The sequence below is a fragment of the Mustela nigripes genome, chromosome 14 (assembly GCF_022355385.1).
Source record: "Mustela nigripes isolate SB6536 chromosome 14, MUSNIG.SB6536, whole genome shotgun sequence".
In the NCBI taxonomy this organism is placed as follows: Eukaryota; Metazoa; Chordata; class Mammalia; order Carnivora; family Mustelidae; genus Mustela; species Mustela nigripes.
This window is the reverse complement of record NC_081570.1, coordinates 13,996,293-14,067,626: the sequence shown is the minus strand read 5'-3', so window position 1 is coordinate 14,067,626 and position 71,334 is coordinate 13,996,293. Positions and strand designations below refer to the sequence as shown.

At 48.7% G+C, this 71,334-nt stretch overlaps 2 protein-coding genes across 3 annotated transcripts in view; one reads left to right on the top strand and one right to left on the bottom strand.

Annotated features, from left to right (window-relative positions):
* The window catches only part of PLA2G5 (phospholipase A2 group V), an 8,055-nt gene extending 6,400 nt beyond the window's left edge, over positions 1-1,655 (bottom strand). Inside the window, exon 1 of one of the 2 annotated variants that reach the window (XM_059375016.1) lies at positions 1,398-1,655. The gene's annotated coding sequence lies outside the window, so the exon portion shown is untranslated. Of the gene's footprint in view, positions 1-1,361 lie in introns of both variants that reach the window. The other variant, XM_059375015.1, reaches the window with a different exon arrangement.
* A 59,709-nt stretch (positions 1,656-61,364) lies between these two features.
* LOC132001402 (group IIE secretory phospholipase A2-like) lies at positions 61,365-65,038 on the top strand. Its single transcript, XM_059375965.1, has 4 exons — positions 61,365-61,642; positions 62,382-62,520; positions 62,695-62,801; positions 64,693-65,038. Exons 1-4 carry the CDS (start codon positions 61,603-61,605, stop codon positions 64,833-64,835), a joined length of 429 nt encoding a protein of 142 aa, XP_059231948.1. The 5' UTR covers positions 61,365-61,602; the 3' UTR covers positions 64,836-65,038.
* Positions 65,039-71,334: the final 6,296 nt, after the last annotated feature.

Below are 71,334 nucleotides of genomic sequence, written 5' to 3'. Positions count from 1 at the left end.
AGCCACAGGAGGAGAGAGACAGCCACCACGCACGGGGCATCCGCAGCGTGCCGGGTTCTGTCCCCTGTCGCTTCAAGCCTGCCGAGGACCCTGCCAGGTGACTATCGCTAAACCTTCTGGCACGGTGTCTGTCCCTTCAACTTGCTGAAGGAAGGGATAACAGTCATTGATCCCACGGATGGGGGAAATGAGGCTCGGGCAGGGGGACGTGAGTTACCCAGTGCTTCGGCCCAGGACTGTGACTCTACTCTCCTCACTGCCTCTGAGCAGCCCCTGTGAACTATTCACGGGGTCCCTTTTCCATATTTGATGATGCTTTGATGTCCTGTGGATGCTTTGCCGGCCTGGGAAGACACAGTCCCTCCCGGGAGTAGCTAATTTCTAGAGGGAATAAAAGACCCCTGGGAGCCTGGCTTTCATACAAGCAAACCAGCCAGTCCGCAGCTCACACCCCAACCCCTCTGTCGAGCTCTTCCACTTCCAGCCAGCATTTCCGCTGCCCTAAATCATGCCGGGACTAGGAAGCAGGCAGCGAGGGGCCCCCACCCCCACCCCTGCAGCCCAGAATCCACTGAAATCCTTGGAGCCAGCCAGTCCCGAACTATTTCCCCTGCCCTGCCCTGCCTTGCCCATGGAAAACACAAGAAAGGCTCTGGGCTGAGCTTGCTCTCATTTCTTCCGCCTGCTGATCGGCCCTGGTGCTTCCCTGCTTGTCCCTGACCACGCCGTGGGTCCCCTTCTTTCAGAAACCGTAAATAACAGACTGTCTTCTAAATGGCCGATCTCTTGGCCTCACGACACCGGAAAGGAACCAAACTCCCAGGCAGGTTTTAGAACACCTTGGGATGGGGCCTGCTGGTGGCGAGAACAGCGTGAGGCCCCGTGGGAAGGGATCTGATGCAGAGAGGTCTCACGGAGGAGGCGACCGAGGCATGGACACAGCTGGCCCAGTGGCCAGGAAAGTGGCCCATCTCTGGAGCTCAGAGCCAGCCCCCAGGAGAAGGATGTGGAGCTGGCTATTTTTATCAAGCGACCACAGAGGGAAATGAACACAGCCGCAAGATAATTTTGGAGTCAAGTGGTGGCTGAGGTCATGAGAGGTGGAGGGAGTGGAGACAGACAGCCTAACAGAAGCCCAAAAACGTGGGAGTCGGAAGTGGCCGGGTCCCTGGAAGGAGAGGATGGAGCAGCTGTCCCCCCCGCCCCGCCCCCACCACGGTCAGGTCTCTAACCACAAAGGATGGACAGCTCCGAGCCCCACAGCACAGCAGACATGTGAGAGACCTCCCCCTCAATCTGGGGGGATGCACTGGGGGGTCAGGGGCCTCCTCTCCCTCCCTGGGCCCTGCCCACCACCTCACCTCAAGCAAGGCAGCCCCCAGAATGAGATTCCTCACCAGGGAGACCTTCTGTCTGTCCCAGGCCTGCAGAAGACACAGGGGTTGGGCCCTCGGGTTTTAAAGGCCTCTCTGCCCTCCTCCCACACTCTGGCCTGGGCCGGATCCAGGAGTCCTGACGGCTCAAACAGGAAGGCCTGTTTCTGCCCCCTCAGGACCCCAGAGGACTTTTTGCCTCTTGTGTCCCGAAGCTGCGATTCCTTGGAACGTGTCACATTCCCCGGGCGATGTTCAGGAGAGACACCTAGGAGGGTCTAGCTGGGGCCACCCGTGGTCCGGGACTCTCCAGCAGGGAAAGGAGAGCTGGAATCACCCTCCCAGGGTAGCCGCCCTCCTCCGGTGACCCTGCGTCCCCGTGCAGTCCTCATTCAGTCTCCCTGGGGTTCAACTCAGGGACAGCCATGGCAGCCAGGCAGCACCCCCTCTTCCTGTCACTCCTGACCTGCCAACCCCCGACTCTGGTCTGCTCCTGGGGTGGGGCGACCCAGGAGCCTGTGAGATCCCCACTCTGGAGATGCTGGGAACTGTCGCCGGCACCTCCCTTTGGGCACCAGACTCTTTATGGAATTCCTACACTCCTTCTCTCTGGGAAGGAGATCCCACCAGGCTTGCGGTGAGAGCCATGCAGGTCACCATCCCCACTCAGCCACGCGGGAGCTGTGTGACTCAGGCCAAGTCACCACACTTCTCTGTTCCTGTGATCTCGGAGAATAAGGGCTCCCTGCCGCCCCAGAGGCTCATGGTGTGGAACGAACTGTATGAAATAAGGCCGAGCGGGAAGCGTGTGGCTCAGGGGTTGCCATCACAGACTCTCAACGAGCTTCAAGTCCTGGGTCCCGAACCTGTGGCTTCCCCACCACAAGCGAATCTCCTCCAGGCTGGCTGGACCTGTCCTGCCTCAGAGAGTCCTTGTGAGGATGAAGTGAATGAAGGCCTTTCCAACAGAGCAGTGGTCAAACAATGCGAATAAGTAAATGATGAGTAACCTTCTAGAACATTCTTGAGGAGCACGGCTAACTGTTATTATTCTCGATCCTCCACTTCTGTAAATCCTCCACTTCTGTGCCCCGTCCCTGACCCTCAGGTGCACACACTTCTCTGAGTCGTGGGTGTGAGCTCCTCCTTCTCCTGCCTCCTGGCAGTCTCCGCTCAGCTCGCCGCAGCATCAGCGAGAAGCTCCTCTTCCAGCCCTCACGAGCCCTTCTCTTCCCGAGACCTAACGGCCGGGCACCCTGTGGAACCCTGTGAACCCCAGTTCAATACAGAAAGGACCTACTGAGTATCTCCTACACGCGAGGCGCTCGGGGGTTCTGCTGTGAACTAGACAGAGGCCGGGCCCCCTCGTGCCCCACCTGAGGTTGAGGGAACAGATAGTGAAGGCGTCCGGGGGCGCCAGCGGAGAGGTAGGGGAGATGCCTCTCTGTTCCTCAGCAACTTTTCCCTTTCCCCACCAGTTCCTTTCTCCGCCTGCGGACACCCACAGGCCTCGCCGTCCGAAACTAAACAAAATGAATGAGGAAAAGGAAGCCTTGCGTCTGCCGACCTATCTCTCCAGCATTTTTTTTTTCCTCTAAAAGCCACGTTTCTGGGTATTTACCCCAAAGATACAGATGTAGTGAAAAGTAGGGCCAGCTGTACCCCAATGTTCACAGCAGCAATGGCCACAATCACCAAGCTGTGGAAGGAGCCAAGATGCCCTTCAACGGACGAATGGATAAGGAAGAAGATATGGTCCATGGATATGTTTGCATCAACATGGACGGGACTGGAGGAGATTATGCGGAGTGAAATAAGTCAAGCAGAGAAAGTCAATTATCATATGGTTTCACTTACTTGTGGAGCACAAGGAATAACACGGAGGACAGTGGGAGAAGGAGAGGAAAAGTGAGTTGGGGGAAATCGGAGGGGGGACGAACCAGACTGTGGACTCTGAGAAATAAACTGAGGGTTTTGGAGGTGAAAGGGGGTAGGTGAGGGGCTGGGTGAGGCTGGTGGTGGGCACGTACCGCATGGAGCACTGGGTGTGGTGCATAAACAGTGAATCTTGGAACCCTGAAAAAATAAAATTTAATTAAGAAAAAAAATTAAAAAATAATAAAAGTCACGTTTCTGGACTGAGCAGTCTCCACTCGCTCATCGCACACTGCCTTCTGAACGCGGGGCCACCTGAAGCCTCCGCTGTGTCCCGGAGCCAGCTCCAACACACACACACAAAGCCTGGTGTTGCCCAAGATTGGGCTTCACTCCCTATCCCCAACCCTCTCTCTCTCTCTCTCTCTGGCTTTGGGAGCCACGCTCCGCCATCCGCCCTCCGTGGCTAACCCCCACCTCTGTGGGCCCCCCACTTACAGGTGTTTTCAAAGATCTGCCCTTGAAGTCTGCTCCTGTCTGTCTCCACCTCTCCCGAGCTGAGCTCAGCCATGGTCAGGGACTTAGGGCTTATCTCTCTGCAAATGTCCAGGGGCTAGCCTGGCCAAACAGTGTCCAGCATCAACTTTGACGCTCCCTGAAATGAGTAGGGGAAGGAAGAGAAAGCACAAGGTCAGGTCCAAGCGTCTGAGCTTCCAGTCGGCTGGATTCAAATCTGGATGTCCCCTCCGACCACCAGCATCCCCTGGTGTCCTCAAGACTTGCTTTTACCAGCACCTGTAGAACGGGCCAGTCACGGGCCCAGCTTTATTCTGTAGCTGTGATCATTCACTGAAGTGGACAGAGAGACTCAGCACAGTGCCTGGCACCTCGTGGGTGCTCAGTGAATCGTAACCATTATAAATATTATCATTATTATGACATCGCGCTGAACTAAGAGCCATGCCCCGCCGAGGGTAGGCACTGTGTCTGCTTTCCGTCTGTGCTCCTGGCACTTGGCACACAGAGCAGGTGCTAAGGTAGGTTTGCCAAGGAAATGCACGCCTCCTCTGGCTCCAGCTTCATACCCAGGGCAGCGGCCCACACTTCATATATGGTGATTAAATATATACAATCATTACAGTTCAAATACCTGCCTGAGAGTGTAGCTCAGGTCCCGCAGGAACACCAGGACCAAACTCACTGTCTCCCCCACAATCCAGCCTCTCCCAGCACCCCCTGTTCCAGGTGCCAGATCCAGTTAGTCATTCACACCTCAGTGATGAAAACACCCTAAGCACTTCCACCTCCACTGAGTGGAAGCCTCTGGAGGGCAGGATCCTTCTCCGATTCATTTCTGACCCCAGCACCTAGAGGAGCATCTGACACCTGCTCGGCCCTCAAAAAGGATCTGTGGGATAAATTAAACATCTCATAAACATGCTTGTTCTGTGGCACTTTCCTGCAGGCTCGTCCCAAGGCCGAAGCCCCGCAGAGGGCAGCCAGAGACAGCCGGGCACTCTCTCATCCCGAAACCAGAGCTACCGTATTGAGCCTCCTCCTCTAGGAAGCTCTCCTTGATTCCTCCTTCCACAAGAAGCTTGTCTGTCTCTGGAATATTGTAGAACTCATCACACATACTGCTGGCTTTAGCACTTCCATCTGGAGGGAGTCTCGAAGCTGATTTATCAGGAAGGAAAGAGGGAGAAACTCCATACTTGGTGACTGTCCACAGTGCCACCAGCACAAGGCGAGGTCACTACTTGGGATCTTGAAATCCCACAAAATCTTGTGAGGCATTTGGAGCCCAGACTGAGGGACAGGTGTGTTAAGAACACCCAAAGCCTAAAGCCTGGCCAGTCACCTGGCCCATGTGGTTGCCACCCCACAAGGGGGTTGACATCCAATAAAGACCTAATCATCATGATTTTCACAAGACCCCTGAGAAAAGTGTCATGTGATTTCCTCATACTCCACATGGAGAAGTGAAAGCTGAGCTCCTAATTCCTGATAATTGCCTAATGAGTGGAACTGGGTTATAAACTTGCAGCCCGAAGCTAGCGTTGAGCTTGTCCTCCACGGTGCCTTTCAAAACATTGGAATTAGCCGCTCACTCGTGAGCCTTAAGAGATCTCAGACAGAAGTCCAGATTGTCAGCTTCTCATTTAAGAACCTGGCAAGGGGCATCTGTCAGTCGTTGAGCGTCTGCCTTCGGCTCAGGTCATGATTCCAGGGTCCTGGGATCGAGTCCACACCCAGCTCCGTGCTCAGTGGGGAGCCTGCTTCTCTCTCTCCCACTCCCCCTGCTTGTGTTCCTGCTCTCACTGTCTCTTGTGCTTCCAAACAAATAAATAAAATCTTTTAAAAAAAATTTTTTAAGGGTGCCTGGGTGACTCAGTTGGTTAAGCAACTGCCTTCGGCTCAGGCCATGATCCTGGAGTCCCGGGATCAAATCCCTCATCGGGCTCCCGGCTCCATGGGGAGTCAACTTCTCCCTCTGACCTTCCCCTCTCTCATGCTCTCTCTCTCACTCTCTCTCTCTCAAATAAATAAATAAAATCTTTTAAAAAAAAATTTTTTTTAATTTTAATAAAATAGATAAATAAAAGACCTAGTGATCCCGGCTCTAGATTCCTACATGACAACAGCTGGCCAGAGCGGAGAAGGAGCTGACCCATCCACTGGACATGTGTTTAGCTTTGCCTTGGTTCTTACTGTCTTACCCCCCACCAACTGGTCCTTACTGTCTTATCCCACCAACCTCACGGTTGCTCCCTGCCTGGAGGGCCCTCTAGTGGCCCGTTATAGAACTCCAGTTTGAGTCCTACCCTCTCTCTGTCCCTCAGTAATAGGACAGGGAGCGCCTTGAGAGCAGAGATCATCTCCTGTGCAAACTTATGCTTGAAGGGCTGAGCTCAGAGCCTAGCACACAGTAGGTCCTCCGTAAATGTACATTAGGGACACCTATCCCAGGACAAGGAGATCACGGAGGGCTCTCTAGAAGAAAAGACACCTGTAACTGAATCTTTAAAAGCAGGTTGGAGACATTGAAACCCTTGTACACTGTTGGTGGGAATGAGAAATGGTACAGTTGCTGTGGAAAGCAGTACAGAGAGTCCTTAAAAAATTAAAAGTATCATCACCATATAACCCAGCAGTCCCGCCTGTAGGTATGTGCCCAAAGGAATGAAAAGCAGGGTCTCAAAGAGATATCTGTATACCTGCGTTGTCTCTTGAATGTGGAAACAACCCACTGGACTGTACATTTAATCTGGTTGAGATGGTAACTTCGAGGTTGAGTGTATTTTGCCAAAAATTTAAAAATTGGGGAAAAGGAAAAAAAGTCGATCAGAGTTCACCAGGCAGGGATGCAAGATAGGGCATCCCAGGTAGAAGGATCAGCCTATGCAGGACTTGCAGGTATACGTCACGAGGGCTCATTTGGGAAGCCATAAATGGTTGAGACTGAAGGCATTAGGCAGTGATATTTGAGTGAATATTTAATAACTGGATCTCAGGGACGGTGGGGAGACAAGCCCTGATTTTTAACATCTGCCCGTTGCCGTGTTGTAATAACTCACACCGTGGGCAATAGCATGTTCTTAACAGAATGTTACCAGATGCAGAGTCAGGAAGACGTCCAGGAAACTGACTGGGGCACGCTGCCTGCTGATAAAGAGCCCATGTTCTGGAACCACCGCTCATTAGCTGTGTGACCTTAAACAAGGTTTTTAACTGCTCTGTGCCTCGGTTTGCTAAGCTCGGTAATGGGGATAATCATCGCACCCGCCACATCCCAATGTTCTGAGCTGATGGTGGCAGGTGTTCAGAATTGTGCTGTCACATCAGAAGGGCTCAGCAAACATTTGCTATTTTTAATAGGAAAGTGGGGCAGGCCCACGCTTGATTTCTCAGAAAAAGGAACTTTCTCTACGCGTTTAGTAGGAATTGAGGAATGGTGGAAGGGCTGGCTGAAGAGAAGCAGCTGGGTAGGTCCCAAAGAACCTTGGGGGTCAGGCTAAGGAGTTTGGACTTTTCTCTTGATGATGTCCCAGAACAGCCTCGATCAAGAGCAAGATGAACATGAGTTTAATAAGAGATGAATAAATCCTACCCCGAGAACCCCAAAATGGAACCCTACAAGGACAGGGCGGGATAACACAGCTCAGCCATCAGATCTGTGACCCCAAGCCTGGTAGCACTCAGATTACAGAGGCGGTGCCATCCTTGCCATGATGGGGCGGGGGGTGGGGTGCGGGGGGCAGTGTGATGCCCTGAGTGAGGGATCCTAGCCGACCTCATTGGGAGGGATGCTCCTGGTCCTGACCCCCGCTCTGAGAGTGCTTCTAGAAAACTGGGGGTGTCTGGGTCACGGGATACCTGTCGGATGGAGGGAACAGGGGCTGATTGGTGTTTGGAAGGGGGCTCAGGGTACCCAGCCTCTGTCTCCAAATTCGTGAAGGGCCGTCGAGGGTAAAAAGGGACCACAGTTGTCCCACAGGGTTCCAGATCTCAGAGCCAGCCCCAGGTGAGGCTGCTGGTTTGGGGTCAAGCCCAGGAAGTTTTTTTCTGAAAAGCCCAGATGTCCTGGGGATAGAATGAACAGTCTTGAGAGTGGTGAGTTTCCCGTCCCCGGAGGCACTTTTTTTTTTTTTTTTATCGCATTTTGAGAACAAGAAATATAGTTCAAAAGGTGGGGACTGAGGAGGTGGGGTCAGCCGCCACATGCTCTTCTGGGAAAGGAACTTTAAGTTTTAGGAATACGAGAGACCAGTCAAAAGCACATGAAGTTAGCTAAGTCAATTATGAAGCAACAGCTCTAGTCTGTAAAAGTGTAAAAAAATGACAATTTAGCGAAATTAAAAAACACACACCCAGAAAAGTCAGGAGCCCTTCAGCTGCATGGGGAGAGCTGTCAAATAGTCTGTGCTCCCTGCCTCATGGGGCTCCCCACGCCTGACATTGATTCATGCCACAGTCATGTTCAGGGCTGTTGCAAAAACAAAACAAAACAAAACAAAACCAAAAAAACACATTAATTGAGTGGGATACGGACTGGATGAACTCCAGGGTGCCCACTGGCTCTGACCTTCTACTGACAGTGCCTGCCGTCACATTAACCTTGAGCACTCCAAGATTTCTACTGAGGACTTTGGCACTTGCCACTCTCCCTGCCTGGAATACTAATACTTAGCATCAGTATGAGCTCTAGGTCTCATAACGCCACCTCTTCCAGGAGGCCTTCCCTGACCACCAACCCAAGGTAGCTCTTCCTCTCCCTTCAAATTAAGCCTGGATCACTGTTTTTCCCCTTTGCGGCCCTGACCATCATCTTTACCTCTCATGGATTTCTTTCCTGACTTGTTTAGGACTTCTGTCTCCTGCCCCTTCCACTAGAGGCCAGGAAACCCATCAGTCTTGTTCATCTATTTTCAGCAGCTAGCACAGAACCCAATACATAAGGGTATTTGATATTTATCTGTGGGATAAAGAATAATTGGAGGAAAGGAGCCAAGACTTGAGAGAGCAGCAAACCTCCCTGGATTTCAGTCATTCTCTAAGTTGGCAGCCTGCTCTAAACACAGACACAGGGGTGCCCGGCTGCCTCAGAGCTTTTGATGTCAGGGTCACAAGTTCGAGCCCCAAGTTGGGTGTAGAGATTCCTTAAATAAAAATAAAATAAAGTTACACACAGCTCGTCTTATCTGGGGCTCAATCTGTTCCTACATTGGCAATGGTTATTTTTCAACAACAAACTGAACTCTGATTCCACCAAAACCTTTGCTGAAAACGCAAAAGCAAACACCTAGTCCCTAACAAGGACCCGCTTTGTTTTATCTTTGAGAAACCAAACTCTTCATGCTCAAGAAACATACTTGGAGCCAACCTTCTTTCTGTCTATGTTTCTGTTGTTCCCTGCGCCCCCAGAATGTTCTTCGTTGTCGTTTTTGCCTTGTAAACGCCTACTTGTTTTTCCACACTGTAATGTCACTTCTTTTTTTAGAGAAACCCTAGAACAGACTCGGACTGGCAAGATCCAACGTGGCGCCCGAGATTCTGGGCTCATGATCCTGACACAATCCCAGGCCCTTCCACTTGTCTCCTATCCCAGTCCAACCTAGCAATCATTTCTGGAGCAACTCCTGTGGGCAGGGCTGCAGCTGGGCCCTGCTGGAGACAAAGGAAATTAGCCTCTGCACTATAGCCTCGAGAATCCAGCATCTGCTGGTAGGATGGGGGAAATGAGACCAGGCCTTTAGAATGCCATAAACCTAGAATAACATATGGACCCCTTCCCTGGGACTAACAGGTACTGTGCCCTCTTTGAGAGGCCTTTCCTGATACCTGCCAGCCTGGTCTCCTCCTGTATTCCTGGATCAAGCTTCTTAACCTCTAGGTCAGCACATATCACCTGCTGCCAAGGTCAAAGGTGCCTGTCCCCCACCCCACCCCCCAGGAATGGGACCCTTCATGATCTGGCCCCACTACCACCCTCTCCAGCCCCGCCTATCTACCACCTGCTTCCCAGTGCATTCCTGGGAAGAACCCTTATGGCTCCCCAACTTGTCCCCAAATATACCGCATAGAAGATACAGCTTAGCAGGTGGTAACCCACAACAAAGCTGGGAAGGGAGACCAGAGGGCTGTGGGCATGTGTTGGGACCGGGAGCTTGACAGTGGGCTCTGCCAGTTTAAATAGGGTGGCCAGGAAAGGTCCAACTGTGGAGGCGACATTGGACATAAGCAATGGAGGAGGTGAGGGAGCCATGGGGGACATCCTGGAGAGGACCACCGCAGACAGAGAGAAGAGCATGGACAAAGGTCCTGGAGTAGAAGCGTGGCTGTGAGTTGGAGAAACAATAAGGAAACTGGGTCTTCCTTTGCCCTCCCCCGCCCCCCACAAAAGGCTTTTAGTGAGCTCAACCCCACCCCGGACTGGATGGGTTCCCTTCTCTGTCCTCTGTGGCCCCTGAGCGCCCTCATCCCAGGACAATTGTGTTCTATCATAGCCTCTCCCCCACAAGACTGTGCGCCACCTGGGCACGGGGACTGTGTCCTTTATTTTGACCCCCTCAGTGCCCAGTGTTGGGTTTAATATACATTTATTGGCTGCCTGAGTGGATCCATCAATGAATGAACAAACTGGGCCATGCATCCATGAGGAAGTCCTACTTCATCTCCATGATCCAACACACTGGCACGGACCGGGTCTGAGAAAAGAATGTTTGTGGAGTGACTAATAGAAATAGCCAAGGCTCACTGAGCACAGATATCATGCTAAGCTCTTTATGTGCCTTCTCCTCTTTTACCTTAAAAGGATCCTAGGAGGTGGCCACTGCCACCATCTGCCATTTGTAGATGAGGACAGCGAGGATGGAAGGAGCAGAAATGGCTCGCCCCATCATGCAGCTGGTAAGCAGCAAAGGCTTTTTTTTAATTAATTAATTAACTTTAATCCAATTAGCCGAGGTAGGGTACATCATTAGGTTTTTGGTTTTGTTTTTAATTTTTTAAAATTTATTTTCAGCATAACAGTATTCATTTTTTTGTACCACACCCAGTGCTCCATGCAATCCGTGCCCTCTATAATACCCACCACCTGGTACCCCGACCTCCCACCCCTCCCCCTGCCCCTTCTAAACCCTCAGATTGTTTTTCAGAGTCCATAGTCTCTCATGGTTCACCTCCACTTTATCCAGGATCTATAAAGAACTCCTCAAACTCAACACACACAAAACAGACAATCATATCAAAAAATGGGCAGAAGATATGAACAGACACTTCTCCAAGGAAGACATACAAATGGCTATCAGACACATGAAATAATGTTCATCATCACTAGCCATCAGGGAGATTCAAATTAAAACCACATTGAGATATCACCTTATACCAGTTAGAATGGCAGCAAAGGCTTTTGAGTCGAACCTGATGGGTCTGATCCCCAAGGCTGCATAAATTCAGCCCAAAGCTAAACTGTCTTCCAGAGAGAGGGGGCAGGGCTTGGGGGTGGAGAGAGGAGGGTTGCAGGGGGCCAGAGGAAGAGCCCAGAGCCATTTCCCTATTGAGCTGGAATGGCACCCCGCAGCTCTGCATTCCCACCCACGTGTACCCAAGTGCCTGCCTACAGGGGATGCTCAGAAAAGTTCAGGAATTGTTGATGATTCTTTTTCCCAAAGACGAATATTTTCTTGTGGTTTGAGTTCAGAAGAAATCCAGGCAAAGCCTCAGATTAAAGTAAACACAGATTCCAACTCTAACCCTCTTCCTAACTGTGCTGGCTTTGCCCCCCAGTGTCGGGGATAACCTTCTAGGTGATGTCCGGCTCCCTTCAGGTCGGCCTGGCCTCCGTGAGAACCGCACAGCTCCCAGGGCTTGCCACCTTGTGGGAAAGGGACCCCAAGGCCCTAGTGAGACTCCTCCAGCAGGGCCTATGTCTCGCCGAAACTCCCTGGGGATCTGTGCCCCCAGAGCGCCCTCATTGCTCTCCAGACCCCACCTTCTCTCATCTCTCCCACTCCGGCTGGTCTGCCCCTCCCCTATAAGCAGCCTCGTGACTGACCTTTCTGGCCTGGCCTCAGCTCCTGCTCCTGGGACCTGCTCTCACGAGCAGCCCCATTGGGCTCCAGGTCCTGCTGGCTCCCTGCCCACAGCCACAACATTGGGGGTGCAAATCCCAATAGACTCCAGAATCTTAAAGGCCCGAATGGGAGCAAGTGATCAAGACAGGTCTGGAGGTGGTGAGAGACACTTCTGCCTGCACGAGCCAGGCTTTCTTCTGCTCCGGCCCCAACTGCCTTCACAGATGCAGGAAATCCAACAGAAAGCCAGAGCCTAGGCCTGGAGGTATTACTCAGGTGTTACTGTCTGTGGGCAGTGACCCAGAGAATTCCAGGGGCTGCGGCTTCAGAATGATCCTGGTCACAGCCTCTTCCTTTGCTAATCCCCCTAGCCTGGAGGATTCACCCCCACCTTGGCGGCCCTGAGCTCAGCACTCTCTCAAGGCTCTGACAATCTGCTAAGTAACCTGCCTATTGGAGCATCCAGGGTCCTCGGTCTTGGCTGAGACAGGGCGTGAGCACAGAGCCCAGGGATGGGATAGCCAGGAGCACACATGGGGAGGAGCGGGGGAGGACGCAAGGTGTTGGAGCCATTGAGGAAGTAAATATATCGGAAGTGAGCTCTGAGAGTGGGGACCAGCGGCCAGAAATGCAGTGGTGTCAACACTCACTCAAAACCAATGTCCTGAGTACCCACTCCGTGCCAGCCGCCGGATATAGAGATGAATGGGAGCAGGAGACTCCTTGCTTGGAGTTTAAAGGTAGAGACAGCATGAGAATGAACACACCACCCAAAACATTGCAGAAGGGCAGAGATGGATAAGCCCAGAGCAGCAGCCTAGAGAGGGCCTCCCTGCCCTGGTCAGTGGGGGCTGGGGAATAATAATACAGCAGCCACTGCAATAATAGTAGTGGTGTTAATGCTTACCGGACGCTTACTGTGCGCCAGGAGCTATGTTAAGTGCAACACATGATTTACTCCTTTGAATACAGACATTAACTCCATGGGGAAACGTGCTATTCAGACAGGGGGTTCAGAAAAGTGGCCAAGGTCACACAGCTAACCAGAGGCTCCCAGGAGCTTAGAAGGACTCTGTTTGTCCAGACTGGCAACTCCTAGTTTGATTGCTATAATCCGTGACACAATACAGATATTAAATCTTATTTTTCTTCATGATCAGAGAGGAGGGGAAAAAAATCATTAAAAAAAAAAACTAGAAATGTGAAACTTCCCCCATATTCACCCCCAAGAGAATTTTTCTTTTTCTCCCTGTTTGTTTTTGTCTAAATTGGCTTTTGTATTTGTTTTGTGTTTTTGTTGTTTCTTTCGTGTGTGTGTGTGTGTGTGTGTGTGTGTGTGTTTAGTTAGCTTTGATTTTTGTTTTTTGGGTTTTTTTTTTCCTTCATAATCAATGCCTTACAAATTAAATGGAACTGACTCATTGCCCTTTTTCCCAACCCACCTCCATATCTCCTTCCCCTTCCACAGGCAACCAGATTCTGAAATTGTTCAAGTGCGCAGTTAATGCTCCTGCTGCATACATGTATCCATAAACAATATACATTATTTCTTGTTGTTGTTATTTATTTTTCTACAAGTGGAATGATAGCATACTTAACATCACACAACTTGCTTTGTTCACTCAATCCATATTGGTCCCTCTGGGTCCGATTTCTCCTTAGGTATGTATTGAAAAAGGCAATGTTGGGTCATAGAGTTTTCAGGTTTTTTCCTAAAATTTTATTTTGAAAAATTAAAAATTTGAAATCTATAGAAAAGTTGCAATATTCATACAGTGAACACCCATAAACCTTTCGGTTCACCAACTGTTAACATTTTGCTACAATTGCTCTGCTTCCCTTTTATACACACACACACATTTGAGGATAAATCGCAGATATTTTATCCTAAAGAATTCAGCATCTGTCATCCAAGGACAAGACATTTTCTTAAATAATCCAATACAACTATGCCAGGTAACACTATTATCTGGTGAACATTAAAAAATGTCTAATATTCTATTTTCTCCTATTGCCAAAATAGCATCTTTTAGGTCCAATTTTTTTTTTTTTTTTTTTTGCTTTTTTCCATACAGAATCCAAACAAGAATCAGGCATTGCATTTAGTTGTAATCTGTTGTGCTTCCTTATTTTTTTTTTAAATTTTATTTATTTATTTGACAGACAGGGATCACAAGTAAGCAGAGAGGCTGACACAGAGAAAGGAGGAAGCAGGCTCCCTGCCAAGCAGAGAGCCCAATTCGGGGGCTCGATCCCAGGACTCTGAGATCATGACCTGAGCCGAAGGCAGTGGCTTAACCCACTGAGCCACCTAGGCGCCCCTGTTGTGCTTCTTTAATCTTCTTTAGTAATCTACCAAGTTCCTCAATCTTTTTTTTTTTTTATTTAGTGTTTTATGACATTGACATTTTTTAATCTAGGCCATTTGCCTTGCAGAATACCTTTCAATTTAGATTGGTCTGGCTGTTTCCTCGTGGTTGTCAGGTTAAGCATGTTTGGTAAGGATGCGAACCAGGCGAGGCAGGGGCCATGCACATTTTCCACTTTACTAGTCACATTTGTCAATTTTTTCTAATGAAGTGGTATATTAACACCATTAGGGCAGTCATGCCGTTTTGTATACTCTTAGTGACCATTTGGACCTCCTCTTTCATGAATGGTCTGTTCATATCTGTGTTACTTCTGATGCCATGTGCCCCAGCTCAGGCACTTCCTCAGGCACTATGCTCAGCTCTATTTAGGGGCAGGGGTGCTGTGAAGGGGCACACTTCCTGTATCAGATGCTTCCGGGAAGCAGAAGATTGGCAAGACATCAACCTTTTGCTACCTATGTGGCACATATATGCTCTAAGCATGCCAATTGTCTTTCAGCTTTATTTATGGCATCTTTTATAGTATAAAAACGTTTGACTCTTAAGTAATAAGTTGCCAGTCCACTTTGGTAGTTTGTTTGCAAAGCCGCTCATGACTCTGAGGTCAAAAGAAGAGTTTTCTGCATTTTCTTCTATCAGAGTTGGCTTGTGAGCATGACGGGAATCAGGAATTGAGTGTCTCCATAAAGGTCAAATATTACAACCCCTTTGGTTGAATGGTCCAAACTTTCCCCTCCGATTTTAGTATTTCCTCTGTAACAAAAGCTTCCACCTATACTTAGATCTCTTTCTGGATTTTCCTTATTTCACGTTCATCTACCTGTGAACACTTGCCCTGGTATCACTCTGCCTGATGTCTACGACTGTTTAAGCCTTCACGTATCCTAAAGAAAGTCTCTTACCTTCCTTCTTCTTCAGAAAGGTTTTGTTTATTCCCAAAGGATTTGATTAAACACTACCTCTTTCACGTGAATTTTAGAAGAAGGGTTTTCAAGTTCCATAACAACTTCCATTGGCATTTTGTTGGGATTACACTGAATTTTGCATATGGCTTAACGATCTTTCATTCCACCATGTCTGAACATAACATAGTCTTACTATTTATTTGGGTCTTCTTATATGTTCTTTGATAAAGTTGTCTGATTTTTCTTCCAAAAAATAGGACAAGGGGATTTTTCTTCAAGAGAAAAAAAATCTACTAACTATATAGTAGATTTCCTGTAGAAATTCTGTATTTTTTGGTGTTTATTGTAAATGGAATTTTTTCTTATTTTATTTCCTAAATGGCTCTTGGTGGTATGTGGATGTGACTTCAGATTGTTTGGTATATTGTTATATTTAGCAATTTTGTCAAATTCTCTTAGTCTCTAATGCTAATTGTCTCTGCAAAGAGAATCATAGTGTCTACAAACAATGATATTGTCTTTTTAGACTAAATTTTATACCTTTTTTTTAAAAGATTTTATTTATTTATTTGACAGACAAAGATCACAAGTAGGCAGAGGGGCAGGCCGGGCGGGGTGGGGGGAAGCAGGCTCCCTGCCAAGCAGAGAGCCCAATGCCCGGCTTGATCCTAGGACCCTGGGATCATGACCTGAGCTGAAGGCAGAGGCTTTAACCCACTGAGCCACCCAGATGACCCTATACCTATTTATTTTTGATATCTTATTCCATTGGCTTAGACTTCTAGTAAAATAATGAATTGCTGTTGTGATAGCAGGTATCTGTCTTATTCCTAACTTTAATTGTAGTTTTAACATATATTTATTGAGTGCCTCCTTTATGAAAAGAACTTCAAGTACACAGCAAAGCAAAATAGGAGGTCTGTCTTGTCAAATTGCACTTAGCTCTTTAAATTAAATTCCAAAAATTCACTATATAACTACTGCTTAGTTATCTGAGGTTAAAAAAGCTCTTTGTCTCCTTTGAGTTGGTCTGTTATTGGTGATTATTCATTTTAGATATAAACTTGGGAGTTTTTTTGGAAGATTTTATTTATTTATTTGACACAGAGAGAGGGAGAGCGAGCAAGAGAGGGAACACAAACAGGGGGAGAGGTAGAAGCAGGCTTCCCGCTAAACCGGGAGACCGATGCGGGGCTCAATCCCAGGACCCTGGGATTATGACCTGAGCTGAAGGCAGACACTTAACGACTGAGCCACCCAGGCATCCCCAAACTAGTTGTTTTCAACCCACTGAGCCACCCAGGTGCCCCCCAAACTAGTTGTTTTTAAACTAATAATCACAGGGCGCCTGGGTGGCTCAGTGGGTTAGGCCGCTGCCTTCGGCTCAGGTCATGATCTCGGGGTCCTGGGATCGAGTCCCGCGTCGGGCTCTCTGCTCAGCAGGGAGCCTGCTTCCTTCTCTCTCTCTCTCTGCCTGCCTCTCAGTGTACTTGTAATTTCTCTCTGTCAAATAAATAAATAAAATCTTTAAAAAAAAAATAAAAAAAAATAAACTAATAATCATTTGTTATGCATTGCATCAATAGTCAGAACTCAGTCTAATTATTAGTATCAATGTCATTTATAAAGAAATAAGAGTAAAAATTGAGGATTAAAAACCACCAGTTTGTAGGGGCGCCTGGGTGGCATAGTTGGTTAAGCATCTGACTCTTGATTTCAACTCAAGTCATGATCTCAGGGTCGTGGGATTGAGCCTCATCTCAGGCACTGTGCCAAGCATGGAGTCTGATTCTTTCTCTTCCTCTGCTCCTCCCCACTGGTCTAAATAAATTAATAGATCTTTTTAAAAAATTGATATTATTTAAGATGAAAAAAATCCCTGATAAGAAATGACCATCACCATATCTCCAATGTTGGGGGGAACATATGAAAATTACGAGCAATTAAACAAAAAGAAAGAGAAAATACCAATATTTTACCTACATACACAAAACAGAAAAACTTCTACGGCACACAGAAAAAAAATGATTAGAAAAGTCATAGAACAAATGGAATGATTCAATAGACAGCGAGAGGCAGCGGTTTGCCCGCTAATGTTCTACAACCAGCTCTTGTGGTGGAAAAAAGAAAAAATAAAACTTGCTGTGTAGAGTTCGCCAGCTCCAAAGGGTGGTGAGTGTTTCCATTATAACCCATTTCAAGCTACCAACATGACACCACCCAGTGTGGAATTGTTAAGTTGGACTTTATTAATATTAAAAACTTCTGCTCTATGAAAGACACAAGCCGCAAGCTGGAAGGAAATGCTTGCAGAAGACACATCTGGTAAAGGACTTGTATCTAAAATACACAAAGAACCCCTGAAACTCAACAGTAAGGAAACAAACAACCCAGTTACAAAATGGGCAAAAGATCTGAGCAGACACCTCATCAGAGAAGACATACAGATGGCAAATAAGCAGATGAAAAGATGCTTCACACCATCTGTCTTCGGGAAATAAAACAAAAACCCTGACACACCTATTACAATGGCTAAAATCCAAAACACGGACGACACCAAATGCTGGTGCGGGTGGTGGAAATTGACGGTGGAAATGCAAAATGGTACAACCATTTTGGAAGACAGTTTGGCTTCCCAATTTTTTTACAAAGCTAAATATAGTCTTACCATATGATCCAGCAATTGTACTCTTAGGTCCTTGCTCCATTGAGTTGAAAACTTACACCCACACAAAAACCTGCACATGAATGTTTATAGCAGCTTTATTCATAATTGCCAGACACTGGAAACAACCAAGATGTCCTTCAGTAGTAAACAGATAAACAAACTGTGGTACATCCATACAGTGGGATATTATTCAGCGACAAGAGATATGAATCATCAAGCCACAAAAAGACATATGGAGAAGTCCTCAAGACAGATTACTAAATGAAAGAAACCAATCTGGAAAGTCTACATATTATATGATTTCAGCAATATGACATTCTGGAATAAGCAAAACTAATGAAAACAGTAACCAGATCAGTGGTTGCACGAATGTGGGATGGGGAGAGTGGATATCTAGGTGAAATGCGGGACGTGGGGTGACCTTAGGGCATGAAACCATCTTGTAAGATATGATCATGGTAGATACACAATATTATGCATCTGTCAAAACCCACAGAACATAACACACACGGAGTCCATCTTCACATAAACTATGGGCTTTGGTTAATAATAATGTATCAGTATTGATTCCTTCATCATAACAAGCAACCACAATAATACAAGATGTTACCAATACAGGAAACTTTGTGCACATCCAAACTGAGAGGAGGTATATGGAAATCCTGTGCAAATCCGGAACTGCTCTAAAAAGCACAAAGCCTATTAATTTTAAAAGAACCATTTTTTCAATAAATGCTTTTATATGATTACATATATTCTCGATTACAACACAAGCATGATCAAAATTTTCTTTTCTTTCTCTGTTCGGAGCCTGTTTTGTGTTTAACTGGCTTTCACGCTCTAGGGAAGTGCTTCTCAAATCTTTCTGTGCCTACAGATTACCCCGGGGATTGAGTCAAGATGCAGATTTTGATCCACAGGTCCGGGGAGATGCTGGAGATTTGACATTTCTAACAAGCTCCCTGGAGATCCCAGTGTTGCTGGTATGTGGTCTACACTCTGCTACACAAGAGTAGTGGGACATGCAAACAGACAACTTAATGGGACCAGAAAACCCAGTCTCAACCCTCTGTAATCTGCCTCCTAAATAAAAGGGAAGGAAGAAATATCTAATTTCACAGCAATGCTAATCAGTGTTTTTAGGGGTAATTTTTATATCCATCTTTAAAAGGCTCTTTTCCCTGCCCTTTCTCTCAGCATCATATGTATTTTCCATTTCCAAAGGCATTGGAACTAAACGAAGCAGCTGAGATTAGAAGTTCATATGTCTGAGTGAAACTCAACAAAAGGCCAATTACACTCTAATGGCCACCCGTAGGGCCACCAGATACGCGTGTCTGCACAAGCCAAGTGCATATAACATTCTAGACGTTTTGAAGGTCACTCCTGGGGTTGCCCAGACAACAGGTACTTTGGGGTTAGTAAGGACATGCTGCTTACTTGAAGGAGAGTCTTGAGTCAGGGGGCAAACACTGTGAGAGGGAGGTGGTTGCATTGTACAAAGTCTATGTTTCCAGCTAGCTATGGCACAGTGCAGCAGTCCGGGAGGACTCTGCCCGGTTCTGTCCCAGTTCTGCCAGGAACTCTCTGAACCTCAGCTTCCCCATCTGTAAAGTGAGATGCTTGAGCTCCACCCTCATGAAGGGCCCTCCCAGCACTGCATCCTCTACTTTCATTCTGAGCATGTTCCTTCCAAATCAAGGTGTGGATCTCTTTTTTCCAGAGCGAGGATTTCAGACTTCTAGCTGTATCACTCCCCACCCCAACCCCATGCTGATTTCTCCTTTGGTCCATTGAGCAGCAATCGGACAAAGTTCTAGCCATCCAGCTGCCTGACTTCATATCTCAGAGCTAAGGGAGAATCCCTTTCTGGGACAGACAGCCTCTCCTGGGCACCAATAGAACACCTTCTTCCCCCAACTTCTGGCTGTAGCCTCCATTGACTTCAGATAGCCGTGGGGACAACTGGCTGGAGACATTCCTGGCTCTTCCCTGGAGCTTAAGAAGATTTCACTGCAGTTGAAACAGATGCAGAAAGTCAGCTAAGGGGGCACCTGGGTGGCTCAGTGGGTTAAAGACTCTGCCTTCAGCTCAGGTCATGATCCCAGGGTCAGGATTGGGCCCCCAATTGGGGGGGGCTGGTCTCTGCTCAGCAGGGAGCCTGCTTCCTCCTCTCTCTCTCTCTCTCTGCCTGCCTCTCTGCCTACTTGTGATCACTATCTGTCAAATAAATGAATAAAATATTTAAAAAAAACAAAAAGGAAAGAAAGTCAGCTAAGAAAATGACTAAGTAAGTGGCCATTACTATCTAGAGCACCTACTTACCATGAGGAAATCAAACTCTTGACCTAAACCAAACACAAACTTTGAGAAGCCATGAGTGGACACTGGCCCTTCGTTGCCAGTTCTAGGACTCTGGAAACTACAGACCACAGTTCTTTCCAGACACAAGACAGACAAGCAGCTTATCTGCCCGTTCAGTGGCTTCCAAAGGTGGGGTCGTGTTGACCAAGTACATGGTGTCTGGGATAAGCACTCTACATCACGTATTTATAGTCCATTCATTCACTCAACACACACTTATGAGCCCCTTCCATTCCATTCCTGAGCCATGTGCTAGGAACAAGATGCAGGTCAATGACTACCTTGCCCTGTCGGCCCACAGCAAGTGCCCTCTGAGTGTTCAGCTCTGAAGAGGGGAGGGGGCTCTCCTTGACCTCTTCTGTGATGAGATTTTCCTCTGCGGTGGCCTTCCTCGTTCACCTCGCCCCTGTCCTGGCACCATCTGTGTGGTTTGACTTAAAGGGACAAGTTTTTTACAGCTTCTTAGAGTGTGACATGGGGTGATCGAGCTATATGAGAGGGAGGGAATTTCCTGTCTGATGGGAAAGAGATGGCACGGCTTGATGCTTGGAGAGTCCCCAGACTTGGAAGACCTCCTTGTCTGGCGGGCGGATTGGACACACAAATATTAAGATCCACGGTCTTGCACATCTTATCGAAGAGCGGTGGGCCGGCTTATTGCCAAGGGAAGGGAGGGAGATGGCTTCCACCCAGGAGAGGTCCGTTGACATAAGATATGTGACAAGGAGGATTCTCTGAAGCCCTGCTCATTTCCAGCACGAAGGAGAAGCCCACGTTCATAGTTATGCTGAGAGATTTGCGTGAGCGCAGCCCTCACACCGGCGTGGGGCGAGTGTGAGGAGGCCCCCCCAGGTGCCAAGTCTTCATAGTGGAAAACAGAATGAAGGACGAGGCTCTGGCAAAGATGGAGACGTGGTTTTATTTGCGTCCCTGGATCGCCTCCCAGAGAGAGGTGTGAGCAAGGAGACACACAGCCAAGTAGGAAGGGGGGAATGGAATCACCAGGCTGCACAGACCACAAAGGGTCATTACGAGTCCAACCTGTGCAACAGTGAAAGACTTGCTCCCATCTGGGCTCATGGTTTGTTCCTAAAGGTTATTCTAACACTAGCCTCTAGTTGCCTGTGGGTTTTAAAATTATCCCCAAATGAGGTCCTCTTTAGCAAACCTAAACCTGCCACAATACTCCCTCTCTCTCTCTCGAAAATATTGAATTGTTTGAAAATAAGGGCTGATGAATAAGAGTCCATCTTTCACAATATGGCTTCACAGTGCCAGAGGTTGAGCGGAGAAGTCTGGAATGCCTGCAGTAACCTGGACCCTTCTGACTTTCCCACCAGCACTCCAGCCTCTGGGCTCTGTTGGCCTTTTCTCACTTCCTCCAACAGCACACTTCCTCTCATAGCCAGCCACAGGACTTACAGCTTCCTCTGCCTAAAATGCCCCAACAAACTTCCTCTAGGGCACCACTCAGGGCTGGAGGTCCAGTTTATGTAGAAGAAAAATATTTACAGGAGAGCAGCAAATCCTACAGAAGCCCTGGGAGTGCCGAAAGGCAGGCTGAGTTTCCAAAACAAACCCCCAGAGTCACCTCACAGAACTGACCTGCCATGGGAGCCATTGCTCTGGCAACAACACGATCAGTGCTCCTTCACCAGCCATGAAGCTGGTGTCACAGCTCCCATCACAGAGTCATGCCTCTACCAGCCAAGTGAGGCTCCATGTCCTGTCCCTCTTCCCATCCCCTCAGACCCCAAACAGATACATCTGATAAGCAGAATCTTAAGCTATATGGAATCTTACCTGCAAGCAAGTCTTATAAACAAGTTTTAAGCTTTCCAGCCTCAGCAGTACAGGAAGATACAACAGAAGGAGTTGTATGACTGGCTGGTCCATAGAATTCTTTGTTTATTCAAGTGTCATACACATTCTTCTTCCCATATTTGTACCTCACTTCCAGCTAAGTGGTCCCTCTTTGAGCTGATTTTCCCAATGGCATGAGCTATTCAACATGGCTATATGGTAATTCCATGTGAAATTCACTTTCAGTTTAACTAAACCAATTTTGTATACCCTAATGAAGGTCAATATCTATTAAGAAAACTGAATCAATAATTAGTAACCTCCTTAAACCTTCCTAAACAGAAACTACCAGACCCAGATGAGGTCACTGGTGAATTCCACTAAATATTTAAGGAAGGAGTTAGACCACTTCTCTACAATCTCTTCCAGAAAAGAGAAACAGAAGAAATATTCCCTTTTTCTTTAATAAGGTCAGCATTCTGACACCAAAACCAAAAACATTGTAAGAAAGGAAAACTACAGATTGTCATTTCCCATGAACATAGGTGTGAAAATCCTCAAAAATGTTAACAAATGGAATCCAATACTGTATAAAAGGAACTATCCCTCACAAGCAAGTGGAATTTGTTCCAAATATAAAAAGTTGGTTCAACATTTGAAAACCAATTAATGTATTCCATCACATCAACAAGTTAAAGAAGAAAACCACATGACCATAACAATAGATGCAGAAAGAGCATTTGACAAAATCCAGCACCATGCATGGTAAAAATTCTCAGCACCTGGGAATAGAAGGGAACTTCTTCATCTTGATAAAGAACATTTACAAAGAAACCTACAGCTGAAGTCACACCTGAGTGAAAAACTAGATGCTTTCCTACTAAGATCAGGACAAGACAAAGATGCCCCCTCTTACCACTCCTATTCAACATCATTCTGGGGATCCTAACTAATATAATAAAGCAAGAAAAGGAAACAAAATATACTGATTGAGAAGAAAGAAATAAAACTGTCTTTTTCCATTGTCTGTACATTGTCTACAAACAAACCCCCAAATAATCAATAACAACAAAAAGACCCTGGAACTGAGAAGCAATTACAGCAAGATCAGAGACTAAAAAGTTAATCTACCAGAGTTAATTGATTTCCTATATAGTAATAATGAACAATTGATACTTGAAATTAAAAACAGTATCATTTACATTAACACCACAAAAAAATACTTAGGTATAACACTTACAAAAATGTACAAGATCTATATGACAAAAACTATAAAACTCTGATGAAAGAAACCAAAGAACTTTAAAAATGGAGAAATAGTCCATGTTCATGGATATGTAGACTTAATATTGCTAAGATGTCCATTCTTCCCAACTTGATCTATAGATTCAGCATAATCCCAATCAAAATCCCAGTAAGTTATTTTGTGGGTATTGATGAACAGATTCTAAACTTCATGCAGAGAGGCAAAAGATATAAGCCCACAAAAATAGAATCAACTGATCTTTGATAAAGAAACAAGGCAACTCAGTGGAGAAAGGATAGTCTTTTTAACAAATGGTGCTTACGCAACCAGACATCTACGTGCAAGAAAGAAAAAAAAAAGAATCTAGACACAGACTTACATTACATACTTCACAAAAATTCACTCAAAATGGATTACAGACCTAAATGCAAAACACAAAATCATGAAACTCCTAGAAAACAAGATAAGATAAAATCTAGATGACTTTGGCTTTAAATTACTTTTGAGATACCTTGGACAACTTCATTAAAATTAAAATTTTCTGTGCTGCAAAAGACACAGTCAAGAGAAAAGACACAGATCAGGAGAAAATATGTATAGAACTTCATAAATTTGTTTCTCACAGAGGCATAGGTTTATGATTCTGAAAGTACTGTATTTGTCCTAAAACTGAACAAATAGGTAAATATGTAGTGAGTAATGAAACTCCTTTCAGAAAAAGTTCTAAGGGCACCTGGGTGACTCAGCTGGTTGGGCACCTGCCTTCACTCAGGCCATGATCCTGAAGTCCTGGAATCAAGTCCTGTATCAGGGTCCCTGCTCAGCAGGCCATAAGTTTCTCCCTCTCCCTCTGCCCCTCCCTGCTGTGCTCTCTCTCTCTCTCAAATAAATAAATAAAATATATGTTTTAAAGTTCTAAATAAGGAAGGTAGAGTGTTAGAATGAACCCTGTGGTGTTAGTTTGGAATTGGAGGCATTAGTGTAAAGTCACTGTGCAAGTGCATATGAGTGTGTGTGTGTGTGTGTGTGTGTGTGTGTGTGTCTACTTCCAGCTTTGAATGCTGAGAAAGCCCTGAGGCAATGACACCCCAGTAGCAATGAGCACCGCTGGCTCTTGGATATCTGCTTCTAAATACCATCCTCAAAAAGAGGGAGGGAGGTGGGGGAAGAAAAGAACCAGGACTCCTTGGAGAAATGGCTGATTCTAGAGCTTGGAAAGGCAAAATATAAGACAAGCTTGGGACATCTTGTGGTGTCAGAAAGTAAGGAAATGCTAAGAAAAAAAAAAAATGATGAGGGCATACCAAAAGACATAGGTTTCAACTTGAATGTGTTCTCCATGGCCAAGATGGAACAATATGAGAGAAAGAAAAAGAATGATGCCATTAAATTATAACCCATAGATGAAAATGATGACTGCATAGAATATAAATAAATAATTGAATAAGGGATACAGGAAAAGTTCTTGCCTATAGCAGAATTCGAATTCCTTATGAAAAAGTAATAATAAAAAATACCAGTTTTAATTATTGCAGGTAAGAGACATTGGGTCATGCCGAAATTAGTGAGTGAAAGTATGATGAGAAAAAGATATTTGCATGGTCTCTAAGTATCTCTCTTCGAGATAACTACTAGTTACAAAGAGAAAAATTGTTACTTTCCACTGGGAAAACCTGGCAGATACCACCTTAACCAACTGATCGAGGTGATCAGTATCATGGACCATTGATTAGACTCTCTAAGAAGAGCTATAGATTAATGAATCATGTTCATTTCCTGGGTTCCATGTTGTCCCATGGTTCCATGGAGGATGATAACATTCAGGGAAGCTGGAGGAGGGAGATACAAGAACTCTCCTTCTGTAACTTTCCTGTAAGCACGAATGTATTTCAAAATAAAAAGAATTTCCCTCCAGCAAAAAAAAAAAAAAGGAACAGTGAGTAATTTTTTCTCACAAAGGAAAAATCAGGAAACAGCAGAGATTCGTAGAAAAATTTCAACTGCAATCCTGACACCGAAAACCACCACTGCCAATACGCTGACTCTTAATTATTAATAATTTGAGAAAACTTTCCTGAGTGCTGAGTATGCTCAAAGCACAATGCCTTAGAGCCCACCTGTCCTAGGAAACACTGCAACCCACCTCTCACCATGCACTCCTGCAACCCCTTCTTGCTGCATTGCATTGTCCCCACCTGATATGCGTCTGATTTACCTACAGTGTCTTGTTTTTATTGTCTGTCTTTCCACTACAGGGGAAGCCGTATAAAGAGAGCAATGCTTTTGTTTGTTGATGTCCTCCAAATGTTTATATTAGTCCTTGGATGAAGGACAAAAGGACAAATTGTGGACTTGGAATTCTTGGGGAAAATCCTGAAAAGATGGGACCAGGAGAAGCTGCATTTGACATAACCAGAGTCCTTGGTTTTGGGGCCTGGATGTGACAGCGGGGGCCACCAGAAATGTCACAGTTCTGGAGACAGAGGTCAAGGTCTCAGTGCCGTTGGTTCCTCTGGGGGCCAGGAGGGACAGTCTGTGCCAGGCCTCTGCCCTGGCTTCTGGGGGTTTTCTGGCAACCTTTAGCATCCCTTACTTTATAGAAACATCCCCCAATCTCTGCCTTCATGTTCACATGGGCTTCTCCCTAGGCACGCATCTCCTTGTCCAATTTCCTCTTCTTAGAAGGACACCAGTCATCCTAGATTAGGGCCCGTCCTAATAACCTTACCTTAACTGATCACTTCCACAAAGACCCTGTTTCCAAACAAGGTCACATTCTGAGGGACTGGAAGTTAGGACCTCATCACAGGAATTTGGAGGGGGACACAACACAGCTCATAACCAGCTCTAGCCCCCAAAATGAATTACATCTTTAGAGACGAAAGAAGCCTAGAGGGTTGTTAGGATAGATTCAATTATCTTGGTGTGAACCCCCAAGGTTGGGTTTTCTCTTTTTTGTAATTCAAGTGCCTGGAGGACATTTTAGAAAATGTTATCACTGGATCCAATTGTTGGGTATTGAGTTATCACTTCTTAGAAGATAAAGATTTTGAAGAGGTATGGGGGGAAGGGATACATTTTAGAAAATGTTATCACTGGATCCAATTGTTGGGTATTGAGTTATCACTTCTTACAAGTGCCTGACTTGAGCTTTGCTTCCAAGGCATCCACTGCAAAGGCTATCTCAATTAACTGTGTCCATAAATACATTGCCAGCCACTAGTTAAAGAGCTAGGGCACCCACATCCGTCCATTCTGCTTCCTTTGTTTTAGAAATCTTGGTTGGTTTAGATAATTGACCATTCCATAGCTTGTTTTTTTCTCTTCCTGCTCTTTAAATTTCCACTCTTATGTTTTGGATTTGGTTTTTTTTTTTTTTTTAAGATTTTTTTTTTTTTTAAAGTATCTTTACACCCAGCATGAAGCTGTAACACACAAACCCAACGTTCCACTGTCTGAGCCGGCCAGGCACTTCCCCCACCCCCTGGTTGTTGGGTTTTTTTTTTTTTTTAAGATTTTATTTATTTATTTGACAGATAGGGATCACAAGTAGGCAGAGAGGCAAGCAGAGAGAGAGAGAGAGGGAAGCAGGCTCCCTGCTAAGCAGAGAGCCCAATGTAGGACTCCATTCCAGGACCCTAAGGTCATGACCCAAGCCAAAGGCAGAGGCTTAACCTACTGGGCCACCCAGGATCCCTGCTCTTGAGTTTTAAATTCACCAATAAAGAATGAGCCTGCAAAATCCTAGGTCCTCACCCCCAAGAAATGCAGAACCCCAGGCCAACACACACACTCTCTACCCATGACCTCGCTGTGTGGCCCCAGGTGTGCTATGTAATTCCCAAGTCCTAGAAGTAAAAAATCCTTATTGTTGAAAAGTTTCCTGATGGTTATTGCTGAAGGGCATCTTGCCATTGCAGTAAGAACCACAAGGCCTGGTCCTGTCTATTGAGAGGTACCTGCAGTCACTTCCAGTCTCAATGATCAGTGGCCTCAAACAGCAAGTGTTTCTGTGTGGCTCACACTAACATCCCTGGGTCTGGGGAGTGCTCCAGGACAGGTGCCTCTGGGCCATGACTCACAGATCCAAGCCTCTTTCATCTTCTGCTGCTGCCACGAGGGGCTGAGAAAGGCTGAGTCGTGGCACACGGTTTTTACCTTGTTTCAGCCTGGACCTGGCCCTTGGCACAGATGCTCGGGTTCTGACAGTCAGAGCCGGTCTCCTGGGCCTGTGTACCTGGAGGGGGGCCTGGGGAAGGTGAGAAGCAGACGGAGTGTATGTGAGTAGCACAGCCTCTCTCGGCCACGCTGACTTTGGGGGGACTGGTATCAAGGGATGTTTATTTAAGGCCGCAGAAACTAAATTCGGAGCAAGTATGGCAGGGCAGGGAAAACGATTTGCTTCACAAATGAAAGCTGGTGTCCCTGTGTCCCTGAAAGCTGAAAAGGAAAGAGCAGGAGACCAGAAAGCATTAAGCAGCCCCATCAGCAAGCATGTGAGGCCTGGGATAAGGTGGCAGGAGTACTTTGGCGGGGGGGGGGAATCCGGGACAGTATCTGACTTTTTCCAGAAGGGAGGGAGGGGGAAGGAGGAGAAGAAAGATGGACAAGAAAAGAAGGTGGAGGTCCTGGCCCAAATCACTGGGCAGGGACCCTCTGCCCCCCCTGCCTCCCATTCCCTGCTGAGGGCTCCCAGAGGCAAGTCGTCCTCACCTCCCAAGAGGCGCTCAGGTGTCTGGAACTTCCTAGAGGCTTAGCATGTCCTTTCTGTGAATGAGTGATTGATTGAATGCATGAGTCACACCAAAGGCCCCGTTTCCTAGTCCCAAATGCCACATTTAGCAGAGGAGAAGAGCGGTCCTCACTCAGTCAAAGGCTCTGTGGGCCCGGGAACAGCAGCCAGCTTCCGGCCCCTCCCGGAAGCGCGGGCAGGGAGATGACTGGCTGCGACTCCCAGAGCCAGTCATGAGAAGTCACTCAGTCAGGAGTGAGGTCCGCAGGAAATATTCTAAAATAATCTAAGGCTTGGGCGTCAGCTCACAGCACCCACAATTCTTCCATCCTCCTCTCTGTCCTGCCAGCCGGTGAGGGGAAGGAGCAAGGGCAGTGTGGAGGCCAAGAAAACAAGGCTGTACCCGCCTCGAGTCTAGCCCTGACATAAGTACCGCCATCTTGACAAAGCAAAAGCTGGCACCTTGCACCCCCTCTCCACCCACTCCCCTCCCTTCCATAGTATGTGTGAACAAATATTAAACTTGCAGAAATCACAATTCTGCAAGACAGGAGTCCCCTTCGGTTAACAAATGTCCCAGTGCTAAATCTCACTGACAAGGATGCTTGATAGGAGGAATGTGACATTCCACCAGGAAACTCCCAACTGTCTTCATGTTAGTGCCTCATTAGAGGGAAAAACGGCCTTGGCTTGATAATAACCAGGCCTCCAATATCCTGACAGTTTTCTTTACCCTGATAGCCCTTCTAAATATCGCCTTTGTCCTCACCCACAGCCGAGTCCACCCCTACTCTGCCTTTAAAAACTGACTGTAATCTGGGTCGGGGTCCAAGTCCCTACTCCGCTGTGTCGCGTGTCCTTGAGCCCAAGCTTAAGCTTACTGAAAAAACCCTTGTGTGTTTACATCGTTGTTTGCTCCTTGGTGGTCTCTCGAACTTGAAAACTCGGGCATAACAGGCAGCCCACTCCCCGGCCCCACACACCCCTGTACTCCTTCCTGTCCAGCCCCCAACTTCTCAGAGGCAGCGGCTTCCTAAGAGGGGCTGGAGTTCAGAATAAATGAGGCTGTCACTTGGGGATACCAACTCTGGCGGCCTCTAAAGGGTAAATACCTAGAAATTAATGCTCTGTCAGGAGTATGAGTCCCCCCTGCTCATTGGCTGCCTTCGCAAGGGGCTGTGTTGTACATGCGTGTGTGTGTGTGTGTGAGCATTCGTGTGTAGGTGTCTATGAGCATGAACTTGCATGCACATGATTTGCTATATACAGAGGGTTGATAACAAATCATATGTGCTCCCACGTGTCGTGTGCGTGTGGGGATATATTGTATGAAAGGAGTTCTGCCCTAGTGGGTGAGCTCTGAGTGTGTGTACGCATATATATGTATGTGGGGAGGTGTTTGTGCTTGTTTTTATGTGTAAAGCATTGGAGAGTCTTGCATAAGAAGGCTGCTGCTTTAATTCTGAAGAAAAACATTGGGGATCCAGTTCCATGAGTGGAATTTCCAAGCCTTGAATCCAAGGTGGGGATGAGTATATCATGTCTAATGGGGGACATATCACCGATGACCTCAGAGATTCGCCCTTGCCCCAGTCTCTTGAGATGACCCCCTTGCAACCTTCCAGAAACTTCAGTCGGATGAGGAGTATGGAGGTCTCTTTAGGGCATCATGGGGAGGTCTTGAAGGATCGGAGGCCTGCATGCGTGTGAGATGTTTACCTGGATGGGAAGGGCCAGGAGCTCATGTGAGTGCACACTCCTTGTGTCCTCTGTGTGTGATGGTTTGTCACCCTGGACCCCACCTGGCATGGAGGAGCATGTCGGGAACACTCCCTTCTCCGGGGGTACTGAGTGTAAGTGGGATGCCAGGTGCCGGGACAGATGCTGGCATCACCTGGTCAAGGAGTCTAGGCCTGTCCCTCTACAGTACTTTCAACATGAAGTCCTTCTTCTTGTTGGCCACTGTCTTGACCTTCAGTGAGAGCTGACCCCAATCTCTGACCCAAGGAGGGGCACGTCCTCATCTCTCAGTTTCTGGTCTCATGGCAGCAGGCTGTGTCTCAGCAGGTGAAAGAGAGAGGCCACTGGGGGGGGGGTACCAGAGAGGGAGGACACAGGGGCCCAGCCCCATCACAAGGTGATGTCCTTCTAAGTCTAGGGATCTGCCTGACTTCTTGGGAAATGACCCCACTGGCAACAGAAAGGAAGCTGTGCCCCGTTATGCCATCTATGCTTGCTATCAACAGCGAAGGTCCCCCAGGGATGCAGAGAAACAATGAGTGTGCCCCATCTGTCCCTTCCCTTGGCCCACTTGTGGCCCCAGCAGGCCTGGGAGCTGCAAGGGTGACAGTGAGGCTCCGTCAGCACAGAGCCCCAGCCAGCATGTTGGAAACTCTGCTCTAGACTATTCCAGAGGTACTTACTGGGTCTCAGCCCAGGGTCAATGGGTGAGAGAACAGGGAACCAGGTAGCTGGGAGGGGGGTGAGCCTCAGTAAGGTATTCTTGTCGCAGGGGCTGCCCCACAGAAAACTGCCCCACAGTTTCTGCACAGCTGTGCAGAAACACAGCTGCGGCACCAAATTGCTGTACTCTGAGTTTGCTTACCACAGGGGAAAACTTGCGTGTGGAATCGAGAGTCCGACAACACCACCCAGTCCCCCTTGTTGGCTTTGCTGAGCGTCTGCTGTGCCAGGCACTATGCTGGGCACCAGTACAAGGGGACAGGGTCCCTGCTGCATGTAAGAGGCTCAGAGCTGAGTGAAGTAAAGAAAATGAGATTCAATATGGTGGACTCCAGGAGGAAGAAAGCAAAAGGGGAAAAAAGAAAGCAAAACCTCACAGCCTGAGGTTCCAGGAAGGTTCAGTCTTAAGGGAGTCATAGGAAAAGAAAGCTGGGCCACTGTGATGAAAGAGCACAGCAGGGTCTAATGCACCCTTGTAGGGGTGCGGTGCAATCCAGAGGAGGAGTGGGCGGAGGGGATGATTCTGGGAAGAGGAGAAGGAGGAAGGATCTTGACCGAGCTTAGCTTTCAAGGTCATATGGCATTTAGACTTTGTCCTAAAGCAGCAGGGGGCTCTTAAGTAAAGCAGTGACCTGATCAGATTTGGTGGTCAGAGGACTGACTCTGGCTATAGGGAGGTTGGAGACAAGGTGGAGGGTGACCAGTGAGAAGACCATTGCTATCGCAGTCAAGAGATAGTAAGAACTTGACACCTAACAATGGTCTTTGGGACCACCTCACACCTGTCGCCATCAGAATGGCTGGTATTGAAAAGACAAGAAACAACAAGTGTTGGTGGGCATGGCTCCTGCCCAACAGCCCTTAAAGAGCAAAAATTGTCTCCCTGTCATGACCCCTTCATGGGATCAAAGTGCCCAGCAAAAAGAGGTTTGGACAATGAGGAAGACTGACTCTCACATGACAGGAGTCTGGAAAGAGGGCAGCGTTCCAACCGTGTTGGCAAGGACTCAGCTTCCCCGACCGTCAGCTCTGCCATATTGGCCATCTCTACACTCGTGATGCCAAGACTCATGCTGCAGCTCCAAACATCGTAACCTAAAAATGGAGGGCTTTGCACCTGGACACATCTGTCAGTAAGAAGAAAAAGGCAATGGCTGCTGGGAAGGCCTTTAGTAGAGTGTCCCCATGCTTGGCTGTTGTCTGTCCCTATCAGACCGGGGCTGGCTGCCCAAGGGCAGGAATTCTGTCTCCCCATCAGCTAGAAATATCTGATGCCTAGGCACTTATCTCAGATTAGAAGCTTCTGGAAGACAGAGGCTGTGTCCTCTTCCCCAGGGTTCCCCCCAAAGCCATAGAATATTAACCCCCCCATCTGGTGTTTATTTCTTAAAATTTCAACTTAACAGGACCACTGTAGGAGTCAGCTGTGTCAACATGGTAAAACTGATGCCTACTGTTCTGCAAGACACTGGAAGACCTCCAGTAAGAGGTACTCCCGTGGTGCAAAGGGAGGGCCCTGGGTGCCAAGAGTCCCCTACCCCTAGAATCTTCCCACCTGACACTGAGTTTCCTTCTCTAGCATTCCATTCCCTGCCCTAGCCATCCCTGGAAAGAAGAGTACAACCTTCTTCCATTCTAGAGACAAGACAGGAGCCCTTCTATCCTCAGACAGAAGTCTTCTATCCAGAGTGAGAAGCCCAAAGCCTGGGCCATGTATGCCTTGGCCCCATTCCCCCTGCCTCCTTGGGCAGGAGATTTCCCCATTTCCACTGTCTCCAAGCCCAACTTCCTGCTCAGCAGCAGCAGCTCCACTCCTGGAACCTCCTCTGAATAGAGTGATTCATGGGTCACCTGTGTGTGTGTGTGTGTGTGTGTGCGTGTGTGTGCTGTTGGCATGCAAACCAGCCAGTACAAGGCAATATAGCATAAGGGGTGAAAAGACAGACTGGGGTCACACGGGCTGAGTCCAGTCCCCCTCCACCCACAACCCGAGCCTTAGTTTCTTCATCCCAACACAGACAATATTGATGTCCAAGTGCACAGGGTCACTGGAGCATTAAAAGAGACAACAGATGCCAAGGGCTGGGTCTGACCTGTCTGTGGCTGTCATTATGATTACCCATGGATTACCCCTTTCCAGGGTGAGAGCAGCTTCTGCTGGCCTGCTGGGAGGAAACAGCCATCGGTCTTGTCCCAGGAAGCTACAGTCTGCATCCTCTGCATGGTACCTTCCTCTCCGGTGTGGCCAGTCGCATGCGGGTGGGTCAGGATAATGCTGGCCCCCAGCTAGGCACTCCACTCAGGACACCATTCCCCCTGCCCCCAGAGCCAGCTTCCTGGGTCCAGAACCTCCAGCCCAGTGCTTGGAATGGCGCTACACCTAGTTTAATGCCCTCCTGCAGCCATTGTCAAATCGTTCATAACAAGAGGTCCCATTTTTATTTTGTAAAGGGACCCACAAACTAGGTAGCTGGTCCTACCTTCACCTGGATGCTTCTTCCCTTGGGGTCATCCAGGGTTCAGGGTTCCTCTAAGCTCTTCCCACCTGCTTCTTGAATCATCAGGGCTGCTGAGTGTGGATCTCGATACAAAGGCACCCTACTTATGGGGCGCCATGGGAGCTGAACTTGAACCATGCACAGCTCAGCCGGCTCTGCATTCACCCAGACGTGGTGCCTTTCTGTAATGCCCAGAAGGGTGACTTGTTCTAATTCTGCCCCAAAATGCTTTGTTTTGGGGCAGTATTCCTCATCATGTTCACCCTTACTCATAATTAGAGACATGCCAATTAAGCTCCACTGGGGTACCAACTGTATCTGTTAGAAGAGATAAAAATCCCGAACACCCAACGGGGGCTGGTAGGAGAGCAAAATGCCCAGAAAGGGCAAATTGAAAATAGCTACCAAAACGATAAATGCATTTATTCTTTGGCTCAGTGACCCCGCTTCTGGATGCTTCCCCTGTGAAGGCGCACACATACACACATGCACACGCACAAGCACTTACCCAGTGATTCATGAGCAAGTTTTTTTTTTTTTTTTTTTATTGCCACATTGTTTTGAATTCGGTTGCAAATAACCCAAGTATGTGTGGAGAGAGGACTAGTTAAATAAACAAGGACACAATCTCAAACCAGGAGACTCGATCTGTTCAATGCCGGAAGCTTCCTCTGTTGCAACATAGTGAATCTCCTTCCTCTGTTGCAACATAGCATATCTCCGGGGTATGGTGGCAAGGGAAGCAGACCACAGGATAACCAGTGTGCAGTGTGCTCCATGTAGGTAGGGGAGCGCGGAAGGGTGAGCATGTATTTGCCAATATTGCCAGAAACACTTCACACACAAGAAGCTAATTTAAGTGATGACCTAACTGGGGAGCAGGGCTGGTGGGGAAATGAGCAGACACAGATGGGGTACAAGGGAGATTTCTCAATATATAATTTTTAGCCTATGGATATAGTTCTGATTCAAAACAAAATTAGCATCATCAAACACACACAAACTTTCTCCTCTCCCTAAATCAGACGCTAATTCTCAGAGACAATAGAGTCTAATCCAGGGATTAGGTTTGCCCGCCAAGTCATTCTGCTGCCTGTTTTTATAAAGCTTGCAAACTAAGAATGGTTTTTACATTTTTTAAATGGTTGGGGGAAAAGTCAAAAGAAGGATAATACCTTGAGACACAGTAAATGCTCCAAAAAAAAAGCTTTAGGGCTCCAAAATTTAAATTGCAATGACAATAAATCAAGTTTTATTGGCACACAACCATGACCTTTGGTTTACATGTTGTCTAGATGGCTTTGAGTTACAACAGCAGAATTGAATAGTGTGACAGAGAATGTATGGCCTTTTGTAAGAAAAGTTCACTCGTTCCTGGTTAACAGGGTGCTTCTCAAACTGTCCCTGGTAAAGGACCAATTCTTTTTGTCTTTAACCTGCCTCAGATCGCTGTTTTGGCAGAACAAAAGACAGATGAAATAGGAACTCACGCGTTTCATTATTTGATTCAATGAACATAATAAACTCATTTTATCATCATTTGAAATTTCTAAACACTCTCAATCTCTATACATACCTCCCTGTAGATGGGAAATGACACACACTGGCCAGTGGACCCCACCTTAGGAAGCACTTGTTGAACCTGTATTGAAGAAAGACAGATGCCCTTTACAACTTCATAACTAGCGATACGTGTCTGTCCTTTGACTTAAAGTAAGAGACTTACTGCTATGTAGGTAAAATTATTTCCTCTCCTATATATATTTTAAATTTTTATTTATTTATTTATTTTTAAAGATTTTATTTATTTATTTGACAGAGAGAAATCACAAGTAGACAGAGAGGCAGGCAGAGAGAGAGAGGGAAGCAGGCTCCCTGCTGAGCAGAGAGCCCGATGCGGGACTCGATCCCAGGACCCTGAGATCATGACCTGAGCCAAAGGCAGCGGCTTAACCCACTGAGGCACCCAGGTGCTCCTAACGATTTTATTTATTTGATGGGGAGAGAGAGAGAGCACAAGCTGAAGTTACTGCAGAGAGAGTGAGAGAAGTAGGTTAACCCAAACCCCAGTGAGTGCGGAGCTTGATGGGGCTCTCGAACCTAGGACCCTGGGATCATGACCGGAGCCGAAGAGAGACACTGAACTGACTAAGCCACCCAGGTGCCCCAACTTTTCTTCCTTTCCTGTTACTCTTCAGCCCTGGTGGGAGGAATAAGGATGTGACCACATTATTCCTCTGTATCTGCTTTTCAGTTTCAAGGGAGGCCCAAAAGGGCCCTTTGTAAAAAGCCACAATTCAATGCTTACCAAGAGCTTTTCTTTCCTCTCAGTGCCTCAGTGCGTCGCTCTGGTCGGGAAAGGAAGGGAGGGACTTACTCGCTCTGTTGCAGCTCTCCCTCCAGGAGACCCTTGGCACTTCTTAACTGAGCATTCTTCCCAGAATATTTTCAGTGTTAAGTTTTTGTGTGCAAAAAATCTGGAGGCCTTCCATTCCTGAGAACATTGCTTTTACAACCTCACCTGGAATGACGTTTTGAAAGGATATGTTCTTCCGCTCAGGATTTCATCATTAAACACCTGGGAAGGAGCAGAACTGGCAGGAAGCCATGTCCCGAGATTGAAATCAGCGAGACTGAAATCGACAGTCCCTGGGACTGCGCGCTTGGGAGGGGAAGGAGAGGCACAAATGAAGGGCTAAGGGCAGCCGAGCAGCCTACGCTGTTTTCAACAGTTCCTCACTCCAGCAGGGCTTTGGACAGTCCTCATATTTGCCTCCAGAGCTTACGCATCTCAGGGTGAAGAAGCAAAGGGACAGGAAAAAGAGCATTCCGGAAGATTCCTGCCATCTTAGCCAGTCATTGCCAAAAGAGGCTGTCCTCTGCTCCGGAGCATGGCCGGTCCCTTCTCCCCAACAACCATCCCCAGCAGTGGAGATCAGATCCCTCTCTCCCCGAAAAACCCAAGCTTCTCTCTCTAATCTGGCTTGGCCACATTGGCCTCAGCTAAGGGACACCTAGGCCAGTTTGCAAACTTGACAGAAGAGAAAAGGGAATGTATATCACAATACCTTATGTATAATTTGAGAGCACACACAGAGGCACTACATATCTTTCAAGCAACGATATATCTAAATAAACATATGAAGAATAAATCCCTAGGGGAGAGAAAGAATGAAATTAATAAAATAAAACGTGTCTTGCCCAAACCAATAATAACAGTGTGCTGGGAGGGAAAAGTGTGGTGTAACAGGATAAGCAACTGGTCAACTACAAACGCCTTTGCCCTTTGACTTAGCAAACCTACTCCTGGAAATGTACCCCATCATGCACATATGCACGCACAATGTGCACAAGCAGTGTGTAAGGAACAGGGAGAATTCAAAGCCAGAGCTGTCGTGATCCAGAGTTTGTTGTTCTACTGCCCCTGATGTTTAAAAACTTGACCAGAATATCTGTATGAGTAGCAGCCAACACACCTGCCCGGGAGGCCTCAGGATCCTAGTTTATACAGTCTGGCCAGGATGAAATCAGAATTCCCCAATGTTTACTATTGCAGGGAAGGAAAAATTCTTCCTCTACCCTTCGCGGTCTTCCAGCAGGACTAAGCATTACATTTACATGAGACAGATTGATAGGAGAAAAAAGGAGGGTTTTATTACATGGTCATGGGGGCCCAATAATGAAATTGAGACCTACAGAAATGACCAGGACAGGCAGTTCTTATACTTTTTAGACAAGAAGATAATAAATCTGAGAAATCAACAGAACAAACAATACTGAAGTTTGGGAACTTCGATTAGTAAATAATTTTACACCAAACTTGGGCTGGGGTAGTAAGTGAGTAAAAAGTAACAAGGGTTGTTTAGATGACCTTCTTGGCTCTAAATTTCCCATCTCTGGTGAAAGGGATGTCTCTTTACCTCTAAGCAAGGGAGGACACCTTTCACATGGGACATTTATTTCCTGCTTTCAAGAGGGTGGAGGGGCGGGGGCAGTGTCTGAGAGTCCTTTTTGTACAGGCTGTCCCTTGGGTAATTTTATTTAAAATAATCAATATGCAGGGGCACCTGGATGGCTCAGTCATTGGAGCATGCAGCTCTTAATCTCGGGGCTGTGAGTTCGAGCCCTGTGTTGGGTGTAAAGCTGGCTTAAAAATAAATACATAAAATAAGGGATGCCTGGCTGGCTCAGTCAGTAAAGCATGACTCTTGATATTGGGGTTGTGCCCTACATTGGGCATAGATATTACTTAAAAATAAATCTTTAACAGTGATGATCCAAAATTTTTGCCTACAAAGCATGTCAGCCTAAGCTGGATCTACAGATCTGTTAACACTTGAAATACAAAGCAGTAGTTGGAGCAATGAAAATAAATAAATTTCTTAGGAAAATTGTATAGAAAAGTAGGATGGTCAAATTTTAGAGAGAAAAATAGAAAGAAAGACAATAATGGTGCTAAGTAAATTTACTGGTTCTATTTCTGCTTTTCATACCTTCCTGGCAGATCTTTTATCAGAAGAAGAAATAGAATCAGTAAAATTTGTTTGGAAAGAATGCAAAAGAGTAAAGAATTCAATAAAGAGGTTGTGGTGGACATTTTAAAACTCTTTAAAAATTAAAATTAAAATAAATAAAATGAAATGAAATGATCAATATGTCAAAGTGACATATTTGGGGGAAGCCTGCCCTTGGCCCCTGCACTATTTCTCAGCTATCTTAACAGAAATCACACATAATCCAAAAATCATTTTTGTTTGGCCTTGGTCCTGAGTTTTAGGACAGAGTTCAATGGATGCAAGTAGAATAAAGTCCGGCGCATGCCAAGTGGCAGGAAGGGGACCGACTGAGACTGAAAGTCTTCTATACACAATACAGTGAGATGTAATTAGGTGCGTGAATGAGTGAATAGCAGATTGGGAGAAGCTCAAGGGTAGAAACCACACCTGGTTCATCACCTGAAGCCTGGCCTGGATGCAGGCTGCTGAGGGTCCAGGACCAGGTGGGGCCTCAAGATTCACGGGGCACCTGGGTGGCTCAGTCCATTAAAAGCATCTGCCTTCAGCTCAGGTCATGATCCCAGCATCCTGGGATCCCCCACTCTTGTGTGCTCTCTCTCTCTCTCACTCTCAAATAAATAAATAAAATCTTTTTTTAAATATTAAAAAAGAATATATATTCATATATATAAAGAATTTGGGGAGACACATCAATGGTGTCTGACACAGTCCTCCCCTTGAGCCAATGAACTCTACTCAATCATCCCATTCTACCCAGCTTCCCCTGTAAACATGGGGCCTCCATCATCTCATGGTAACAAGGTGCCCTCACTCCTACACTGAGAGGGAGGCATAAGGCCAACAGGTCACAGTCTTTTTCAAGACCCAGTACATATCTCCTAAAAGACTTTAATCAAGAAGGTTAGTGATATCCCCACATCCCCGCTCTTTCGGCTACTCCGAAAGACTTAGATGATACTCACATCTGCTTCCTCCCACACTCATTCCAGATTCCTCTCATTCTCAAGCCAGCACAGTGGCTTGACTGGAAGCTGGCTTATTTCTTGCTCACATAGCATGGCATCCGTCACCTTCACTCAAGAAGATGGACTTGGGCAAACAACCCACAGGGGCCCTGGAGATGACTCAGGGTCATTTGGGCAAGGAAATTTCAGAGTCATGAGCACCCAGAACAAAGTCTAGAAGGGGAACCACGGGCACCAGGGAGGCACAACCTTGGCCCGCAGAGTCCTCACCCCAGGGCAGGGGCACTAACTAGCCCTCTGGGTCTGAGAATGGGACTGCTGCTCTCTTGGCTCAAGAAACTCCGAGTATGGACTCTTGGAGAGAACTGCCCCCAAAGAGGGGGCTGTTTCAAGAAGGGCTAAGCCTTTGGAAGAAGCCAAACTGTTCTAACCACCTTCCCGCAAAGATATCTTTATTTGATTTCCACAATTTTATCTGGCCAGTGAAGCAAGGAAGGTTTCACTGGTCTCTGAAGACCTTGACAATAAAATCCAGACCATCTGAGCTTCCCACATTTAGTTCAAACCTAGCCCCAGAGACTTTTTTTCAAGGGCAAAGCTACTGATGAATTCCCTTCCCTAAGGGAAATAAATCACATCAACCACTTTATGTTGCATGGATGAGATGAAAAAGCCAGCCGGCTGACCAAGGGACTTTCCCACTTTTCAACTGGGTCATGGCCTGGGAGTAATTTCCATCCGAATGAGACTGTGATGGAGAGAGGTGCTTAGAAATGGGGATATTGACAGCAGCAACAACAGTGCGTCTGAACAACTCCCACACGCTGGCACGCACTTTGTGGCAGGCCCCAGGCCAAGTCCTTTTTTTTTTTTTTTTAAACTAAAGTATAATTGACATACAATATCTTACCAGTTTCAGGTGCATAGTATGGTGATCTAACAGTTACATCCATTACGAAATGTTCACCCCAATAAGTGTCTTCACCCTCTGTCTCCACACAAAATTACTAAAGTGTTACTGATATTCCTTAATCTGTACTTCTCATTTTAAATGCATTTCTTGCATTCAACTCACTTAGCAATCCTATGAGGTAGATTATATTGTTTTTCCTGCTTTCCATTCATTCATTCAATAGGGTATGTATCACAAGAACTTTTAATGTTTCAGGTGTAAAACCAGGCACTGCCAAAAAAAAAAAAAAACCTGATAGGCAAAGTCCCTGTCTCTTGGACTTGGACTTACAAGTCCCTGGGAGTAGATGGAGATAGCCAATAGCCAATAAACAAAGTAAAAGGGGAAAAAGATAGTCATAAGTATATAAAGAAAATAAGGCAGGAGAATAAGAGAAGGCAGGATATGAATTTGAGAGAGAGTGGCCAGGAAAGATATTGCACAGGAGAAGATTTCTGAAATGAGGCCTTCATGATATGAGGAAGTCAGTCCTAAGATGATCAAGGAAAAATCAAGCCAGGCAGAGGAAGCAGCTAATGCCAGGGCAAAGAGACAGAACTGAGCTTGACATATTTGAGAACAGAAGAAAGAAAAATGTGGTGCAGAACAGAAGCATAGGGAACCCGAAGAGGAGCAGTTAGCAAGCAGGAGAGTAGAGGAAATAAAATCAAGACTGCTTAATCCTACCTATGTGGAAAATGTTTTCTCAGATAGATAAGCAAACAGGGGGGAAAGGAAAGAAAAAAGTCTTAGATATCTGGAATAAAATATGGTTAAACGTATATACAGAACTGGAGGTTTTCAGAATTGATAATGATAATAAGCTTGTGTCTCTGGATCAAACTGTACCTGAAAGCCTCTAATCTTTTTTCTTTACAGAAGTCAATAGATTTTCTTTATTGTTTAAACCAGTTGAAGTCGGGTTTTCATTTACTTGCATTAAATCATCCTCAATTATTTGCATACATCCTTGTGTTTAGTATTTTTCAACTTCCTTAATGAAATAGCTGTAATTAACTCTACTGTATAGGTGAAAAACTGAGAATGAAAAAGGTCAAATGATTAACACAAGTTCTTATTTCATTAGTGGCAGTTAGAATGAGTGCTTAATCTCTCTGATATGTCAGGGCTATGGAACCACAGTAACAAGTCTTCACAAAGCCTGAATCCCAGGATCGTTCCACACCTCAACCAGTCCCTTGGAAGGGCAGAAGAGAGAGCCAGGAAGTCCACCACCAGAAAGGAAGAGAGAGAGAAGAGAGCATCACTTCCGTGTGCTTTCTGTTTTATTTCAGGCTTTTGATTTTTTGAAAATGTCTGACATATACAAAGTAAACAAAATTATATCATGAACTCCTCTGTGCTCATCACCATGCCTCAACATTTATCAGCATCCTGCCTTCTTGTATCATCCGTCCCTCCACCCACTCTGCACCTGCACTCAGCTCTCATCATCATCATTATATTTATGGTTCTTTCTTAGAGGGAAAATATACATATGCTGAAATGAGCAAATTTTAGCCGGACAAGTTTGACAAGTCGATACACCCACGTAACCCACATCCCATCATAGTATAGAACATTTCCGCTTCCCAGAAAGTTCCCTCCTGTCTCTGCCCAGTCGGATCCCCAGATTGGGTATATTAGTCTGCTCAGTCTACCATAACAAAGTGCCACAGACTGGGTGCCTTGAATAACAATTTGGAAAGCTGGAAATCCAAGATCAAGGTCCCAGTGGGGTTGGTATCTTCTTGTTGGCTTGGGTATGGTTGATTTCTCCCTGTATCTTCACAAGGTCTCAGGGTAAATCCCCGGCCACTCCCTTGTGGGTATTTGTCCTGCTTCCACCCCAGAAATAGTAGGGTTTTATCCTCCAGGACTTGGGGCCTTTTTGCTGTTGTGTTTTTGTGTCTTTCAACCCCAAATACTCTCACTTTACAACAATGGCGCCTTGTGGCAAATAAAGAGTAAATGGACTTCTCCAATCCTGGCTCTGCCACTAAGAACAAATATCTTAACTTCTCCAAGCCTCCCATTTCGTAGGAGAAAAGGAGACGAATACCTAGGGACTTTTTGTTAAGATTTAGGTGTAATACCACTCCCCTCCTGGGGGTGGAGCTCCAGCACAACAGATGGACGAGGGTTGCCCCAGGAACTCACTTGGGAGGACGCTGCCCCAGCCCTGCTCAGGGAAGGTCCCTGCAGGGAGCTTCAGGGGAAGAGGGTGCTTACTTCTGCAGCATGCAGTATGGAGGAAGAGAGGGGTTCTGTGGTGGGACAGGGCAGAGCTAGTGGGGGGACCCTTGTCCCTATGGGACTGCCCACCAATAACAGTCCTGCCCAAGAAAAGAATGAGCTGCACAGCGCACACTGGGCACCCCCACCTTTGGCAGCCGGGGGCTCACGGTAGGTAAGGGCAGGCGTCGGGACAAAAACAGCTTGAACATCCTTGGGAGAAACAAGCTGAACTTCTCAAAGTTATCCAGGTCCTGATCCCTGGAAACCAGGACTGTCACCTAATGTGGTAAAAGGATGTGGCAGCTGTGATCAAAACAGGAATCTGAGATGGGGACGTTATCCTGAATTATCCAGGTAGGTCCTAAATGGAATCACAAAGTTGTCCATTGCAAGAGGAAAGCAAAGCGAAGGCTAATACCACAGAAGAAGAAAGCAGAGTGACCACTGCAGCAAGACTCCTTCTTGCTGGCTTTGCAGACCAAGAAAGGCGCCATGAGCCAAGGAATGCACCTCCTGAAGCTAGAAAAGACCTGGAGACAGATTCTGCCCGGGACCTCCGGAAGGGAGACCAGCTCTGACTACACCTGCATTTCCACACCATGAGACTGACTTGGGACTTCTGCCTCTGATTCAGTAAGAGAATCCCACGTGTTCTTTCAAGCCACCAACTTTGTGGTAAGTTTAGAGCAGGCATAGGAAGCCAAAATGGAGACTATAAACAGAGGTGAATTTGGGAGGACTTGGACCACCAGGAAGGAGGTGGGAGGAGCCTGTGCTTGACTGGCAGCTGACCCTAGGGCAGCCTTGGGCACCCGAACAGACCACCAACTCCAGATGGCTTTGCCCCCAGAATAACATGTGGGCGGGAAAGGGTGCTGACACCAGAGCAAGTTCCTGGCTTGGCAGCTCAGAGCTAGGGCCTTGAAGAAGACTTTGGAAGTAGCCCCAGCATGACTGGTGACACACTGACCAATGACCTTGCCACTGACCAATGACCTTGCCACTGTACAAAGCTCACCTAAAAGGCACTGGACCTGCCCCTGCTTTGCCTCTTCTTCCACTGTCACTAATAACCTCATTCTGGTCTTGGACACAGGTTCCAATTCTCTGTGCTCTGCCTTAAGGGCTGAAAAGGGGACTTCCTGATTTCCAGAACCACTGAGCAGGTCTTGAACACCCCAAACCAGGGGACTCTCACTGGGTTCCCCTTCTCAGCCATCTTCCCTCTCTCCAACCCTATAGACCAGTTCATTCATCCTCCACCACCTCCTTGAAGAACTGCGGGAAATTGACCCATTCCCAAGAGAGGAACAACCAGGATCAGATAAATAGGTGAGCCAAGCCAGGCCAGAGAGGACCTCCACTTGTCCCCTCACTCAGAGACAAGAAGACAGTGGCAGGTGGATGGACTCGGGCTGCTGTCTGCAGGGTGGAAACCCAGTGACATCTCTTGGAGACTTCAGGACCCTGGTCAGTGGCTCTGGGAATCTGGAAGCCCCCTCCCTCAGACCTTAAGGTGGGGGACTTGGGATTTGAGCCCATATCAAAGACCAGAGTGAGACCAATTGAGACCATAAAAGAAGGGGCACAGGAGATGGGTAGTTTTGGTGTTGAAAATGGAAGAGTCAAGCAGACACAGTTAACTTCAACAGACCGTGAGAGTTCTACCCCATGTTGCAGCTGACCGGTAAGGAGCCTGGCTACCTCATCTCAGTGGTTCGGCTGTGGTTCAGCTGTGCCCATCCCCCGTGCCCTGGGAGAGGACAACATGGATGCTGATACCACCACCACCTCCGAAGGGATTTCTTGTCTCCTCCTAATTCTGCACATTTGTGCTGCGCTCCCTTTCTGAGGATCAAGCTGACTGCAGATTATGTTATTTCAGATTTTTTTTTTGCTCTTGAATAGGCTCTTTGTCAGTTCTGCTTTTTTCTGTATTATCTATTGTCATATTTTCTTGTCTCTCTGGCTTTCTTCCTGCTTATTTTGTCCTCCTTTTTCTAACTTCCTGCATCAAATAATTCATTCACTGCTCATATTCTTCCTGATTTATTATAAATGCCTCGAAGGCAGTAAGCTTTCTGTGCACGGTTTGATCTGTAACCCTGAAATGTGAAATGTCGTGTGTTCATTGTTATGTTTTTCACTATCCTGTAAGACTAAAAATGTCTTCATGTTTGTACCAGTCGTTTAAAAGGATGACCTGTCCAGGTGGCTGGGGACTCTCCTTCTGTCTTTTGTTAATTATTACTGCTTCTTTGTGCCTTAGAGACCAAATCCACCCTCTTTTTGCGTTTTTTTTTTAATTTATAGGGCACAGAATTAGACCAATTAGATTCTTTATACCATCATCTAATAGACATTGACCGAGCATTGAGTATGTTTCAGCACTGTTCTGTATGCTCAGAGCACATCACAAACAAAAGTAAACTAAACTAAACTAAACACAGATGTCTGACCAAGGTCCTGGGGTGGCCACGGGGAGCGAAGAGGAGGCAGGAGACAATCAATGCTCAACAAGCCTAATTAACAAGTAAGTTACCTAGTACATTAGAAAGTGACAAGTGCTGTGGAAATAGGAAAAGTACAGCAGAGGGAGAGGAAATCCGGTCAGGGGAAAGGATTGTCACTGTAAGTATGGTTGGGGGTGGGGAACCTCAGAGAAAGTGACATTTGAACAAATAGCTGCAGGAGACCAGGGTGTGGACCATGCGGATATCTGGGAGGGGACACCTGCCAGGCAGAGGGAACCAGCAGGGCCGAAGCCCCAAGGCAGGGCGACCAGAGCGGGAGTAGAAGGAGCAAGAAAGCATCCCAGGGATTGGGATCAGGGGGTTGGACCAGGTGGGGCCCCGACCGCCACCGTGAGACTGTGCCTTTCACTCTGTGACAGAGTGAGATGACATGACTTGCACGTGACATGATTCACTCCAGCTGGTGCGTGGAGAAGAGCCTGTAGGAAGCAAGGAGAGAGCTCGTGGCAGCCATCCAGGTGAAGGGCGTGTGGCGACGGCGCGGACAAGGTGGTTTCCGTGGAGGCGCTGAGAAGCCATCAGTGGCTCGATGCCACTGGAAAGCAGAGCCAGCAGGACCTCCTGACAGACCGGATCACCGGAGTCAAGGATGAGTCCAGGTGTTGAGTCCGAGCTCCTGCAAGAAGGCGTTGCCGTCTGCTGAGCCGGGCAAGGCGAGGGGAGCGGTTCTCCGCGGGCAGGGCAGGAGTTGGCGCCGCGGCTCGTGGAGTTTGAGACGCCCAGGGGACATCCGAGTAGAGAGGTCAAGCAGACAGTCGAATACATGCCCCTCGAGCGGCCGGGCTGCAGGCATAGACTTGGGACTCACCAGGCACGCAGAGCAGCGCCGGGGAGAGGATTGCAAAGCTGGTGGGGTTGGTTGTAGTACCCTAGGAGGGAGTAGGAATCCATGCCCCATGGGGTTAATGAGGCTGAAACCCACAGAAAGTTTAAAGCATGTTTTTCATCGAACTGTTTCTCCCTAATCAGCTACTGTGTCTTTTCAGACCTCACAAACTAGCTCTCTCTGCAGAAGCCTGGACTCAGGGTCAGCTGGTAGGGTTCTGGTCTAGGAAGTGGGGAGGCCCCGCCTTCCCTCCCCAAGATAAGGAGACACCAAGCCCAAGAACCCATCCAGTTTGCACCAGCTCTCGAGCGTGCCCATATCCCTTCTCCTCATCCTGAGAACCTCCGGAAGGCTGGGCTGAATAGGGCCTGGTTCCAGTGTCAAGTCTCCCCCGGCCCAGGTGAACACGAAATGTTACATGGACGCCACTCCATGCACATGTCTGTTCTTTGTAGTGAATGCCCCCTAGTTTCCCAGCCCTTTTCATCAGTATGTGTGCTATCTCAACCCCTGTGATTATAAAAACCTGTTCTCTCCCCTTCAAAGGCAGATTTGAAGTTTGTCCTCTGGTCCCCTCCTTCGGCTGCCTCTGGAATAAACCCTTTCCTTGATGCAGACCTGATGTCTCAGTGACTGGCTTTGCTGCCCACCAGGCGGAAGGACTTGGGTTCGCTTGCCGGTACGGAGAAGAGAACAGGTTCAAAGACAGCCTGGCACACCCCAGTGGGAGGGACGGGGAAGGAAGACTCAGAGCAGCCAGCAAAAGGGACTGGGGGGTGTCCAGGAGCTGGGAGGGCGACCTTGTCCTTTCGGCAAGGATGAGCCTGGGCTTGGTAGGTGGGGGAAGGATCAACGTGTTCAGTGCTGGGACAGGTCCACTGAGTGTTGAGAATGAGCCTCAGGCCGGCAGCATGGTAGTCATCGGTGACCTGGGGAAGGGCCATGTGAAGCCCTGGGAGGGAGGCAGACTGACCAGAGTTGCATTTTTAATTCCATGGTGCCCGATATGAGCAACAGAGCTGCACAGGAAAGAAGTAGACGCTCAGGACTTACCGAAGGGAAAGACCGTTTTTTCAGTTGAAATGATGAGGTCATGAGAAATGTGATTTGTTTTTGTGGGATGGATCTTTCAACAGAATGTTCCTAAAGAAGCAGAGTAAATCATGTGACCAGAGAAAAACCACAGTGGCCCTGATCAGAGTAAGAATGAGAAGCCCTCATGCTGCTTCCTCATACTCTCCCTTCCTTTCCATCCACACTCTCCTGATTTTCCCCTCACCTCACTGGCCACTTTCTCTATCTCCAGGGCAGGCATCCTCCTTTATCTGACCAGAGTTCCCCTGAGGTTGGCCCTCATCCTTCTCCCTAAGTGGAATGTGAACATGATAGCTGGCACTCAAGCAACCATATTGAGCCATGAGGTCCTACACTTAGAATAGCAGAGCAGCAGGATGGAGGACACCCAGTCCTCAGTGCTTGTGAACTCGTTTTTATGTTCAAGAGCCCCTACTTCCAGACTTTTTTTCTGAGAGAGGGAAATAAACTTTCATCTTGTTTAAGCCATCATTATCTGGGTTTCTGTTATTACAGCTGAACCTAGTTCTGATACACCACCTTGAACCCAAAGCTGAAAATACATTCCACATTCTGTTACCCATTTCATGTTCAGCCTCATTGTCCAACACAGCCTATTAGGTTCGACAATGAGTTCAGATGACATCAGAACGATACTCTAACAACAAATTCCTCCATTGAAATGAACCCTCTTCTGTTAGTCAAACCCCCAGGAAGAAAGTGAGGTCTGAAAATTACCCTAATACATTTATTCTAAATTGCACATTTCTCCACTCATGTTAATGCATCCAGACTTGATGCATTAATACCATCCAGACGCAATGACAAAAAAAAAAAAAATCAATGACAATTGACAATTGTCTGACAGGGAGCATTTTCTTGGCCCAGTGGTGTACAAATCTTCTGTTGACCACTTCAGGTAAGATCAAAGAAGAACCAACATCAAAGCATATTAGAGGGGCGCCTGGGTGGCTCAGTGGTTAAGCCGCTGCCTTCGGCTCAGGTCATGATCTCAGGGTCCTGGGATCGAGTCCCGCATCGGGCTCTCTGCTCAGCAGGGAGCCTGCTTCCTCCTCTCTCTCTCTCTCTGCCTGCCTCTCTGCCTACTTGTGATTTCTCTCTGTCAAATAAATAAATAAAATCTTTAAAAAAAAAAAAAAAAGCATATTAGATTAAAGAGAGTATAATTTTGCCTGGCATGCTAAAATCCAAGGGAATTTTGGTTCAAAATGTGTCCACCCCAGCTCCTCATTGGCTTCGTCTCAGCGGCAGATCTCAACTTCTCCGGTGTGTTTCTCCCTTTCTAGCTGGTTCCCTGATATCTCAGCCTTTCTCCCAAGGCAGTGGTTCTCCAACCCGTGTGAGCAGCAGAATTCCCTGAAAAACTTCTAAAAATGAGTTCCAAGGCCCTGGCGTGGCCCTAGAGTTTCTAGTTCAGAAGGTTTGGTTTGGGGCCTGAGATTTTGCATTTCCAGCAGGTTCCCAGGTGCTGCTGCTGCTAAGAACCATAGTTCGAAGGAAAGCTCTCCCCCAAATTCACCTGCCTGTTTCTATTTTGTTTCCCTTCTTCTATTGCTCTTGTTGAGATTTAAAAAAAAAAAAAAAAACGAGGTAACTTCTCAAATAATTCTGACCCTTAAAAATTTCCTGTATCCCTGAGTAGTTGCATCATTTCTATACTCAGTACAAGTGGGTGGTGTGTTATGTTTCTAATAAGAGTGGGTGGTTCAGTTGGTTGGACGACTGCCTTCAGCTCAGGTCATGATCCTGGAGTCCCAGGATCGAGTCCCGCATCAGGCTCCCAGCTCCATGGGGAGTCTGCTTCTCCCTCTGACCTCCTCGCTCATGCTCTCTCTTACTGTCTCTCTCTCAAATAAATAAATAAAATCTTAAAAAAAAAAAAAAAAGAGTGCCTGCTCCTTTCTCATTATTTTCTGTTATAGAACCTACCCTCTGTCCACCGGTGAATCCAGTGTTCGGCCATGATCTGACTTCTGTAATTAGTAAATTGGAAATAATAAAAGCTAACTGGAGACTTCCATGGGACTGACCACTTTGGACAAGCCATCGAGATACAAGGCTGGTCCCTCCGCAGGAGGGTTTTTCAACCTCACACCATCAACAGTTGGGCGGGATCATTCTCGACTGTGGGGCCATCGTGGGCGTCATGGGATGGTTAGCAGCTGGCCTGGCCTGGCCCTGCTGGATCCCAGGAGCTTCCTGCCAGTTGTGACTGTCAAATTCATCTCCAGACATTGTCAAATAACCCCTGGGAGCCCAGATCCCCCTTGGTTGAGAGCAGTCCTCTATACCATTCTGTCCCTTGGCTCTGAAACAACTCAAATGGAAAGGAATTTGGGCAGTCCATCTACACCAACCAGACAGGGCCTTAATGCTAAAAGCTAAAAGCCTCGTGCCCTAGAGTGGCGCTTCTCCAAATTTAACATGCCCCCACATCACAGGCAATCTTGTTACAATGCAGATCCTGATTCAAGGTCTGGGTGGGACCTACCTGGATGCCCAAAGCGTGGTCCAACCCAGACTAAGTGAATCAGAATCCACATTTGAACATGATCCCCAGGTGATTCATATGCAAGTTACAGTACGAGAAGCACTGCTATATAAAAACACTCGAATTATGCCAAAGCTAAAGTCCTGGCCTGCGGGCCTGGCCGAAGAGACAGGAAAGGCAGCCAGTCGTCCTTCTGCCCCCCGCCCCTGCAGGACTTGCCTGGGGAAGCCTCTCTCCCCGATCCAGGCCCCTCTTAAAGGAACCATGGCTCAGCTGCCCAGGTTCCCCGAGGAGCCCACAGCCCTGGGACATCTGCTAAAGACCCCTGCTATCCCTTGCACTGTGCTAGGGCTGGCCTCTTCTGATGCAAAGTCAAGTTGAAGTAGTCTATACCCCAAGGCCTGCACGGCCCATGTTCCCGCTAAGTCCCTCCCAGGAACCCGCCCATGTCTGCTAAGACTGCCCCCCAAAGCTTCAGCTATAGGCGAGCAGCAGCTTGTCACAGATGTCCCTCGCGTGTTCCTCCCCGCAGCTCTCCTCCTTACACATTTCTTAAATTCCTAGCCAACATCCGATTTGGGATTTGCAGTCATTAAGTAATGTGTTTTCCCCTTCCCGTGTTAGGTGGCTGTTGCAGCGGGCCTTAAACTTTCTTTTGTTAACCCATTCCAGAAGACCATCTTATCTTTTTTAACATTTTAACACAAATACTACAGAATTACATTTCTAGGGGCGCCCGGGTGGCTCAGTCGGTTAAGCATCTGCCTTCAGCTCAGGTCGTGATCCCAGGGTCCTGGGATCAAATCCCATGTCACTCAGCCAGATGTCTGCTTCTCCCTCTCCCTCCACCCCTCCCCCTGCTTGTGCTCTCTTTCTCTCTCTCTGTCAAATAAATAAGTAAATACAAATCTTTAAAAAAAAAAAAAAAAAAAGAATGACATCTCCACCTCTCCTAAACCTCTCGTAAGCTGTTTATCAGCTTCTACTGAGAGTTAAAGTTATTTCTGCACCTGCTTGTCTCCTCTTTGGGACAACAAACTTGGAAGACAGGCTACCTATTTGATTCCTTTTTGCACCTGGGGAAAGCTTGCACATAAGAGATGCTCAGTAAACATTTGTCTCATGAATGGTTGTGACTGTTTTCACTATGCCCCTTGGTCCATTTTACTTATGAGTTAGGCAATTCTTCAACTCCTTCCAGATGTGACATAGACCCTGGTTCTCTGGGTTAGACCACCCAGAACAGATCCGCTCCCACACACCGGAAGTCTGACATTTCCATCTTATAGATCATATGCCACGTTGTCTGATTTACTGATTGATTTCTCCTTGTGTTTTTCACTGCTAGCCTTTAGCTAATGTTTGAAGTCCCTTGTCTGCTTTCATCTGTTCTCAGATCACCTTTGCTCCATTACCTAGGCAAAGGGTATGATTAACGAATTATTTCAGATCTAGATCTGAAAATGTTCTCTGCCTAACATCAAAGTATAACAAGGTGACTCTGCGTAGGAAAAGATTCGAAGCTGTTTTAGTCCTCGGTGAGGAACAATGAGACAGGGATGGGCTTGAGCTTGGCTGTTGGTATCTCCCACATGGGCAGGGGGGAAACATGAGAGGACGATAAAAATGATCGGATAGAAGGGGGAGTCATCAGGATGATTTCTTCCACGACACTCAAGTATAAAGAATGTCTAAAACAGATCAATTTGGCTCACCTTGCCCAGGTTGGTACACTATGGCTGCACTTCCTGATGGTCAATCAGTCTGTTTACCTCCATAGACCACCCAGGGGTCTCCTGATTATGAGTAGACTAGATTTCCCAGATGAATCTGTATCCTTTATCAGTTTCAAATGGCAGACCCAAGTCAAGCAAGCCTAAGTCACAAAGAGAATTTACTGGGTCACATGATTTGAAGGTTCAGAGTGGAAGTCAAACAATGGTGGATCCAAGGGTCTTTGTCTCTGGGAATCCCTCTCTGCCTCCGATAGCCCATTAGCTTCCTTCTACAGGCAGCTGCTTCCAGGTAGGTAAGAAAGGTGGTCACAGGCAGCTCCAGACTTGTATGGTCCTTATAGCCAAGGCCCCCCCAAAAAAGAAGACTTGTAATCAAAATCTAATGAAACGTTCTGAGTGGTACCATTTGGGTGCTGACACCTGGAAATTTCCCCACGGTTAGGAGAAACGAAACTAGTGTTTGGACATCATGGGTCACAAGCCAACCCTTGTGGCAAGTACAGGGCCCCATGACAAAACCCTGCAGGATCCCATACTATGGAGCAGAGTGATGGTTTTTCAAGGAAAAAAAAATGATTACTACCAACAAGATGGACAGAAGGTATTGACATGAATTGCTCACTATAAGACACACACACACACACACACACACACACAGAAAACCTAGTGCCTGGGAAATCATTCTCCCCATGCCCTACTGTACCATCACCACAAACTCCAAGCAAAAAATCAGAGGACTTTTCTCTATATATGATAGCTGGAATTCTTTAAATCAAGAAAGATAAAGTCATGATATTTCTCAGAAAGTAGAACAAAAAGACTATAAAAAAAGAAAATATTACAGAAAAGATAACAGACTCAGAGGATCAGTCCAGGAAGTCCAACAGTCAACTTTAAGGAAATCCAAAAAGAGAAAACAGAGCAACAGGAATTCTCAAAGAAACATGAGTATTCCCCAAAACTGAAGAATAACAGTCCTCAGACTAAATGACCCCACTGAGTGTTAACCACTCAGGTGGGAAAAAACACTTATGCCCAACCCCATCATGGTAAGCTTTTAGAACAATAAAGACAAAGCAGGGATCCTAAAGGCTTCCATGAAAGAGGGGGAAATATACAGTTTGTCTACAAAAGAACAAGAACTGGGCACAAGGTCCATGGGCCCTAGTCTGCCAACCGCTGGGCTGGACTTCTACATCCAGAAAAAGTATAAGGGAGCCACGATATTTTGGGACACGGAAAGATTCAGATGTTTGCTTCTTTTTCCCAGAAAATTATCCAAGAATGCATTCCAACAAAATAAGAAGGTAAGCTAAGACAAAGATATAAAGTCAAAAAAACAGTGCATCAAACTCACAAAGATACTAAAAGGAAGTCCTACAAATGAATGACAGCTGTGTCTTGATAGAAATTCAATGCCAGTCTGACTCTCTTCTGACAGGGTCCTGGACTCTAGGGATTTCATTCAGCTCATTCAGATGTGTCAACCACAAAAATCAAATGAAACTCAGAGGGTCACCAGCCCCACCCATGCTCTGAGATCTCGTCACCTCACCCACTGACTACCTGTCATGGTGACCCCACTCATTTGTCCTGGTGACTACCTGCTGCCTCCTGGCTATGCATCCCTGGCCATCCCTCAATGCCTCTGAAATAATTTCAGCTTCAGCCCTTCCACCAACATCTCTGGTCAAGAAAGAAAATTCCAGGATAAGCTTTCTTAAAATTATGACACCCCCCCCATCAGGTTCTCAAAGTGAGAGTGACAGAAGAGAAATCTGGACCCTAGGAGGTTCATTGGGGTGATGAGTGAGAGAAAAGCCAGGGAGCATGGGATAGAGAACAATCAGAAATTCCTGTCTCCTCCTCGTGCATCAAGACAATGAATCTGGCTTTCCATGTTGTGTAGCATATACCAGTATTTGAACTTGCCAACCCAGGCAATATTAGACTCAGAGGGCTGCCCAAATCCTCACCCCGAATTGCAGAACCATGGCCAGGGCACCCATAGTCGTATGTCCAGCCTGACCCAACATCTCATTCTTGATAGAGGAGCCCCAACATCTATGCTCATGATTTCTCCCCAGACTTTGGATAACATGAATTAGCAAATCCCTTGGATTCTTCCTGGGATAACTCTTTGCTTCTTGCTCTGGAAATCCTCAACTTGAACTAGATGTTTATTCCCACGTGCATTTGCCCGTGGAATGCTGACATGCCTACTGGGTGCCAGGCATTGTTCTAGGGCTGGAGATGGAGCTATGCTCACGACAAAGCATTTGTCTTCAAGGAACCCACATTCTCTTTGGGAAGAACAAAAAAAATAAACAAAAAGAAACCTGACATGGATTGTGTAAGGCGGGGCCAGGTATGATAAATATCTCCCTCTTTAATTACCCTTATTTTGTCAAAGCAACCATCCCAACATGAGGCCTCCCCATTCTTCATCCGCTTTGAATTGTTCTATGTCAGCAACCACCCAGTCCTCCAAGGACTTGGTGAGCAGGAGGCTATTTAGTGACTGTCGTTATCCCGGTCCCACCTCTGCCTAGTTCCACCTCTCCCCTCCCGGCCTGAGGCCTACAACCTTCTTCCTGGTATCACTGAAATATCTTTGCCAACCGTAGAAGCTTCTGCCCAACCAAAGCCAAAAAAGAATTGGGTTAAAGGAAGTTGGATGTCTCGTGAAATAGGAGGGAAAGCTGATCCAGCAGGGCTTGGGAAAGACAGAAGGCGAGGTATCGCCAGCGAGACCACATTAGTGTCTTTAGGACACTAAGGACAGGGGCACCTGGGTGGCTCAGTCAGCTGAACATCCGACTCGGGTTCGGGTCATGATCCCAGCATTGTGGGATGGAGCCCCAGGTGAGCTCGGCATGAGTCTGAGATTCTTTCCCTTTCCCTCTCTCTCTACTTCCCCTACCCCACATTTTTTTTTTTTTTTTAAGACATTAAGGACTGAATGGCTCTGTCCATCTGCCCCAAGCTAGGGCCTGGTTCTGAGGAGTGAGTGGAGTTCCTGTCTGATTGGTCGGTTTGGGCCATGCACCTGCCCTTGAGGGTGGGGCCTCACTGTGATTGGCAGCTCCACCAGGACCACCTAGAATTTGAGGCGGAAATTGGGATGATGGTATCCAAGGGGAGGAAGGGTTCCGGGCAGGGAAAAGCAAAGACGTCCACAGGACTTCTGAGCCCCTGGGGATCTGTACCCACGGCTCGCACTGCGTTTCCCTCCTCGGGGCTTCCATCCGCTGGACCCAGTTTGCCCTTCAAGGCCCAGCTCAGGTGACAGCTCCTCTCGGTGCAGGAAGAGGGAATCGTCCCCTCGGTCCTCCACGGCTCTCCACCAGCCTTCTGCAGGGGCGGCCCGCGAATTTGCTCGTCTGTGCGATGGGGTCCGCGGTGGGGCCTGTTCCTCTCGGCGATGGACACGTGTGAGGGCCCTACACGGTGGCCAAGTGGAAGGTGTTGGATTCTTTTCTCTCGTCGCGTCGCGGGGACTCGGTAACTATTAATTTGCACCTACTTGGGAATCTCCAGGCGACCCTGGGGCGTCCGTTCGCTGCTGCCCCGGCAGTTTCTCTGACTTCTGGCAGCTCCTTTATTTCTGCTGGGAGCCTCCCTAGGAGCCTCTAAGCTTTGTTTCTGAGATGTGCTCTTTATCCTTGCATTTGATCTTGCTGGGCTATCTTCCTAAGGCCAGCATTTCTCTGTAAGGAAATCCAATTGTTTGCTTTGGGTTCTGGCTGCCGGGGAGGCACCCCAGCCTCTGAGATCCTCCGTGCGCGGACTTCCTGGATATCACACACGCCTCTTCCAGCGACTTCCGACAGCAAGATTCGTGTCCTTGGCAGTCAGACTCTGGGGCTTAGAGAAAATACCTCCAGAATTGCCCAGCCCCAGCAGGGGTCCTCCTGGATTTTCCCTGCCCCACCAGGTTACTGAATCGACTTGGATCTGGTTCAGGGGTTAGTGGCAGAGCCCGAAGCCTGAGCTCTCACCTCCTTGTTTGGAATTCTTTCTTCACGCCTCTGTCTCGGGCCTCTTACGTTCTGAGGAGCAGCACGCCGGAGCACTGGGTCACTGGGGATGTCAGACGCTGGATCTCAATCAGAGGAGGAAGTTCTCAGTTTCAAGGTATCCAGGTCAGGAGCCAAAGAAACCCTAAGGATTGGGTTCTGGGTACCTGGGTAGCTCGAGGGAGGGCAAAGCAGCAGGCTGGTGGAAAACCAAAGTGCAAATGGTCAGAGGAGGCCACCGAAGTCAGCTTCAGTGCCTCCACGGAACTAGACACCAGCTTCCAGGACCCCCTACCGAGGGCACCTGAGTGAGCCAGGACGGCAGGCCTGTTCCTAAACTCACCACTGGGAGGCAGCATGGAGCAACAGCAGGAGACCGGCTTGGGAGCCACCCCGGGAATTGGGCAGTCTGTGGCCTTGGCTGGTTCCTTCCTTGGCAGGGCTCTGAGCCTAAGTCTCGCCATCTGTAAAACAGCAACAACAATGCCCACTTCACAGCGTTGGGGTGAAGGTTAAATGTAAAGTCCCTAGAACACACAGGAGGTGCACTACACCAGGCCCACCGTGGTTCCTGTGCTCCAGAGGACCCACAACTTCACACAGGTGAACACACAAGCACACACAGACACACACATGCACACATATGCATACACACAGATGCACATACACACACACATGCACACACACACCAAATTTGTTGGAAGGCCCTTGAGTGCCCCTGGCCCCTGCCAGCACCCAGCTCTAGGTCAGCGCAGTTCCTGGCCTCTTGGCTCCTCGTTTGCAATTCTCTCCTCTGTTCTCATAATTACACTGCTCGGCCTGGTGAACCACTTCCTGGCATCTCCTGCCCCGTGACCTGGCAGCGAAAGGCACCTGCATGGAAATCTCAGAAGGCTGTGAGCCGTGGCTGCTGCCTCGTGGTCACGTGGTTGTTGGGGCCATGGGTGGGCAGTGGGCACTCCGGGACAAATGACCTCATCAGAGCCTTCCTCTGGAAGACACACCAGGTCTTGCCTAGCAAAATCACTTCCCACCTGTTCCAAACACCCATTTTCTTGTGCATAGTCATTCAGTTCACGGTGTCAAGACACTTGTGGGCCCCAGTATCACAGGGTCACTGAGGAACCCTGGGCTTTATCAAACAATGCCTGTCACTGGGAAATGTATATCAGGCAGGTTGATGCAAACACTGTGTGGTGAGAGCAGTGTCTCTTATTGGTAGCTGCGTGACACCAAACGCCTGAATGGCTAATAGTCACATTTAAAAAAAGATATTTGGTAAGGGGCACCTGGGTGGCTCAGTGGTTAAGTGACTGCCTTTGGCTCAGGTCATGATCCTGGAGTCCTGGGATCGAGTTCCACATCGGGCTCCCTGCTTGGTGGGGAGTCTGCTTCTCCCTCTGACCCTCCCATCTCTTGTGCTCTCTCTCATTCTCTTTCTTTCAAATAAAATCTTTAAAAAATATATATTTGGCAAGATGTGATTCAACAAAAATGCTTCCAAAGAGCCAGCTTTATTCAAATCATTTAAAATTTTTTATATTCATTGCCTATAATTTATATTTTGCCTACTCATTGTAATAGAGAATTCAGAGTATTTTAGAAGACCTTTTAGCAAGCAACAAAATATTTTGAATTTTTCTCCTTAGATTTACTTTTTCTTTAGATTTACTTTGTTTTTTATGAAACAAAGAATTTTTTTGTTTTGAATATTGTATTGAAATTCGTATTTGATATTGTATTAAATTGGAACTTAATATTTGTATTTAATATTGTATAAATAAATTATATAAATAAATAAGTATATTTAATATTGTATTAAAATTTTATTTGAATATTGTATTCAAAGTGAATCGTATTCGTTTTGAATACAATTACATTTTAAAAGTCGTTTCAATCATTATGGTCAGAGGAGCAAAAACTACATAAAAATTTGATTATAATGTATTTGATTATAATGTAATTGGAGATTTTGCTGAAATGAGAGCAAGATAAAGGTACAACCATTTATGAAATATGTTTGTCTATATTCTATAAGTGATTCAAACATGACAAACCCATCAACAAAACACCTAGACACACACAATAATAATTAAACTTGAGTGACTTGGACGTGTCTGACTTGATTCATGTAAGAACTGTGACTTTCCATATATTCTTTAACCTGTTGTTAGGAAAGCATATTCAGATAGAAGGATAGAACATATATATTTTATTTTATTTCCCACATTGGCAGCTTGATTATAACTTTTAAATATTTAGACATATGACACGGGGATCCTCACATGTACTCTTGACCCAGACCCCCTAAACATTAAAGTCTAAGGGGTGAGCCTCACCACCACTACCCAGAACAGGTTCTGGAGTCTTCTGGGAAAGAAAGGATGGGGAGGGGGCTCCAAACAGGAAGGCGTTTTACAGGGGAGGCCCGCTGGTTAATCTGTGTTAACTAGTATGACGGCTCCTAACAGGTTCCTCTTCTAGACACTCCGCAGGTCCTGTTGGATTAACTCCCAACCATATCAGGAACGGGTGCCACTATTACCCCCATTGTACAGGTGGGGAGACTGAGATCATGGGACGTGAGGTTGTTTGCCCAAGAGTATCTGGTTAGCCAATGGTAAAGTCAGGCAGCCCGACCCTAGAGCCCAGAATGTCCTCTCCATCGGGACACTACTGCACTCAGGAGCAAAAGGGTCCCCCACAGTGGGTGGGGGTCTACGTGTCCCCAACATCCAGGCACTCAGAGACACAGGCATCCCAGCAAAACGCATGGATGCTTGTGCCGCACCAGACACCTGCCTGCACCTCCGGGGGCATCCCTACTCCCCTGGGCCTCCCTGCGACCTCTACCTCCTTGGATCAGCCTCGGGCAGTAGCACTTTCACAGGACAAGGGTCTGTGGTTTCCTGTCCCTCCCCCATGACCCCCACATCCATGAAGCCCCAGTGAACAGGGTGGTAGGCCCCTACACTCCCACCATCTCTCAGATGCCACTACCCACCTGGTCTGTCCCAGCACAGCCCCTATGTCAACTGATACCTGCAGCCCACACCATCCTGGAGCTGGCCATACCTGCGAACTGGGCTTCTCTTCCCGGCTGGGGTCCCTCCTGATGGATCCCTCCGCGGCCAGCGCTATCCTGTCCAAACACGGCTATGAGCAGGACGCCTCCTGGTATAAAACCCTTCATTGGCGTTGCATTGTTCCCTGGACAAAGACCAAAAAGGCACAGCTGTACCATTTTACAAGGACGTTGGCGACCTTATAAAAGATGACAGCAGGCCCACGCCGAGGAGTCTTGTTCTTTCCTCTCCATCACAAATGGGAGAACCCAGCTGTGTGATGACAACTGTACAAAACCTGTTCCCAGTGGAGGGGACTAGTCTCCCTGGACTTCGGGTGCCCACGGTGTCTCCCCATTGGGATGAAAAGACCACAGATCTCCTTTTGAGAGGGGCCTCATCTTCATGGGGGAATCCAGGGTCCTCTCCAGCATTCTTCAAGCTCTAGACCACCTGCTCAAGCAAAAGGCATACCAAGGGGTGAACAGGAGGTCAAGTTCCTGGGGTCAGCTCCCCAGTGAATCATGCCCTTTGAGGCCCGCCCACCAGTAAGTAGCACAGCAACCTCTGCTGCCTCTCAGCCCTTCCTGGATGCATGTCCCTCAGACCACAGGACCTTTGCACAAGCTGTCTCCCTATCTAAACTCTCTCTGCCTTCCTCTTCACCCAATTAAATTCTTGAGACTTCTGCTAAACAATTTTTTCCTCAGAGGAGCCCTCACTGGCCCCCTGCCTGGATCAGACACCCCCATAAATGCTCCCATAGGCCCATGGAACATCCTGTCAAACCACTTATGCCTATTTGTAAGTTTCCCTTCAGTGTGTAATTATTGATGTCTGTCTCCCTGCTGGACTGTGAGCTCCACGAGGGCCAGAATCACAGCGTGTGGCTCTTTGGTGTCTGCTCTTTGGTGACTTGCCCATAGGAAGTCCCCCGTGGAGGTGACTGACTAAAGAGGCAACGAATCCTTTCAGGAATCCGGTTCCCCCCACTCCGCTGGGAGACGTCTGCAGGAGTCACTGGACTCTGAGGGAAGCCACAGAAGTGATGAGATCAAGCCTTCAGTCTGGTGCCTGCAGCGCGTCTGGAGCTTAGGAGATGGTGAGATGGTGACAGTGGTGGTGGTGATGGTGACAGCTTCTAAGCTACAAGGAACTCATTTACACCACAAGGAAGAAGACGTTGCTTCGAGACTGGGCTCTAATCCTTCTACTGACCTCCCCCAGACCACCCTCCATTGAGGAAGTTAAAAATCTATCAATCGGGGACCATCATCCTATCCGAGGGCTGGGAGCCCTGGCCTAGCCACCTGTGCTCCACCCCAGCAGGAGTAGGTGCTCGGAGCTCCTGGGACAGCGACCGTCTCCCCTGTGGCCAGGTAAGGAGGAAAGGAAGGAGGAACCCAACATTTGTGGGTGCCTCCTGTGGGCGCGGCATCCCACAGAGAACTCTACACCCTTCATTTCCTTTCCGTCCAGTCCCAAACTCTGCAAGGTAGGGCCAATGATCCCCCTTATTATGGATGACAAAGCTAAGCTCAGAGAGGTGACAGGCCTGGCCAAGGTCACACAGCCCCTACGGGGCAGAGCAAACACTCCAGTCCTAATCCCGTGGGTGCAGAGACCCTGGCCCTTTCCATCACATGGTGTCACTGTGTGAAAACTATAAAACCAACCACATGTCCCGAATCCTGAAACTCTCCTCCACATCCAAGTCCTCCCCAGAACCTCAGCAGCAGACACCTCTGCCTGCAAGCCCACCTAGATTTCTCCACCTGGCTCTGCGACCCACCCCTACCCCAGTCCTTGATTTTCTGCTCCAGGCACACATGGGAAGAGCTGGCAGGGGCCCCATCATGGCCAGGCCAGGAGTCAAAATGGCTCACCCAAGGAACTGCCTCAGAAACTCAGCCCTTCCTGGGAAACACCCTTACGCTGCTGCAGGAAGGGCTAGGGGCCAAACCTCCCAGGAATCAAAGCTCCTTTTCAGTTGTTTAGACTTAGCTCCTCAGTGACTCACTGTTTGGGCTCTGATGACCCAGGCCAGGAGCCAGGGGCTGCCAGGAGGGGCCCTCGTTAAAATCAAAAGGCAGTGGTGAACCATGGGGAGCCCCCTCTTTGGAGCCCATGACTCACAGCTGCTGGGTGATCCTGGCCAGGTGCACATACCTCCCTGGCCCTTCCCCACCCCCTAGTCTCATGGGGTGGGGGTGGGGGGGTGTGAGTTCCCAGAGGATCAGGAGCAGGAAATGGGAGTGGTTCGAGGCAAGCCTGAACCCCAGCTCGGCCAGTGCTCACCCGGCCTTACCTTGCATTAAAAACTTTTAATCCTAAATCGTTGGCTAAGATCCCGTCACCCAGATGTCTCTTCCCCTCCGCAGGTGGCACCCGCCCCAGTCCTGGACCCCTGACCTGCACCCCCCAACCACAGTGTCACGGATCTTGTCAGGAAGTCCATCCCGTCTGCAGGCGTGAGACCCAGCCTCTGCACCAAACCAGCTCCTGAGCGGCTGGCCTTCTGCCTGGGGTCAGTCTCATGTGGCGATTTTCCTCCAAGGGCACTTTCCTCCATTAAAATAGAAAAGAAATAAAAAAATGAAAAGCATATGTATGACCGCATTGGTAGGAAGGCAAATATAATCTAGGCTGTGTTATAGTCATTCTGATTGTAAAGAAATTCATGCATTTGGGGAGCCCTTAAAACGACCATGCTAGGCACCAACCTTACTAGAAGCACGAGGTAGGCCCTTTAAACTGTCTGGGCCCATATCCTGGCTCACCGTGGACTCAGTTTACTTCTCCATAAAGTGGGGATGATCAGAGCAGCAGCATCATGGGACTCTTTGAAGCCTCCCTGAGATCTTGCCTAAGAAGGGTTTGGGGCACCATCCTGGCCATAGCAAGTACTCAGAAGGGGCGAGCTGCCTGGTGGCATTTGAGCTTCCCATCCTGCCAGGAAGGAGGCAAGCTGGGATGCCTTCCGTCCCCATAATACAGACAGGAAAACGAAGGAGACAAGCAAGGCAAAGGACCTGCCTCAGTGGCAGAAGCAGGACCACGAGGCTGCAGATCAGGCAGCTCCCAGGTGCTGTGCTGACGGAAATCGCTGGTCAAGTTATCCCCACTCCAGACCAGGAACAGGGAGGGCAGGGCATGAGGTGTCCCAGGCCAGCACAGGGGGCATCTTGCTTCCCCTTCTGCCGCCGTGGACTCAGGGGTGTGGGCAGCAACCAGCCCACGAGGCCACGGTGCGCCCGTGACTGCTGGGACTTGGCAATCTCCTAGCACAACAGAGCTGGGCCCTCCTCCCATCCCTCGGCCCCTCCCGACCTCTAGCCAAGTTCTGAAGCCTGGCCTCTGTGTTCTGACCTCACCATGGGGATGGCAGCTCATGCTGGGAGACAAGCTGGGCCAGGGGGTACTGTCTCCCCAACACATTCCCTAAGATAACATCAAAAGGATGGAAGTTTCCAGTCCATGCTGGAATGTGGGTTTTCCAGCTGACTCAGACAGAGTCTATTTCTATGGCTACACACTACACCACTGCCTGGGGATCTAGGGAGACAGAAGTCACATCTGGGAGCATTTTCACTGCTTGTCAAACAAGCAGGAGCCTGCCCAGGAAAGAACAATGAAGAAAAATCCCTAAGCTCAGCTGGCTGAGCTCCCAGCCTCTGGCCTATTCGATCTTGGACAAATGGCCCTCCAGGTCCCCAAGGGTCCTGCCTCTTGGTCAAGCTACACTCAGCGCTCTCCTACTGGGTAACATGGAGCAGGGGACACGGAGCAGGGGACAGGATGCAGAGGGCTTGCTGCAGTAGCTAACGGCATGGAAACAGGACAGACTTGGCGATGTGGACGTCAGTTTCTTAGCTTTTCTGGGCCTCAGTTGCTGCATCAGTAAAATGGGGGTGAGAAAAAGATGCCACGAATGAGAAGCCTTTGGTACAGCCCCTCGCTCACAGCCCAGCCAGTGAGAGCTATCACCATGGTTTTTGGAAAGGGGTAGGTGAAGGGAGAGGCAGGGAAAAGAGAGAGCCACAGACTGCTCCCCAAAACCCCTTGGGAACCAAGTGCATAGGCCCCCGACTGGCCCCTCCCCTGGGGAATTGACCAAAGACCTGGAAGTATAGTTGCATCACTGCGCATTCGGGGGTTAATGATGGGGAGTGGACAGGACCCAGTATTTAACTAATTGGGGAGCTGCCCTGAGATCAGAAGCACCCCGCTCACTTCCTTCTCCCGCAGCCCAGCTCCTCTGCCCCCTGCTCACCTCCCCTCCCCTCGGGATGAAGCCTCCCCCTCTTCTGACCTTCCTCTGCCTCCTGGGTAAGTGACCTATGTGACCTTCTCTCTTCCCCGGAGGTCCTGGAACCAGGCTCTAGGGAAGTTGTGGGGGGTCAACTCTAGGCCAGTTGTGCCTAAGGCAGCACAGGCCAGGGAAGAAGGAACAGGTGGGGGGAGGGAATGCAGCCCGGGGGGCCTGGGAGGGCACAGGAAAGGGGCTGGTGGGGACCCATGGTAACACAGACGGGGTTCCTGCCCCCTGCGCTCCACGTCTTCCCCATGAGCTTCCATTTTGGGCTCCAGCCTGCCTGGATGGACAAACCCCCACCGCTGTATCAGCAGGATCTGGAGGCATTCGGGGAAGTCCAGGAGGTCATGAAGCCGATCCAGTGGCATCTGATGGGACTTGGTGGGGAAGAGCACTCTGGGGGCATGGAGCTGATGCCTGGGGAAATGACCAGGACCCGCTGGGAGACATTTGGGGTGCAGGGGGGGTGCAAGCAGGAGGATGAGTGGGTGGTAGTCTGGAGATGAGGGAGGGGGGCGGGAGGAGCCCTGGGTACGTTGTCACAGCGGGGTGAGCACTAGGGATCGGGGTGGGATGGACGGCGTGGGAATATCATTACTGGCTGGCGTCATTGTTGTTGGGAGCAAGGTGCGTGGTGAGGTGGGCTGGACGATCTGGAGGTGTCTGACTCAGATTTAAGGGGATGTGAGGGAAGCTGGCTGCAGAGGGCAGGGCCCTGATGGGTCTGCCCGCCTCTGCCCTCCGTCCCCGCAGTGGCCCTGGCCAGCGGGAACCTGGTCCAGTTTGGGGTGATGATCGAGAGGATGACGGGGAAGCCAGCGCTGCAGTACAATGACTACGGCTGCTACTGCGGCGTTGGGGGCTCCCACTGGCCCGTGGACCAGACGGACTGGTGAGCAGATGGCCCTGCCGGCGGTGGGGGGGGGCGGCTCCCGGGGGCGGGGAGGAGCTGGGACACCCTGCGAGTGGAGGCTGACCTCTCCTTGGAGCTCTGGGCCCCCCGGCAGCCCCTGGTCCACCCCAGCTTGGCTCCCAGGCCCCTCCAGACTGAACGTGACCCTTCCAGGTGCTGCCATGCCCATGACTGCTGCTACGGGCGCCTGGAGAAGATGGGCTGTGAACCCAAGCTGGAAAGGTATCTCTTCTCTGCCAGCAAGAACAACATCTTCTGCGGTAAGCGAACAGCTCTGGAACGCCCCAGACCCCAGGTTGGATGGGGGAGAGCAGCTTCAGACAGGAGCACCCCCCCCCCGCCCGCCCATGGCGGCCCCTGCTTCCTTGTCAGGGCCGGACCCTGGGCTAGAGGGATGGGCGGGGTGGGTCTTCCATCATCAGGGCATTGTAGAGAAAGACTGAGCTCCCCCCGCCAGACTGGTATCCAGTCTAAAGTTCCCAGGACCCGTGGGCTCCTGCCCTGGCTCCAGGCCTTTTCCCTACCAGAGAACCCCCAGCTCCAGCCTGGGAAGGAGGCACAAAGGAGGCAGAGCTGAGCCAGGCCCAGAGGAGCTATACCCACACCCCCTCTCCAGGGCCTGGGCAGCAAGGTTCAGAGCAATGTCCCCAGGACAGAGCCTCGAGGGCACAGTCCCAGACCGAGCTAGAACTACAATTTGGGACAGCGGACTCCACTGTCGAAGGCTGACTCCCCCTGGTGGGGCTCTCAGGCTGGATCTATTTGCTCAGCTTTGCCAGATCCAATGCCCACTTGAGGATTAGTTTTCCTCTGGTCCCCAGCCCCATGGAAGCCTCCCAGACCAGGTGGCAGTGTGGAGGGAGTCCAGATCCAAGCATCAAGCCTCCCCGCTGCAAAGCCAGAGCCGCCTGGAGGGAAGGGCGGGGGCTGAGTGAGGGGGTGGCCGAAGAACCCAGGGGAGTCAAAGAAGACAGCTCTCATCTCTAAGGCCTGTCCTGGGAGCAGGGTGGGCAGAGCCAGGACCAAAACCACTGGAGGCAGATTTAGCTCAGTCTCTTGCTCCCACAGCCATCTCTTTACACAGCAAGGCAGCTTTGACAGGTAGTGAGCTCTCCGTCACAGCAGGGTTATGCAAGGTAGGAACGAGTCACCTGTCTGGAATGGCACTGAGGGCATGATTGCGGAGAGGTGTCAGGAGGACAGGGTCAGAGGATCAGGGCTTCACTTTCTCCCCCACTGGGTGACTTTGGGCAAGAGATGTGACCTCTCCAAAGCCTCTGTTTCCTCATCTATAAAATGGAGCCAGTCACACTGCCTTTCCCAGCTTAATCTAGCTCCTAGCAAGAACCACCCAAAAGAACCCAGGCAGCCGATAAACCCCTGAATTTTGCTGGAATAGCAGATGTGGGCAGAACCCTGGTGGGAAGTGGAGGCTGACCTTTGAGGGGAAAAAGAGGAGCCTTGGACATTTCTGTGAGATGTATTCATGGGAACAGGGAGGAGCCAGAGCTGCCAAGGGCCAACAGAGGCTTTGGAGAGAAGGGGAGGCCCTGGGACCCCGCTGTTTAGAGAACCGAAGCCGACTCTACCCCAGGCCAGGTGTGAGCACACACTTAGAGAGGGAGTCTGAAGACAAGTGCCAGAAAAACGGGCTCTGTCCCCTCGAATGGAGACAGCCCCAGGGCCCGAGCAAGCCCCGAGCTTCAGTCCCAACAGGCTCCAGTCTGGGCCCAGGCTGCTCCGGGACGCACAGGTCACCTGGGACTGAGTTGCTGTCATTTCTTGCTCCCCTGTCAGCTCGCCGGCTGCCCTCCAGCACCATCCATGGCTCCCACAGGGAAGGGGTTGTCTAGAAATCTGTCCTGGGGCTGGAGCAGGTGCATTAGAGACCCAGACGGCCGACCAGAGGGCCGGGGCGGGGGTGGGTGTTGCATGGGTGTGGGAGAGGAAGGCAGAACAGCTAGGACAGATGTCCCCTAGCTTCCCAGTGTCCTGGGAGTCCCCCAGACACCCCCTGGGCCCTGCCCCGCCCCACCCACACCCAAAACACCCCCGCAGCTGTGGGCTCCCAGCAGAATGGGACAGAGAACGCAGACCTCAGAGAGCGGGAGGCTCAAGCCCTAGGGTCCCTGACCCACCTTGTCCCATCAGCCGGCCGAACCGTCTGCCAGCGTCAGACCTGCGAGTGTGACCGGACTGCCGCCCTCTGCTTCCGCCAGAACCTGGGCACCTACAACCGCAACTTCGTGCGCTATCCCAACACACTGTGCAGCGGCCCCACACCGCCCTGCTAGGGCGAGGCCCACCTCTGCACTGGGCCTCACCTCCAGCGGCCCCGGTCTGGGCAGCACTGACACCAAAGGCTCTCCCTCCAGAAAGTCCTTTCTCACACCCCACCCCCACCCCACCCCCGAGAGCTCCCAGACTGTGGCCTGGACCATTGCTGGTCCTCCTAGGAAGAGCCAAGGGACCCTCTAGCACCCAGAAGATTCTATAACCCAGCCCTGAGATCCCCATTCCCTCTCCTAAGTAAGTGAATAATGTCCTATGATTCTAATATTCTCTGATTCCCAGATTCTATCATTATAGGATTTCATTAGTCTGTAGTTTCTTTCATTCACTTTTTTTTTTCTTCCGAGTCTCTACCCTGTGCCAGCAATGTGCTAAATAAGCACTGGGGATGCGGCAGGAACCAATGGGACACGGTGACCTCTGCGGGGAATTCTAACATTCTGCCCTTTCCATTTCCCCTTAGAGTAAGTTTTTGTGATTCTCTTTTTCTAACATTCTACAACCTTATGCAAGACAGTAATGGCGATCTCCAGAAGGAATAGATCTGGCCATATGGTGTCATGTGAGAAGCATGAAAAATACCAACCTAAAAATATTGTCCCCACCATGTCAGCAGGCCTCAAATCCCTCCGATTAGCAGAACGGCTAAGTGTGGGGGAAAAAAAAAAAAAAGCTCCAGAATCATTCAAACCCTTCCTTTGACCGAAAGGTGGCCAAGGGACAGAGAGGGGACGCTCTACCTGCAGGGGTGTCCTCCCTCCCAGCCAGCATGCCTCTGTTTCTTCATGCGTTGGTATCAACCAATGACACCCTGCATGGGCACATATGGCCATGTCAACCTAACCCTCTGGTTGTCAACTTGGAGAGGCCAGAGTGGCCAGAGAAGATCCGCAGAGAGCGTGCCCTGGCGGGGTCAGGCTTCTGATATGGGGGGGAGGGGGGAGGAAAGACATCAGCCTCCGGCATCTAACTCTGGAGCCACGAAGATTTTAAGGCACTGAAGGGTTCCCCCCAGGTGGGATGCGGCCAACCCTGGAAGCGAGGTACGTCAGCAAAGTCTACTCAGTATGGACAGAATTCTCTCTACTCTCTACAGTAGGGTGATAAAGCCTGCCAGGACTGGGATGAGCCCATCCAATGAGACAAGCATGGGACAAGGTATTACACAGAAGGGACAGAGCTCACAGCAGACACGCAATAAATGTTCACGCCATTTGTCGTTTTCATGGCGCGTATGCAACTTTCTGGACTTGGAGGGCAGGGAAGAGTGAGAAAACAGCAGACACATGATCGTCATAAACTTTGAAAGGTGCAGATGTTCTGTGTTAGCAAAAACAAAAGGGGGAGGGGAGGTGGTGAGCGCACTTTGCCACTTTGAATGATGCTGGTCCCCTGCAAGGAGTCACAGGACCATCAGGTCTTAAGAGCGACACAGGGATTGGAGAGGCAAGCGAGCGCGTGTGTCGGGAAGAGTGGTCCTAAGGCGCCCTCTGGTGTCCACTAGGTTTAAGCTACAAGGAGGAAACCTAAATTCAGCTCTTACTAGATTTCCCTTCATCAGGGGACAAAGTAGCTTCTGGGCGGGTGAAATGGGTCCCTCGGCATCATCAATAATATGCTGAGAAAAACCACAAAGCCCTTACAGACATCTTAGAACACTAGATGTCACTGCATAAGCGAGGCACACGGGCAGAGGGAGCTGGTGTGGGGAGATGGAGAGAGGGTACGCTCTGGGCGCGATGGGTGTGAGGCAGCAACGGGACGGCCCCCGGCTCACCCGACAGGTGTGCGGCCATCCGGCCGAGTGAAAACTGGAACTTCCGAGCTAGACCCGTGCAGTCCATTTTCCCAGTGATCCGTAACCGTTCATGGAATCAATAAATGGATCTGGACTCCGTGTACATGTCTGTGGTACGCACATTCGTCGCCAGGTGCACACTTGCAGCAATGACCAAAAATCCCTGAACTTGAGGTCACACAGTTCCCAGGTCAAGACCTCTCTGCTCAGCCAGTTAGCCACGGTGCCTCTGTTCCAGGCCTGCGGCTCTGTGCAGCCCGTGGACACCAGCAACTGCATCTTCCGGGAGCTTGTCAGAAATGCAGGCTCTCAGACCTGACCCCAGGCCCACGGAGGCAAAACCTGTAGGTTAACAAGACACCCCCTTACCCCGAGTGACTCGTGTGGCCATTGAAACCCAAAACACCCGGACGCGGGGCCCACTGGAACAAGGCGGGCGGGCTGTGGCAAGGTTTGAATGAGTTAGCGTTTGTGAAAGTGCAGACAATGCCTAGCACATAATAAGCGTTCGTGTCCTGTGAATGAATGACAGCCATAATGATAGCTGACACTTTAACAAGTCTTGGCACTTCTAAATGCTTTCTGTTTATTAAAGCACTGTTCTAAGTGCTTTGTGTTTAGTAATTCACTGAATAAACGAAGGAACGCATGAGGCCTGGGGGCTACCTCAGGGCTGGGGGCGGGACCCTGTTACCTCAATGTTCATAGATGGCCTCTCCAATTTTGATGACACGATTTGGACTGACTTGCTTTGTTCCACTTAACCCCTAACATAAGCTATTCACGAAATGCTCGATCAAGTAACTTGCTGAGTAAGGATGAGAAATCAAAGCAGATTGGAGTTTCCGATTAGGATTCCACCAGACCTCCATCTGCTTCTTTGGGACTTCTTCGTGGTGTCACTGCTGGAGATTTGAACCTCCAGTAAGTGTGTATGTGTGTGCACCGGCGACACAGCTGGTCCTTCGCTGAATGCCAGAGATAGAGACCTATCAGATGTGGCCAACCTGCAGACAGACACCTTATTCTATACTAGTGTTTTCCTAGAGCAAGACTAGACCAGCAGGACCCTCTTCTTCCAGCCAGTCACCGTCCGAGACTGACTTCCTCTTCCCCAAGTTTGATTTCCATCATGTCGCTCCCTCCTCTGCCCCCAAACCATCAGTAGCTCCCACTGTCCATCAACCCGTGGTGTTCAGGCGTGGCATCATCTGCTTTTCTAGCCTCGGTGATCCAGCCGTATATACAGTTCTTTATAGCACAACATCATCATGAACAGTCCCAGAACCTGCCTCCACCCACCGCCTTTCAGCCTTCACACCTCTGTACAGAGCTGTCTTCAGCCTGGAAGCTTCCCTGTTCACATGTGAAAATCTGCACGCTTGAGGCATATCTCAGATGCCACCTTCTCCGTGATGCTTTTCCAGCTGGAGATTTCACCCTCCTCTGAAATGCCAGGCAACGTGTTGGCACCTTTCCTGGTCCACTTACGCCCCATCATCGGGGTCCCTGTCTAAGGTTCCTAGGCAGTGCAGTGGAGGTAGACTGCTCTAGATTCAAATCCCGCTGCACGTCTGCGATCGTGGGCCTGTTACGTCTTCCTCATGTGTAAAATGGGTATGGAATCACCAGGCTCACAGAGTGGTTCAAAGATTTAAGTGAGACAAGGTATTCAGAGTGCGTGGAGCGTTCCAGAAGCTCCATCCCGGCCGAGCTGCTCTAAGCATTTTTGCCTCCCCTACCGCACCCATCACAGTTCATGCTAGATAAGTATCTGTTCGGTTGAATCCATGGACACATGATAATCGGAATTATTTTAGGGATGTGGCAGCAGGCACAGGATAAATCCTATGCTCGTTTATTCAAGGAGCCCCGGAGCTCACTACTCTGAGTGCTCACTGATCTTAAGCTGAGACATTTGAAAATCATTCACTGTCAGTGCCGCAAGCGGAGGTCCAAAAGAGGAAACACCTGGCCAGAGAGAGCATGCGCAGCTCTGTTCCTGGAGGGCTGCGACCTGTGCAGGGCTCCAAAATCAAAATGCACCCAGAGGCCAACTCCCAACACCACTGAACAGTTAGGATAGGCGAAGTCCGCCTCATCTCGGAGAGTCGCGCGGCAAGCACGGCCTTGGTCATTCGGTAGGAAAAGCCACAGGACACATGTTTGAAGACATGCCCAGTCTGGGTGCCTGGGTGGCTCAGTCAGTTATGTGTTTGCTTTTAGCTCAGGTCGTGATCCTGGAGTGGCAGGATAGAGTCCCACGTTGGGCTCCCCGCTCAGCGGGGGCTCTGCTTCTCCCTCTGCCTCTGCTCCTTCTCCTGCTCATTCTCGAATAAATAAAAAAAATCTTAACAACAACAACAAAAAGGGCCCAGTCTTTCCCCAAACAAACTGTATATCCTTAATAAACTGTCCTTAGAACATGCAATAACCCCTGTAGGGTCTCCCTCTCTCCCCTTTCAGCCCAGGCCAAGTGTCGCTTCCTCCGCCAAGCCTCCTTGATTTCCCTGAGTTCACGGTCCTCCTGGTATAGGATCACCTTTCACATCGTGTGTATGTCCCCTTTCACTCCTGGAAACTTGGGAGGACAGAGTCCATGCCTGAGTCTATGCCCAGAAATAAGAACTGGAAAATACAGGTCCAGTAAATGCAGCATGGACTCTTGGATGCTTGGATGGGTGAAAAAAATTGAATAAAAGTGGGAGAACCTTGAGGTACCGAAGTCACTCTGCCATAGGGAGGTTCAGACAAGTTTCCCTTCTGCCAAGCCGGTACCTATGAAGCGGCAAGATTGGTCCCAGCCCCTTACGAACAAACAAGTTCTCAATCGCTGAGTCACTGTGATCCGAGGGCCCACGTCGTCCAGCGGCCCAGCCAAAACCCACACTGGCGCAGAGCATCCTATGACCAATTTTTATTGTATCTCAAGGCACATCTCCACCTTCCGAGCATTGGGGCACGTGTAAAGGCTCGCGGGACGACTGGTAAATAAGAAACGTTAAACCTGGGTTTCCAAACCAGCTTTCTCCTAGGCAACCATGAAGTTACCGAAAAGGGACACATACCAGCCACTGTCCCCCTTGTGGTATTTCAGTCTTTGGCATCCTGCTGTCATTCACCCTGAGTGAGCACTGCCGTTTGTAAACAGCAAACTTCCTATACTCTGATCATTCCCTACTTGGCCCGAGAACATTTTAACCTCACAGGCTCAGCCCGCCCCATAGACAGGACCTCATGGGTCACCTGGGCCCAGGCAGGAAGCCCCTGGACCCCCGCCTGAGCTAGCAGGTGGCACCTCGGGTCTCTGGTGAATCACTGCCGGCTGGAATCCAGCTGAGGGAGCACCTGAATTGGGACATCGCTTTGATTCTAGTAGGTTCTTTCAGAAAGATTCTCAGTTGGGTTGACAGGATCTGGACCCCTGGCCTCACAGACTCAGGAATGTGCGCCCGGAGGTCTCTCAGTCATGGACGGAGACGAAGATCACTCAAGGATAGTGACCGGGGGAAACATCTATGCCCGTAGCCACATGTCCATTCACACAGGGTGCTACTGGATAACTTCTGGCATCAAGGTACTGTGGAGCCAATTTGAGTATAAAATTAGAAAGAGTGGGAGTCTCGAGGCCAAAATTCCCAGGATGTGGCAAGGCCCAATGAGATCGCACCGGCCTTGACCACGTGATTGGCCAGAGAACTTCGTGTGGGTTGGCCCCTGTGACCACTGGGGACTTCCCTACCTCCTGGTTTTCTGCAGCTGCCCTTCTCCCTGCCCTGCCCCCTGCGGAGGACCTCTCCCGGCATCTGTGCTCCAGTCCCAGCTGCCCACGCGTCTGGTGGGCTTGGCCTCCTCCCAGCACAGGTCAAAGCGACCCTTAGAGCTCTGGAGTGGCAGCCAACAGAAGCTGCTCCGTATTTAGACAACTCCGAATTCTCAGACATATTCCTAGGTATCCACCCACCTTTAGCGCCCCGTCCTTCAGGGCAGCTCTGCCATCGAGCGCGGTGGTGGCACCCACCTGTACCGAAGCTCGTCAGCTGCTCCAAGCCTGGTGAGAACCCAAATGACCGTGCCCTCCCTCTTCCATGCCACGGCCTCTAAAAAGGCCACGAGCTGCCATGCTCTCCCAGTCTCATGCACTCAAACGGTGGTCCCGCTGGCGAAAACAACGCGAAGCTTTGTCTTTAAACTAGAATTTATTGGTATACAAAACTCCATTTCATAGATAAAGTGGCACATCTTTGCAGCTTCTATTGCACCAAGTATGGAAGATTAAAAACACACAAAAAAAGAAACATTTGGTTTTGAAAACACTGCAAATAGCCAAGTACAGTACTTTGGTAAATAAAAATAAAATGGTTCAGATGAACACAATCTGTGAAAAGAAACCACTGAGAGGAAATGAACTATGGACATCAGACAATGGTCACATTTCTCCCCGTCAAGCTCCAGAGATAAGGCAAGACTTGCTAAGTCTAAGGATTGTGACCCCATGGAGGTAAGTATCTCCAGACTGAAGCTAGGACAAGTATAGTGCAATTAGAAAAAAGAGATGGTTCCTGAGCCTGCGAAGGCCCGTGTTCCCCACAGACACACCGCGCTCCTTCCCGGGGGGTTCACGCCCTCCGGCACCTCTGCGCCAGCAAGAGGAACACACAGGGCTCGAGTCTAACTCCCGGCTCCTTCCGTCTTCTCACTGA

Excerpts from the sequence above, each read along its gene's own strand:
- LOC132001402 (XM_059375965.1), top strand. The coding sequence starts at position 61,603 with ATGAAGCCTCCCCCTCTTCTGACCTTCCTCTGCCTCCTGG. Across the intron at positions 61,643-62,381 it reads GACCTTCCTCTGCCTCCTGG|TGGCCCTGGCCAGCGGGAAC; the intron begins GTAAGTGACCTA and ends CCGTCCCCGCAG. Across the intron at positions 62,521-62,694 it reads CCCGTGGACCAGACGGACTG|GTGCTGCCATGCCCATGACT; the intron begins GTGAGCAGATGG and ends TGACCCTTCCAG.